At 42.6% G+C, this 68,637-nt stretch overlaps 3 protein-coding genes across 3 annotated transcripts; 1 reads left to right on the plus strand and 2 right to left on the minus strand.

Annotated features, from left to right (window-relative positions):
• Positions 1-21,358: 21,358 nt before the first annotated feature.
• Positions 21,359-23,152, minus strand: LOC116510557 (vitelline membrane outer layer protein 1-like). The gene is made up of 3 exons (XM_032220156.1): positions 22,960-23,152; positions 22,613-22,707; positions 21,359-21,968 (listed from the first exon to the last, which is right to left on the minus strand). The coding sequence occupies exons 1-3, from the start codon at positions 23,122-23,124 to the stop codon at positions 21,677-21,679; spliced, it is 552 nt and encodes a 183-aa protein (XP_032076047.1). The 5' UTR covers positions 23,125-23,152; the 3' UTR covers positions 21,359-21,676.
• Positions 23,153-40,020: 16,868 nt separating this feature from the next.
• Positions 40,021-41,459, minus strand: LOC116509925 (vitelline membrane outer layer protein 1-like). Its single transcript, XM_032219227.1, has 3 exons — positions 41,280-41,459; positions 40,935-41,029; positions 40,021-40,312 (listed from the first exon to the last, which is right to left on the minus strand). The coding sequence occupies exons 1-3, from the start codon at positions 41,448-41,450 to the stop codon at positions 40,021-40,023; spliced, it is 558 nt and encodes a 185-aa protein (XP_032075118.1). The 5' UTR covers positions 41,451-41,459.
• A 6,412-nt stretch (positions 41,460-47,871) lies between these two features.
• Positions 47,872-50,970, plus strand: LOC116510530 (ADP-ribosylation factor-like protein 8B). The gene is made up of 2 exons (XM_032220128.1): positions 47,872-48,088; positions 50,466-50,970. The coding sequence occupies exons 1-2, from the start codon at positions 47,872-47,874 to the stop codon at positions 50,783-50,785; spliced, it is 537 nt and encodes a 178-aa protein (XP_032076019.1). The 3' UTR covers positions 50,786-50,970.
• The last annotated feature ends 17,667 nt before the right edge of the window (positions 50,971-68,637 follow it).

Consider the following 68,637-nt stretch of genomic DNA (forward strand, 5'->3'; position numbering starts at 1 on the left):
AGGGGGGAAAAAATGAAGAATACATTTTTAAAATCCCAAATCTTCCCTTGACCACATTCCCAAGACTACTCCCAATCCATGTCACATTCAGACTCCATTAGAGCACAGACTCCTTATTCCGGAAATTGCAGTATAGTAAGCCCCATTTCCCCTTACCCACCAGTGAACAGATGAGTCATTAGTCAGCTACTAAGGCACCTGTGGAAATTCAATGCTTCATTTTCTTACGGGAGGTCTGAGCTTCTGTCTCGGTTTCCCTGGTTACCTTGAATATGGCGTACCACAAGACAATAGAGTGTCCCCTGTGGCTGCCATGTGGCCCTTCCCCATGGTTTTCTTTGGGGAGAGACTCTTTTGCAATAAATAAAATTGGAACAATCTCTCAGGACTGCTGCTCTAATCCTGATTTGAAGCATTTTGACTGCTGAGATCTTCATTGGCAATGAACCTGTGTAAGTAATCTCATAAATAAACAAAAGGTTCTATAAATTATAGACATTGCCATCAGTCTTTGACACAGTAACAAAAATACTCTTTAGCATGTTACTGAATTGACTGGGATTTGATATTCAAAGAGCTATCCCCAGAATTCAAGTATAGGACGTTAATAGCAGCCACACTTCTGACTTTCATAAACAGCAATTGCACAATGTAGTTCAAGACTGCAGTTTGCATCTCCTCGCAAACAGAGTTATAAGAACAGCAGATAGAAGCATGGATTGCATAATGAGAGAAGTGGGAGGGGGAGACTAGCAATAGCACTAGCACGTAGACTTATATACCACTTCACAGTGCTTTATAGCCCTCACTAAGCAGTTTACAGAGTCAGCCTATTGCCCCCAACAATCTGGATCCTCATTTTACCCACCTCGGAAGGGTGGAAGGCTGAGTCAACCTTGAGCCTGATGAGATTTGAACTGCCAAAGTAGCACGCAGTACAGCCGCAGTACTCGAACCACTGCACCACCGAGGCTCATTACATCAATAAAGGGGTGTTTGGGGCATGAATGAATGTCAGGAAAGAACAATGAACACTTCAAGAAAGCCGAAAGGTTGGAGATACATTTGCTGTGGCCCACAAAATATTAGTAGCTATTTTGGAACTTCTCAGGAATAAACAAGTCTCCATCCATGTCTCAGCTGCTAATTCAGAGACACCATTGCACAACAGTACAAGCACTAATTCCAGTGCTTCCCCTTCTGAAATCAATAGATTTCAATAAACTAAGTCATCAGTTATCTCCTCCCCCATTCCTGGTGACAAGAAAATAAAATAGGCCAAGAAAGTCAAGTTACTCACGGTCCAACTGTAGACTCAATTGCTTTGCCTGTGGTACAGTACAAACGAATTCCATTCAGAGCTGTATTGTCACCATTCCTTTGGTCTGGTTCTACCTAAGAATATAAGACTCTGATGAAGTTCCAGATCAGCCCTTCCGCCCTTGGTGTCCTTCAGCCGTCATTTCTCGGGATTGCCAATCAATATGGGACAATGAATCAGATCAAAACTAGTTCCGCCACACAGTATTGCACACCAAACTTGTTAATATTTCTTTGATAATAGAACCAAAAAGTGTTGAGCATCAACACGCATCTTGTGGCCTTTCTTTAAAGACAAAGGGGAAAACTGAAGAATTAATTTCAAGTAATGGTGAGAAATAAAGGAACCTCTGAAATATAAACTTTACCTTCAGGGAGAAGCCATTTGCATAGCCTTCAGGGCAAAACTCACTTAAGCCCCAGCTACCCCAACCACTCCCATATGGTCAGTGAGTACATATTGGTAACTTCGGGCCGTGGAAGTCCCCAGGTAGCAGGAGATGGTCAGGAGAAGAGCGGTGCTGACAGAGAGATCCATGGAAGAGTAAACCAGTCGGCCTCTCGAAACAGAAATGTCTTCAGAAATCGCAGCATCCTAGAAACCAGGAATCTTTTATAAAGTATCTGCCATACCACCCTCATGGAATCATGCTTTACAATTTATTTGTTCTGTACATTTGGATGAGCCTTAATTCTTAGAACTTCCTAGATCATATCTTGCACTTTAATTGGCAAGATTTGATTGCATCCTGCCCTTTCATTGGCAAAATTTCAGATGTTTACATAGAATAAGAGAGTTGGAAGGGACCTTGGAGGTCTTCTAGTTCAACCCCCTGCCTAGACAGGAAACCCTACACCACTTCAGTCAAATGGTTATCCAATATCTTCTTAAAAACTTCCAGTGTTGGAGCATTCACAACTTCTGGAGCCCAGTTGTTCCACTGATTAATTGTTCTAACTGTCAGGAAATTTATCCTCAGTTCTAAGTTGCTTCTCTCCTTGATTAGTTTCCACCCATTGCTTCTTGTTCTGCTCTCAGGTGCCTTGGGAAATAGTTTGACTCCCTCTTCTTTATGGCAACCCCTGAGATATTGGAAGACTGCTATCATGTCTCCCCTACTCCTTCTTTTCATTAAACTAGACATACCCTGTTCCTGCAACCGTTCCTCATATGTTTTAGCCTCCAGTCCCTTAATCATCTTTCTTGCTCTTCTCTGCACTCTGTTACAACTGCTTATCACTCTATTAAATATATTTGATGTCCAATTATATGGTCGAATAGTAACTGCTTGGATTTTCTTTAGGGATTTGGAATAGTCTTCCTCTCAATTAAATAAGCAGGCAATAGAATTCTTTCTTAATTGCAAGGAGACAACTCCACCCATAGTTGTCAGGGAATGAGGGAAAGAAGAATCCTTATTCCCTGAAAAAGTCAAAGTCCCCAATCATTGAAAGATGCTAGTCTCTAGTTCTCTTTGAAACTAAGAGATAAGTCAAAAGAGGCTGTGTGTGACCAGCTGTGCTCTCAGCCCACAGTACGTTTTCCTAGCAATAACTGATGATGAGGCCTTGTTGGAAATACTCTGAAAACTCAACAAATGGTCCAAACCAGAGGTGGTATTCAGCAGGTTCTCACCAGGATTTGGAGAACCAGTAAATACCACCTCTGACTGGCCCCATCCCCATCTATTCTCAGCCTCCCAAGTCCCAGTCGATTGGGAGGAAATAGGGATTTTGCAGTAACCTTCCCCTGGAGTGGGGAGGGAATGAAGATTTTGCAGTAACCTTCCCCTGCTATGCCAATCAAGCCACGCCCACCAAGCCATGGCCACAGAACCGGTAGTAAAAAAAATTGAATCCCACCACTGAGGTGCATGCAGGCATGTTCAGTTTAGGCACTCGGTGCCGAAATGGTTTGCCAACACTGCGCTATAGACTTGTTAGCCTTGCCTTTTTCTTTGCTTTAATTTCTCAGTCTCTCCATCCTTCTCAAACGCGAAAGGCATCTCTTACTTTTATGTTCACCCCAATACTTAGAGCAAGAACAAGTCATCCATATTCCACTAATGTTGCAGCAGATTGTGGTTTGTAATCTACTTACGAAAGAGCAGGACTTGAGACCACGAAGGAAGAGAAACAGGTTTATTGGATGCATCGAGTTCAGCGTGTTCACACACCAACATCTGAACTGCCTGGCTACGCCCAGGGCAGTGATTTTATACCTTTAATCAAACTTCGTCAATCAGAGGGCGTTTTAAAGAGGCGTATTCATACAAAACGTAAAAACCCCTGTTCAGAACAGGGAAGTACATCTTGGAAAAATACAAAAGCAGATATTCATACCAACAGTTTTCTGCAACTTCTCTGTTGTATCTCTCCCCCACATCTGGCTTCCTGTGCCCCTCCTTTACAGAGTATTGCCACACTGTTCAGCCCTATTTGTAATATGAGGAAGTTAAAAGTCAACTTTGGGACCCCAGGGCACTGGAGTAAAAGGCCAAACTAAAATGAATCTATAAGGTCCATTCTATTAAGACCACCTAACCTAGCCAGCCACTGGTGGGTTTACCTGTGCAACCCATGCTGTATCATTCCCCCCTATTGAAACTTCACCCAATCCTAAGATTACTGTGTAGTTTCATAAATGGCAGGTTCCTCTCCATGAAGCATGAGCCCAACATATTTGCTCGAGCGTCCTTCTTCTGAGCGTCCCACCAGGGCCAGGACCTTTGCAGTGGCCCATTTCTCCATCAAGAGGGGTGAAACCCTGGCAATTTCGGGAACCAGGAGTTAGAAGTGGAGGTGAAATCAAATCCTTTCCATTCCTACCCTGGGAAATGAGTGAGTTGCCTCATTTCTGTGGTGAGCTGCTTAATGACACGTTCAGTCTCATCAATGTGAAGGCAGCAATTAAACAAGTTGAACTTCCCACAGACCCTCCTTCCCTTGCATGGAGGTAATCAAGAGCCAATCGATTTTGGTACACTGCAGTACAGAGTTTGCCAGTGGCACTGGAGAGGATATTCAAAGATTTATCAATCCTCTCCCCAGCCAAGTCCAATACTGCCTGCAAATGCATGATCCAATTGATCATGTAAATGGGGGTGCGGTAACCCCAATACCCATCCTCTGCCCTAGTGGCCCTCCCATATGTGCATACGATTCTCTCTGAGCTCCACATGTCAGATTTCTCGTATTCAGCCAGTTCCTTACAAGGAAAGTTAGAGAAGGCTGTGTCCACCTTCCTCTTCTGACGGATGGGGCCTACTGAGTCATACACCAGGACCCCTAGCACCTGTCGTGATTGGATGGGCAACAGAAAGAACCCAAAGTTTTATCCATCCAAGAACACAGGGAGGACTTCGTAGGCCAATGTGCCACGAATCCAATACATGTTCTCCGGGGCTTCCCAAGTGCTAGATGGGGTTTTGTGGCTTTTTTCCCATTTTGTCCTTCTGTGGATCCTGCAGGCATTGAGTGCATTCCAAGGGAGAGTGGGTAATGGCCTCCCTTGTGGCCCTGGGTTCCCTTGGGGCTCCCTTTTCCTTCCCTTGTGGGCCACCCCTCCCACCCTCCTGAGGGGTCCATCTGGGATGGGGGTTCCTACCCTGTTGTAGGAGTGGCTCCAGAACCACCATTCCCTTTCCCTGTGTGTTTAGGGTGGCTATAGCTGTTCTGCTGAGGTTCTTATCAAGTGTCCCCGCATGGCATTGATATGTTTCCAAGTAGTTGGATTGGGTTATCCAGACCTCCAGGCAACTGGCTTTAGCACTATGGTTACGTGTTACACCTATCTGCCAGTACTTACTCAGGTCTTGTGCATCCATGCTTGACAGATTTTCATCCTCTGACTACCATTGTAGAAACCACTGATTCCCTATATCCCCAATAAGCTGACAAGTTATCTCCACTATTATGGGAATCTGGTCATAAGTTATGTCATATTCCATTTTCAGACTGAAATCAAGGGGGGCCCACTTCACCTGAGCCCTTGTCCTTTCTGGAAAGGGGTCTGGAAAGGGGTCTGGAAAGGGTCTCTGAATGGGCTTTTTTGCGATGGCACCTAATGGTCGAATTGTACCGTTTGTTTGGTGCCCAAGTTGTGACATTGGGGTCCACTCGACACTGCCAATAGTTCCCTGTCTCCTCTGAACAGGGCGATGGCCCCTCCTCCGGATGGCAATTTAATAACCAGCGTTCATTATACACAAAATGCAGTCCCTGTTCACCCTGATAAAAGCAGTTTTTGCAAAGGGGGAAAGGCCCTGAACCCATTTCCTCTAGCATTGGCTCAGAAGTTACCAGTGCAGGGGAGTCATTTGTAGAGGTGAGGGGCCTAGCTTCCGTTTGTTGGGGAGTACCCTCATTATCCTCATTCCCCCCTATAGGAAAGGATGGAGTGGGGGCCCTCGTAATCATTCGGAACTTCCCACACCACCAATGGGCCTCACCCTTTGCTCTGGCCAAGATTGCCTGATAGAGATAAAGAGAGTCAATGAGAATAGAAATGAATAGGAGAAAAACCACGATCAGAACTGCTGGCATCAGGCCTCTCCTAATGCACGCAGCTCGGCGTAGGCGCTAGTCAGTCTTCATGGTTGTGCCTGGGCATTGGACGGGGCGGAGTGTCCATGGTAGACGCGATACGTTGCCTGTGCGATGGGTGTCGACGGCACCTGGAGCGACACCTGCAGAGGGCGCTGGTTCTTCACCACCTGTTCGTAGAGCGACAGCTTCCCGTGTGTCCGCAGAAGAGGTGGCCTTCCTCCTGGTGTTTCCAAAACGTGAGGTATAGAGGCTTGGCAGGGTCACTGGAGGCCTTCCAGTAAGCTTTCGCAGCCAATTTAAAATGGGTCCAGTGAATCCAAGGCCTAATTTCAGCTACCTTAACAACAAGGGGAGAAAAAACAACAACAGTATACGGCCCACACCATTTGGGGCCCAATAGTTCCTTCTACCAGTCCTTCACCCAGACTTCTTGTTCTGGGTGGAAGTTGTGGACTGGAGTTACAATTTCATGAGAACGACAAGACAAAACATATTTTTGCAATTTGTGGACTATGGCATTCAGGGCTGGCAACTGTTTGAGCTTCACCATGTCTGTAACTTGGGGTTGGGCAACACCTGTGGGCCACGCAATTAGGAACCCTCCCATACAACAATTCAAATGGCGAGACACCCAACTCCTCGGTGAGAGTGCACCTCTTTGCCAGCAACGCCATGCTGTGGGCATCATCCGGCCATTTGAGATGAGTTTCCTGACAAATTTTGGCCAACTTATCCTCTATGGTGTGATCTGCCCTCTTGACCCTCCCACCTGAACTGGGCCTTGACGGAGGGTTATTAGCAGCACATACCTGACATTGAGAGCAAACAGCAGCTGCCAGGCTAGACAAATTGTTGATATAGGCCTCCCTGAGCCAAGGCTTTTTTCAAAGCCGTTTTTCCTAAGTGCAAATGCTTATGCAGGGAGGAGACAGCATCCCATGCCAACTGCTGGGAAACAAACACCTTTTGTGTCCGGCAGAACCCACCACCCATCTAGTAGTTCCACCCCTATTGCTTCAGCTTGCTGGGTTCCTGAGTGACTATACGATGGGGGTTGTTCTTCCTGGGGCTGAGTGAGGCATGTGGCTCGTAGAGAAGGGGGATCCAAGGCTGCTGCTCTGGCAACTTGATCAGCTTTGTTGTTTCCTCTTTCAGTTGTTGAAACCCCTCTCTGATGACCCATACACGCATAATGGCAACTTGTTTGGGGGCCCATACACTGTCCAACAAATGCACAATTTGGGCCATATTTGATGTCCTTCCCTCCAGCTGTGATGAGGCCTTTTTCCTGGGATGAGCTTTTTCCTAAAGCTCCATGGACTTGGACGGTTAGGAAGGCCTATTTGGACTCTGTGTAAATGTTGACTTGTAGATCTCATGCCAATTCCAAAGCCTTGTGAGGGCATGTAGTTCTGCCAAGTGGGCACTGGTTTCTGGTGGTAGGGGCATGGCTTCCCACACATCATCAAGGGTGACTACAGCATAAGCTGCTTTTCGCACGCCCTCATGTAGAAAGCTGGTTCCATCTGTACAAAGAGTTGCATCTTTGTGCGATGGGGGTTTATCCTTCAAATCTGGGTGACTGGCATAGGTTTCTTCAATGGGTTGCAAATAATCATGAGTAATTTCAGAGTCTGGTTCAGGCCACAGGGTTGCTGGATTCAAAGCATAGATTGGACAAACTTGATGAGGGGGTTATGTGTAATAAACCCCTGATACTTCAACATTCGTGGATTGGTAAGCCACAAATGACCTTTCTGGTCTAGGACAGCTCGAAGAGCATGGGGGGTGTAGATATTTAATTGCTGTCCAAAGGTGAGCTTATTGGCTTCCTGGGTAAGTAGGGCAGTTCCTGTCACAGCCTTGAGACAGGCTGGCCACCCCTTGGCCACCTGATCCAGCTGTTTGGACAAATATGCAACCGGACGATACCATGTTCCCAACTGTTGGGTCAGTATCCCAATGGCCATATTCTGCTTAGCATCCACAAACAACTGAAAAGGCTGTCAAGTCAGAAAACTAGGAGCCTGAGTCACAGCATGCTTCAATTCCAAAAAGCTGTTCTGTTCCTCTTCTTCCCACCTCAAGGGCTCCTTTTCCGGTCCTCTTGGTAGCTTCATAGAGTGGCTTTGCTAACAATGCGAAATTGAGAATCCAAATGCGACAAAATTCTGCTGCCCCCAAAAAGCTCCTTAATTCCTTCCTATTTCGTGGGGCCGGCAATTGGCAAATGGCTTCCTTCCTCTCATGGCCCAAAGTTCTTTGTCCCTGCTGGATGTTTTAGCCCAAATATTTAACTTCCAATTGGACTAATTGGGCTTTGGTCCGAGAGGCCTCGTAGGCTTTCTCCTGTAGGAGGAGCAGTAGGGCTGCTGCATTGGCATGACAGGCTTCCTCCGTCTGGCCTGTGACCAACAAGTCAGCTACATCTTGCAAAGCCACATCAGGTGGGGCAATGTCTAAAAGTTTCAAATCCATGGCTAATGCAGCTCCAAATAAGGTGGGGGAGTTTTTTCAAAGCCTTGATGCAAACGTGTCCAAGCATATTGCTGCTTTCTGCCTGTGACTGGGCATTCGAAGGCAAACAAGAAAGCATCTTTTGAATCAATGACTGAAAACCATTTTTCTCTGCATGCCATTGAAGGGCCTCCTGTGAGATTCACGTCTCCTGGGGCAGCTTGGTAGGGGGGATCCCTTGGCATCCTAGGGCGGTCATCTTCCCTTTCCTCAGGGGGTGGAGCCCAGTCCCGGTTGAGGCACTCCCCTCCCCAGTGGCCATGTTCATAACAGATGGCACATCGGTTCCGTCCCAAGGGTGGGGGCCTGTTCCCCTCCCTAATTGCTGCCGCGAGCACTTCTGCTTTTTTTTCCTGCATCTTTTGATTTTTTTTTCTTTTCCTCCAACAAGTCTCTATTGACGAGAGTTTTTCTAGCTACTTCCATAAGCTCATTGAGGGGCTTCCCCAGTGCCCCTTCCAGCTTCTACAGCTTGTGTCAGATGACTGAGAAATAAAGGCCATAGCTAGCATCCGAGCATTTTCAGGAAGGTTAGTGGTTACCATAAATAAAAACCTCGGGGCCTTCGGCAGAGTTTAGACATTTTAGTGGCTGGCTTTCCTCCCAGCCAGACAGCCCTTACAATTAACTGTTGATGATTACGTAGCAGAATCAACTGGTGGGGGTCATAGGGGCTCCATCTCGGGTCCCTTGAAGGGAAGCGTTGCTCAATAAAGTCAGCTAGATTGGTGTGAGCAGGAACATCAGGTTTTAGAATGTTAGACACTGCAATTCTAATCTTCTCCCTCTCTTCAGACTGCTCTATCTCCTCTTCCTTCTTCTCCCAAAATTCTGGTGAGCTCAGAGGGTCCCCATCCCCTGTCCCTCTGACAGGACTTTCTTCTGACATCATAGAGGTCACACCGTCCAGCCCTCACTCTATCCACTCCACAGATGCTCGGCTTGTTGATGCCCTCAAGTCTCTTGAGCTACTAGGTGTAGCCCCCCTTTGGCATGGTCGTGGTGAGGGTCGTGGTGATCCTCTTCCTGTTCTGGCAAGTCTTCTGGGGCACTAGCTAGGATTGGTGGTTTCTGCTTGGGACATTTGGGGTGTGCAACCCGAACAGCCATAAGAATATACTGTTGGTCTTTTGCATTTGTTTTTTAGCCAAGCTGTCTCCTCAACAAATTGTACTACACGTCAATATACGGATCCTGTTTGAACAGGATCAAACACTAACCTATGGACATTCAAAGCTATGTTGGGATCAAAAAATTGCCTTTGTTAGGCCTCCCAAAACCAAAAGTGGGCCATTCAGATTCACAAAACTTTTTAAGCTCATGCCTGTTTCACTCAATGCCATAGTCCTGAGTCACATATCCTTCTTTAAAATGATTTAACATACATTGTAAGGGGTCAAGGGAACACTGCTGCCCCCCCCCAACTCCTCCCAGGGTACCAGACAACAAGGATTTAGCAATCACCCCACACAGGCTTCTGACCCAGGATACCGAATGGACACGGCTATCGTAGGGAAATGCAGTAGCCCCCCCCTCAATCACACACACACATACACTAGACAATCCTCCCCAAAACCTTTCACCTAGTGAGGGAGATCAGGCCTCACCTCCGGCTCAACAAGGAGTCCGGGTCTAAATAGGGTTCCCACAGTACTTGCCTCATGTACTTGGCTTCCCTCCTGCGATGCTGGCCAGCCTTTTGATGCCTGGTCTCTGGTCCTTCTCTGGTGGTTCTTGGAATCGCCAAACGCGGCTGCCAGAGCCCTCTGTCGCTGGGAAGTCCCTCGGATCAAACGGGTCCGTTGGCGCCAGGGAGGTTCCCCCTGACAAGATGAGCTCTGACATCGGGGTGGACGTTCCAGAGGGTCCCAAAGACCCCTCAACTCCTGGCTGGCTTGCCAAAAATGTTGCAGCAGATTGTGGTTTGTAATCTACTTACGAAAGAGCAGGACTTGAGACCACGAAGGAAGAGAAACAGGTTTATTGGATGCATCGAGTTCAGCGTGTTCACACACCAACATCTGAACTGCCTGGCTACGCCCAGGGCAGTGATTTTATACCTTTAATCAAACTTCGTCAATCAGAGGGCGTTTTAAAGAGGCGTATTCATACAAAACGTAAAAACCCCTGTTCAGAACAGGGAAGTACATCTTGGAAAAATACAAAAGCAGATATTCATACCAACAGTTTTCTGCAACTTCTCTGTTGTATCTCTCCCCCACATCTGGCTTCCTGTGCCCCTCCTTTACAGAGTATTGCCACACTGTTCAGCCCTATTTGTAATATGAGGAAGTTAAAAGTCAACTTTGGGACCCCAGGGCACTGGAGTAAAAGGCCAAACTAAAATGAATCTATAAGGTCCATTCTATTAAGACCACCTAACCTAGCCAGCCACTGGTGGGTTTACCTGTGCAACCCATGCTGTATCACTAAAACCACTCATATTTTCTACTCTTCCAAACAACTAGATACATATAATTTCGACATAATCTCCCCTGGTCGCCTTTGACTGCTCTCTGCAGCTATACTTACTCCGCAGTTAATTTTCCTACTACGAGAACTGGAAAGCCTCTAAATGGAACAAGTGTTTGTAGGCAGGACAGAAGTAGGGGCAGGGACATGAAACCTGAGCACTTTCTGTATCCTTCACTTAGATGGAGCCAGGAAATAAAAAAACTGCTTGTTCTTCTTCTCTGAAAATAAGTTCTAGTTTATCTGCATTTTGCTCTAGTCCACTGAATTCTTAGCCGATGCTTAATTTAATTATGTTTATTAAAGATGTTGAACTATAAAAAGTATAAAAACAAGACTTTCATTAGCCATGGGCCACACTTAACATCAAGTATAGGAGTTGACAAGCAGCTCAACCATATTGAGCATCGTAGTGATGATGATGATGATGAAGAAGAAGAAGGAGGAGGAGGGGGAGGAGGAGGAGGAGGAGGAGGAGGAGGAGAAGAAGAAGAAGAAGAAGAAGAAGGAGAAGAAGAAGAAGAAGAAGAAGAAGAAGAAGAAGAAGAAGAAGAAGAAGAAGAAGAAGAAGCAGCAGCAGCAGCAGCATTTGTGGAAGAGAACTACAGATATTTTTTTTAAGTGTGGTCTATTCTAGATGTTTATTGTTTGGTATATTGTTAGAATTCCGACTATGAAATTAATAGTCTGAATTCTAACAATATACCAAACAATATAGAGCCATTATTTGTGAAAGAAAACCTAGAGATATTTTTTTAAGAATTGTTGTCTATTCTAGACGTTTATTGTTTGGTATATTGTTAGAATTCAGACTATTAATTTCACACATTACATTGTGCATAAGTTGATCACAAAAAGAGAATTTATATATTTCCACCCTTGAAATGACAGGAAGTCAAGATGCTAATTTTTAATATTTACAGTCAGAAGAGACTTGAAAATGATGGGGGGGGCATGAATTACTTACTTCTGCAATAAGCCATAGTTTGTGCAGCACAACAGAAGTTTACATATCTCTAACTCAAACAAACCACATTATGGGTTACCACTATGTAGCTTTCCAGCCATTAGAAAGAATAGATTTCTTTCTTTTTACTAAACTGAGTAAAACACACAATAGTGTCTATGTGGTATTGAGGGAAGACAAAATTAATACCCCTGTGTCCATGCTGATCCCATTATTGTATAGTGATTCCAGGAACAGCTGCCGAGATGCAGCAAACTCAAAAAGTGTGACTGTTTGGAATGTGTTTTTGTATCCTTTTTCCTCTAGCTGTCCTAACCAAAAGCCCTATCAAAGGTGGCGCAGTGGTTAAATGCACCACTGCAGGCTACTGCTAGATCAGCAGGTCAGCGGTTCAAATCTCACCGGCTCAGGGTTGACTCAGCCTTCCATCCTTCCGAGGTGGGTAAAATGAGGACCCAGATTGTTGGGGGCAATATGCTGACTCTCTGTAAACCGCTTAGAGAGGCCTGAAAGGCCTATGAAGCGGTATATAAGTCTACTGCTATTGCTATTGCTATTGGAGCCAACCGGCAACAAGGAGCTGCAGCAGAGGGATGAAACAGCCACATGCGGCTCTAGAACTGCGGGTTGCTGACCCATGATTTAGGTGCATCTAGAACAAATACTGAAGCTAACTGCTCAAAATATGCTTTTTAAACTGTTTGCTGGAACTAATTGCTGAAATTATTTCTGAAAATTAACTGTCAGAACGAATTGTTAAACTATATCACGGCGAAATAATAATGTCATGGAAACTTTTTCTAATCAGTTGTAGTCATTCTGCCATAAACAGTACAGTGTAACTTATGATCTGAAGAGAACATATCCTAACGTCTTGTTCCAAAAGTCATTGTGTTTGGATTTAGCTACAGTATCATTGCCATCCAAGAATCGATGCTAGTTAGGAACGAAAGCCAAAAACAAACGTAAATAAGAATACTTTCAATCAGTCCAGACTCTCGTTGGTTGCAAGCCCAAAATAAACAAAGAGATAAGCACTCTGGCAGCAAGTCCTACAAACCTAGGCCAATGCAAACAAGCTCTCACAGCAAACCAATTCTCCTGTTGGCTTCTCCTAATCGTGAACGTTGATTTCTGCAAAAGGGCATGGCACAAGTAGTCTCTTTTATAATCAGGAGAGGATCTTAATAAGCATCAGCTGAGCATAATCATCTCGTATAATTACGCAGTTGTTCTTGCCGCCGAGTAGCCCTTCGATGGCGTGCATCCCAAAACAACTCACAAGTGTTTTCCAGATCACTCCCTCTGATCCAAGGCTCCTCGCCCTGCTCAGAGTCGGCACCCTGTCCAGAGTCCTCCACCTCCTCCAGGGCCGATTCATGAGACCCCTCGCTGTCGGAGTCTGGGGGCAGCTCCAACGGCTCCTGCCAGGCCACAACAATAATGTGTCTTACAACAGTACAGAAACATGGTTTTAATTTGTCTAATGAGAGCCAGTTTAGTATAAAGGCAACAAAGCAAAAGTATAGAATGCATATTCCCTAATTAAAATACTACTGGATAGATACCTTCAGTACAAACTATCAAGACTAAAATATTGAGGGAACATCTACAGTCACCCTTACTACAGACCTAAGTGACCTCTATTGTAATAGGAGTAACCTAATTTTGGTTGGATCAGTGGTGCCCTCTCTTGGACAGCATACCTAATTATAATTGTTCATACGCATTTAAATTAATGTAATGTGTTCTATGTAACAGCATCAATATGCTTTCTCTGAATGCTGCTCAAATCTAGGATATGCTATGGTACATAAATTCATATGGGATTAAGCTAACAAGTTTCTAGTGGTACAGTTTTTGATCTTAAAACTCCTGATTGATAAAAACTATGCTAATGAGTTTTCTTGAGAGTAGAGAAGGAATTGGCTATTAGAAGGACAGCAGAGACCAGTAGTATGTATATGGAGTTAAGGTTTTCCTGCCTATAGTTTTTGAAATAAGCCACAATTTGTTGGATTCATACAATACACTAAGATAATAGTCAAGGCAAACATTGCAGTTTAGCAGAATGTAATAGAAATTTGAAAAGTGGATCAGCACTCCAAAGAAAAACAAAAGCATTATATTGTCTAACAAAGAAGTAACAAAGAATAACAACCCAACTAAAAAAAAAGTTTTAAGTGATTTATTGTATTTGATTGGAAATTGCCCACAGTTGTTTGAAAAATTCATGGCTATATAAATACCTGTATTTTTTGGACTATAAGATGCACTTTTTTGTCTCCCAAATGGGGTTGAAAAATGTCTGTGCATCTTATAGACTGAATATTGCTGAAGCCCTTTTGGAGGCTTTTTCTCAGGCCATTTTTTCACCTTTTGCCCCATTTTTCAGCTTTTTTGGCCCATTATTTTGCCTTTTCTTGGCCCATTTTCAAGGCTTTTCTGGCCTGTTTTTGAGGCTTTTTTGGCCCATTTTTCCAAAATAAATGGCCCCCAAAAAAGCCTCAAAAATGGAACCCTTAGAGAAACAGGAGTTATAGACTGGTAATATTAATTTCAGGTTGGTTAGATTAGTCCAGGTACTGACAGGAAAACAATACTTATCTACCATGTATAAAGTCTAATTTTTTTAAAGTTTGCTAAAGATCAGCATTGACTTTGCAAATTGAATATAATCCAGATTAAAAATTTTAGCAAGAGGAAGAAGTAACAGGGTGACTGCTCTACTTAAAGTATGTCTCTCAATTTTAATATGTTAGATATTTTCCTTCCCTAATCACCTCTTTCTTTGCGCTTACCTTCCTCCCGCGGCGGCTGGTCCGGACTCTCTTTTTCGGTGAGACTGCGAGAAGCCTCTCAACTGTTGCCTCTTGGTCAACTGCTTCCCAGCAGCGATGACTGGCTGGAGGCTGCCGAAAATTACCAGAGTTCTCAAACATGCCAGAAAAGCCACTGTCATCGCCGCCCTGTTCTTCACGCTGGCCACGCATGTACATCCCATTGCCTGCCGCACCACTCCGCTCGCACTTGGCTAGGCAAGTCCTTCCAGCACAACTGAATTTTAAAGTTTAACTGACCATCTCTCCTCATATCCCATATCAAATTTGGTGCCTTTCTTTGATTAGATAGAAAAGGGCTAAATATCCCTATCAGTTCCTGCCAATGCTCAGTAATTCTGAGATGCAATGTCAGTATGTCAGCATCGGTCTTAAATACATATTTTTCACTCTTGAGGGAGAAAAAACAATTACTGCAATGTCACAATGAGTTCTGCAACTAACCAGGATACATTATGTTAAAATCCATGTGTTGTTTCCTTTTTAATGTATTATTTATTATATGTTTACATTATTGGAGATTTCTGTTTAGCTTCCTATTACTATTTACAGTGCACATTTAAAAACCAAAATAAAACATAAACTATCTTTTAATAAAATTGTTTACTTATGGGGACTTTTGTGAATGCCTTATTTTAAAGCATAATTTCACTGTGATGTATTGATTCTTGTCATGTTAACATTTAACAATATCATCTAAACTTTCTTAAACAATTCAGAGATCATGGATTAATTTCAGAGTTCATCGTGCTTAGAGGAATGGTTTTGAAAGCCATGACTGTAAAGAAATTACTCTCTGGATCTAATCTAAAAAGTTGATAATACTCAACCTTATAGCATAATTGTTTAGACCACAGCAATTCAATGTATGTAGGGCTGCTTTTAAAAACCACACAGAACTTAATACAAAATGTCATGCTTGTATGATTGGGTGTTTGAAACCAGTTGAACCAGTGGAGTGTCAGCCTTGGAGAAACTCCAGACTAGCAATACCAAAGCTAAGCACAGGCACCATAGGGAAGCTGGAGAAAACAGGTAATAAAGTATAGCCTTCAAACCCAAAGACATGGAGAAAAGACCCCCAATGAGGGTCCTTCCCTAACAAAGCCATGCCTGTCTTAACTAAAAACAATGGGATGGAGCCTTGTTGAAGACATAGCTCTGACCTCTGTTTTCTTAGTAACACCAACAAAACCCAAACCTACTATAACAGACCCCAACCCATTGGGTTCACAACCCCTGGTGATCACCGAAAAGGAAGTGCAAGATCCGTTTCATAGACAAAATCCAGGAGAAGCTCCAGACCCAGACAAGCTAACTTCAGCTTGCATAAAGTCTGTGCTGAGCCATAAGCCATAAGAAAGCCATAAGAAAAAAATTGGCAACAGAAGTATAGTTGTCATCTTGTACCAATTATCTGGACATATCTCTAACAATCTTTGGACCATTGTATTTACTCCTATACTTAACAGTGTTGCACCTAGGTAAACCAGGGAGGGACCCGAACAATCTGAGAACATGTATGTTATTTTCCTTTTTTACCATCAATACCTTTTAATTAGATCTTAATGTCAGTATTTTTTAACACAGTATAAAAACTAATGTGTATTGCTGGTCTTTGACCGTAATAAAGGTTTACTTACTTGCTTACTTACCTTCTTGCATAAAGTCTGTGCTGACCAATTGGCCCACATCTTCACCCACATCTTCAATAAATCACTAGAGATATGCTATGCTACTTCTTGCTTCAAACACTCTACTACATCTTACAACATCTTGAATCTCCAAAGACCTATACAAGTATTCTTTCTGTAGACTTCAGCTCCGTATTCAATGCCACCATTCCAGATATTCTTCTAACCAAACTAAATCAGCTAGCTGTATCTGTTCACAATTGTAAATGGATCATAAGCTTCCTAACATTCAGAAAGCAGCACGTGAAGCTAGGCAACAAACCTGTACAATTAGCACAGGAGCCCCTCAAGGCTGTGTGCTCTCTCCACTTGTCTTCTCTCTATACACCAATGAGTGCATCTCAAAGGATCCCTCTTTTAAAATCAGGGACGTGCAGTCAGGGGAGGCAGGGGAGGCAGAACCTCACCACTGTCATCATGAAAAGAAGAAAAAAATGTAGAAGGAAAAAGGCTGAGCTAGTTGCTACCAGAGTCACAGTGGATGGCTCTGCTTAGTGCTTAACTGTTTAAAAAAGCCTCTAAAAAACTACAGGAGGAGGCAGGAGAATGAGGTGCCTCATTTAGTCTGACTTTATGATCACTCAAGCAGAGCTAAGCAAGGGCTAAAAGCCAAAAAATTCCTGACGTAATGAGACACGTCGTTCTCCTGCCTCCTGTAGAGGGTGTTTTTTTAGTGGCTTTTTTAAACAGTTAAGCAGAGTCATCCACACGGTGACTCTGGCAGCAACTAGCTTAGCCTGATCTCAGCTCTTGCCTTTTTTCTTTTACATTTTTTTTCCTTTCATGATGGCAGGCAAGAGCAGAGTTGAAATCCTCTTTGAAACAGCCGGAAAAGGTATGTGATTGCATGCAGAGAGCTACGTTGCCTTTTCTCTCTCACACACACACACACCTGGATAAAAGTATATAAGCCCAGCTTCACTGATTACAAGTTTGAAATGGCAATGTGGCTCCGCATGCAATCAAAGGCTCGGATCGAAAGGCAGGAGGGGAATGGGGGGAGTATGGCAGAGGAGCTGCTTTCAAGCCATTGGAAAATATATCCAATCCAACTTCTGTGTTTGTGTTTGTTTGATATTGAGTGAGTGAGAGAGGGATCCAACTTCTCTGTGTCCGTGTGTCTGTTTGAGAGAGGGGGGAGGGAGGGAGAGAGGGAGGAAGGAGGGGGACGGAGAAGAAAAAGAATGAAGGAAAACTTTTTTGCAAAGGAGAAAAACAAATGCTGTCACTTTAAATCGGAACTGAGCATGCCTGGCTGTGGAATTCTGGGAGTTGAAGTCCACAAGTCTAAAAAAATTTGAAACCCCTGTGTCAGTGCCTCACCAGCCATAAACCTCACCACACGTCACTGGTTAAAATATTGAAGTTTGCAGATGATACAACAGTGATTGGTCTCATTCGAGACAATGATGAATCTGCATACAGACAGGAGGTTGAACAACTAGTCTTGGGGTGCAACCAGAACAATCTTGAACTAAATACACTCAAAACAGGAGAAATGGTGGTAGATTTTAGGAGAAACCTTCCTATACCGTCACCTCTTACAATACTAGGCAACACAGTATAAACAGTAGAGACCTTCAGGTTTCTAGGTTCTATCGTATCTGAAGACTTAAAATGGACACCTAACATCAAAAATGTCATCAAAAAAGCACAACAAAGAATGTTTTTTGTGCACCAACTCAGAAAGTTCAAACTTTCCAAAGAGCTTCTGATTCTGTTCTACAGAGGAATTATTGAGTATGTCATCTGCACCTCTATAAGTGTCTGGTTTGCCTCTTCAACCAAACAAGAAAGACACAGACTTCAAAGGATAATTAGAACTGCAGAAAAAACAATTGCTACTAACCTGCCTTCCATTGAAGACCTATATACTGCACAAGTCAAAAAGAGGGCTGTGAAAATAACTAGAGACCCCTCACATCCTGGACATAAATTGTTTCAACTTCTACTCTCAAAACGAACCCATAGGGCACTGCACACCAGAACAATTAGACACAAGGACAGATTTTTTTCTGAATGCCATCACTCCACTAAACAACTAATTCCCACAACACTGTCATATTACCTACTAAGACTATATGGCTACTATTCTTATCTTCCTTCCTAGTACCTATCTCTTCCGACTTATGACTATAACCACATTGCTTGTATCTTTAAATTTTATAATGTTTTATTTTTTTCCTAGTATAATTTGATTGCTTGTTGATTGATTGTTTCCTAGTATAATTTGATTGTTTATTAGTAACCTGTGACTATTACTAAGTGTTGTATCTTATGATTCTTGATGAATGTATTCTATTTTATTTTTTGTTATGTACACTGAGAGCATATGCATAAGCTGACCAGACGTCCCGATTTCGGTGGGACAGTCACGATTTTTAACAATTTGTCCCATGTCCCGGGGCATTTTTAAAAAGTCCCGATTTTCTGGCTTCATGTTGAAAGCCCAGTGGATTTGCTTAAGAAATCCTAACCGGGGCAAGACAAAAGACACTCTGTCTAACCTCTCTCTCTGTCTCAGTACTTTCATTGAAGATATTAAAACGTTAAAGCAAGAAAATGGACCCCACACGCCCCTTTTACCTCATTTTATAAGAAAAGATGACCCAGTACCATAGAGCTGCAGGAAATATTAAGGCTAGAGAAGTAGTGACTGTTCCTTCCTTGATTTCCCAGAGGGGAGGGGCACGGAGGTTGGAGGTTGGCTTGTGTGGGAAAAAATGGTGGCTCCTCATTTTTCTTTTCAAAAATATTTCCCTGGGACTATTTCACCATTTTAATTTGCTCAGTTCTTTGTACTAACATCTACATCATTCTGGATTGACTTGGAGTGCCTGCCTGCTGGTAAGTGAGCTGGGTTTTTTTCTTTTATTTCTTTAATGTATTTTAAAATAATATTTTATTTATTGTGCATAGGATTTTTTAAAATAGTTTTATTCTGTGTGGATTCTTTTTTTATATTGTCTTAGACTGTTAAAAAAAGATTCTATCCAAAATAAATTGAAGTGAAACCATTTTTAAAAGTTCTATACACAATGTGCATAGAATTTTTAAAAATAGTTTTACTTCAATTTATTCTGTGTGGAATAGTTTGAAATGTTTTACTTCAATTTATCCTGTGTGGATTCTTTTTTTAAATTGTCTTAGACTATTTAAAAAAAGATTCTATCCAAAATAAATGGAAGTGAAACCATTTTTAAAAATCATATGCACAATACTTTGAAATATATTGTGCATAGAATTTTTAAAAATAGTTTTACTTTAATTTATTCTGTGTGAATTCTTTTTTTTTTAAATTGTCTTAGACTATTTAAAAAAAGATTCTATACAAAATACAAAATACCAGCTGCAGTTATTCACTTAAGAACTGTGGCAAGAAAGGTGGTATAGTGACCAAAGTTACAATGGCATTGAAAAAAGTGACTGATGACCATTTTTCACACTTAGCAACCATTTTCACACTTAGCGACCATTGCAGCATCCTCATGGTCACGCGATCAAAATTTTGATGTTTGGCAACAGATTCGTGTTTATGATGGTTTTAGTGTCCTGGGGTCATGTAATTGCCTTTTGTGACCTTTCGACAAAGTCAAATGGGGAAACCAGATTCACTTATGTTACTAACTTATCAGCTGCAGTTATTCACTTAAGAACTGTGGCAAGAAAGCTGGTATAGTGACCAAAGTTACAATGGCATTGAAAAAAGTGACTGATGACCATTTTTCACACTTAGTGACCATTTTCACATTTAGCGACCATTGCAGCATCCTCATGGTCACGTGATCAAAATTTTGATGTTTGGCAACAGTTACAATTTATATTTGTAAATTGTAGTTATGTTGAAATAAAAAAAATATTACAATACTATTTTTGCGTTGTATGAAAATTTTTGTTGCTCCGTATAAAATTTTTAATCAAGTCCCCCCCCCCCCGGTCAAAGGTGTCCCTCTTTACCAATCTGAAAATCTGGTCACCTTACATATGCACCAAAGAAAAATTCATTGACCAATAAAGAATTCTGTTCTGTTCTGTTCTATTCTATTCTATTCTTGTTGGAAACCATTCTCTGATCTCGTGAGTTTGAGGTAAGATGCTGAAATTCTGCTTGGTTGATTTATTGTGGATGTTTCATTACAACAAAGAGATATCTTCAGTACTAGAAGTGAGGAGGGTTTGATTTCTGTTTACATAACAGCTTTGATGGTGGGAGTGTAGTTTTCTTCTTAGTTGTTTATTGACCAGCCTTTTGCTTACTTCTTGATTGTTTGACTGAGTTGGTAGTTTCTGGATTGGGAGATTGTTTATGACTTCATTGTTGGTCTGGTATTAATATCAGTTAACAAAAGGACACATTTTCCTAGTGGAATTAGGCTTGTGGTCATGTTGGGATAAGCAGCTGAGAGTTCCTCATATTCACAAGGTCAAGGGATGGCTTTTCAGTTCCAGACCTCAGGAAAAGGCATATTGCTTGACCTTTGATAAATTTTCAGCTACCTTCAAGAAGAAGCTAAGAATGGACCATTTCTGAAGAGTTTCAGGGCAACATGTTCTTGAGTTATTTACATTTAGGGATTTTAGTTATATTTCAATTTATCCCAAAGTGAGTTTCTATCAATTTGTAAGCAACCAAGAGCCTGATTAAGTTGCAATGATGTACAAATGAAATCAATAAATACATAAACATAAAAATTCAGAGCCAATGAAAGGCATGGGATTGGAGGAGAGATATTTTTATGTAAGTGTTTAAAGAACAGAAAAGTAGTGATTTGGATAAGTGATGATTTGTCGGCTTTGTCTAAAAAGAAAACTTTTGTAGCTCATTATCCACATCTAATAAAAACACATGCATCATCAATTTGTGTTGGTTTTTAACTGGTGCTGGTCCACCTATAGTTTATTGTCTTTCTGTATTCTCTGAAGTGAAATGCAAGAATAAATAAACCCAAAGAAATACATACATATTATCGGGGCCCAAAACAATGAAAAAAAGGAATGACTTTGAAGATGCAACACAATTTTATTTGCAAGCAAGAAAGCAGTAATACAGAATTACAGTTTGCTTCTGTGACTTGATTCAAAATGATAGAGAAGAGATCATCAATCTTTGCAATGCTTGAGGTTTCTGCCACCACATTTTTTTCTCTCCAATATGAGCCCATTTCAAAATACACAGAGGGGTGGGAGGATTACCTTGTACTACCACATTTTGCACAAACATTTTACTCTCTCCTCAAGTTAATATTAGACTATAATTAACAGTTTTTGGAAATGTATAGCAAAAGCGTATTTCCACGTGACAAAACGTGTATCAGCCATTAACAGCAATAAAAACGCACGTCATTGAGTGCTGTGTCATCACGCCTGCCTTGTCTTCCCTCCACCTTTGTTTGTATCCCACATATACCAGTTGATGGGCAGCGAAGGCTCCATGGGCCAAAATCCCCCCAACTCTGGCCATGGCCCGTCATGACTAGACCATCACTGCAAGAGAACTGGATGTTGTTAGCTGCCGTATCATCACCTTTTCCTTGACGGCCTTCAACTCTCAGAGAAAAAGAAACCAGGTAGCCTGATTTGCAGAACTGGGTGATGGTCCAGTCTCCCCACCTGCCCATAAAGGATAGACAAACATCTCTTTGGTTTGTTGATTAAGCTCGTCATCAGGCATCAAGACTCAAGCATAATGGCTAAAATCTGGGACTAGGAACCTGTTGAATTCTATGTCTGAGTATCAAAATTCATTACCTCTGGGACTATAATTGACTTTTGACTTAACTCGTTGGGCTGTTGTAGGGGGAGAAAAACAAGGAAAGTGGATCTTGTGGCTGCTGCCATAAGCTTCTAGGGAAAAAAATAAGGAATACAAATTGCAGGCAGCCGGCAGGCAGCAGAAGTAGCATGCAGTACAGCCTTCAAACCACTGTACCACCAAGGGTCATTGAATCAATAAAGGGGTGTTGGGAGCATGAATGAATGTCAGGAAAGAGCAATGAGCACGTCAAGAAAGGCCAAAGGTTGGAGATACACTTGCTGTGGTGCACAAAATATTAGCAGCTATTTTGGGACTTCTCCAGAATAAACAAGTCTCCAACGATGACTCAGCTTCTAATTCAGAGAGACCATTGCACAACAATCCATGAAAATCAGCTTTATTAATTCATTTATTTCCAGTGCATCCCCTTCCAAAATTAATAGCAATCAGTCATCTCCTCACAAGAAAATAATATAGGACAAGAAAGATGGTTACTCACGGTCCAACTGTAGACTCAATTGTTTTGCCTTTCTTACAGTACAAACGGATTCCATTCAGAGCTGTATCGTCACCTTTTCCTTGGCGTGGTTCTACCTAGGAAAATAAGACTCTGATAAACTTCCAGATCAGGCCTTGGTTTCGTTCAGCCTTCAGTTCTTGGAATTTCCAACATTTACCCATCAATATGGGACAATCGATGCCTCTCTTTGATTATGGAATCAAAAAAATGTTAGCATCAAGACATATGTTGTGGCCTTTCTTAAAACACAAAGTGGAAAACTGAAGAAGAGTTAATTTCAAGGAAATAGAAAGAAGTAAAAGACCATCTGAAAAATAATTTTTTACCTTCAGGGAGAAGCCATGTGCAGAGTCTCCAGGGCAAAACTCACTTGAGCCCCAGTCACCCCAGGGACCCCCATTTGGTACAGTGAGTATATAACTTCCGGCTTCAGTATTCCCCAGGCAGCAGGAGATGGTCAGGAGAAGAGCAGTGCTGACAAAAAAATCCATGGAAGAGTAAACCAGTTGGCCTCTTGAAACAGAAATGTCTTCAGAATTTGTGACCTCCTAGAAACCAGGACTCTTTTATAAGTATCTGCAGTACCACCCTCATGAAGTCATGATTTACAATTCATTGGTCTTACACTTAAATCAGCCTTAATTCTTAGGAACTTCCTGGACCACATTCTCCACTTTCTTTGGCAAAATTTCAGAAGTCCTTCGTCTCTGCTTTCTTCTTCCTAGAACAGGACTCGAGTACATGCCAATCTTAACCACTACACTGAATTGCCTGCCACTCAGTCCGAACAAAAATGTCATTTACTGTAAACATCAATGTCCCATGAAGTACTAAGTTTTTAAAAAGTAATCTTGCCACTTACTGAAATTACATCCTCTGTAATTAACAGCTTAGAGGATTTCTGGGTGATACTCAGAAACCAGAAAGTCAGGTTAACGGTAAACTCAAATACATAAGTTTCTGAATCTTGCAGAAACTTTTAATTCAGTAAAGGGGGGGGGAGAATGACACTTATTCCCTGAAAAAGTCAAAGCCCCCCATTTCCCCATGGTCATTGAAAGATGCTAGTCTCTAGTTCTTCTTGAAACTAAGACATAAGTCAAAAGAGGCTATGCCTGATCAGCTAAAAAGGACCTTAGAGATCTTCTAGTCCAGCCCCTTGCTCAAGCAGGAGACCCTATACCATTTCAGACAAGTGACTGTCCAGTCTCTTCTTTAAAATCTCCAGTTATGGAGTACTCACAATTTCTGAAGACAAGCTGTTTCCCTGATTAATTATCTTCACTGTTAGGAAGTTTCTCCTTAATTCCTGGTTGCTTCTCTCCTTGATTAGTTTCCATCCATTGTGTCTTGTCCTGCCTTCAGCTGCTTTTTAAATAGGTCCCCCGCTTCTTTGTGGCAGCACCTCAAATATTGGAACACTGTTAACATGTCTCTTGTAGTTCCTCTTTTCTCTAGATTAGCCAAACCCAAATCTTCCAACCTTTCTTCATATGCTTTTAGGGCTTTAATCATCTTAAACAACAATGTGATTCACTTAACAACTACAGTGATCTGCTTAAGAACCGTGTCCAAAAAGGTTCATAAATTACCTCCAATACACCGATTAGATCCCACAGATTAGGCCTCCTCCGAATTCCATCTGCCAGCCAATGCCGGCTGGCGACTACCCGGAGGAGAGCCTTCTCTGTGGCTGCTCCGACCCTCTAGAACAAGCTCCCCGTGGAGATTCGAACCCTCACCACCCTCCAGGCCTTCTGCAAAGCCCTTAAAACCTGGCTGTTCCGACAGGCCTGGGGCTAAAGAGCTTTTGCCCCCCTCCTCGAATGGTATGGTTGTTGTATGCTTTTAAATTGTGTATTGTTTTTTTCGTCTTTTTATCCCTTATCTGTATCCCCTTCCCTGACTTGGATTGTGAGCCGCCCTGAGTCCCCTTCGGGGAAAAGGGCAACATATACTGTATATACTCGAGTATAAGCCTAGTTTTTCAGCCCACTTTTTGGGCTGAAAAAAGCCGCCTCGGCTTATACTCGAGTCAGTGAAAAATTTGCCCGAAATGGAGGAGAAAAAGGGGCGGGGCCATGCCGCTGGGTGACACTCGTGAATGGCCCAGTGCCCCTGTGAGTTTCCCCTCCCTCTGTGTCAGTTTGCCGCGCAGCGCGCACCGCACCATCCCCCCTCCTCACGTTCTAATGTAATGCAGGGCTGCCTTACGATTCCCCTTCCTCCCCCTCCTGCCGCTCTGCAACGATGTCCCACCTCCTCCTTGTTATGGCAAGCAGCCACATAGCGATGTCCCACCTCCTCTGGTACAGTGATCCAATGATAGGAATCACTGTGCCATGTGTCATAGGAGGCGGGACATCGCTCCCGCGGCTGCACGGGACATCATCATCACAGCGGGACATCAGCATCATGAGGTGAGTGAAGTATTTCATTGAATACACCGCTAGTTTACTGTTTTTCTTTGAAATAAATATTCAAAAACATTATTGGTATCTATTTTTATTTTTGAAATTTACCGGTAGCTGCTGCATTTCCCACCCTAGGCTTATACTCGAGTCAATAACTTTTCCAGTTTTTTGTGGTAAAATTAGGTGCCTCGGCTTATATTCGGGTCGGCCTATACTCGAGTATATACGGTAAGTGCAATAAATTCAATTCAATTCAATAAAATCGGCTGCAGCTCTCTTAGCAATTGCCTTGCTTGGCAACAGAAATTCTGATCTCAGTTGAGGTCAAAAGTCAAGGAATACCTGTATTGATTATTTCTGGACCTGACTGTCAAGAATTGAGTCATCCAATTGGCTTTGTGACTAAGACAGGATTAGAGGTCCAGCCAATCTCCAGCCAGGGGTTTTAACCATTACACCAAACTGCTATCTCTCAGTCCTGGCAAATGCAACAACAACAACAACAACAACAACAACAAATCCTCAGTTACTGTAAACAGCTCACTGAATGTCTGAATCAATGTACCATGTTGTACTAAGTTAAAAAAATTGTAACTTACTAACTTGCTAACTTCAGAAATTACATCCTCTATAATTAACAGCTTAAAAGATTTCTGGGTGATACTCACAAACCAGAAAGTGAGGTTAATAGTAAACTCAAATACGTAAATTTCTGAATCTTGCAGAAGCTTTAATTCCTATAAAATCAGTCTGAGTTGTGGAGCTAATGTTAATTCAGTATAAAGATATACTGAAAAATAATGTGCATAATTTGTATAATTTATTACAAGCCAAAAATGCATTAATGGACACATTTCGATTTATCTCCCTTACATTGCATAGAGTGGTAATTTCAGACACTAAAGGGAACAAAAACTGTGCCATTGAATGTAATAGATTTTGATGTCAACTTTTAGATATCAACAGAATACAACTTTAGAATGAGAGATAAAACCAGGTGGTCTTGAAAGAGTCCATTTACCAGTGGTGGGTTACAACTGGTACTCCCTAGTATGGGTGTACCAGTGCCTGCCGGAAGCACCGGGTACCATTCCAGTACAGTGCTCCAGAGGGCCTGTCCGCCCGCCCATGCTCTTTACTGGTATTTGAGCTCTTTGGCGCTTCCGCGCACATGCATGGAGGGTACAGCACCTTCCCGACGCTCCTCCAAGCAGCTGGAGCATCGCAGAGGGATCACAGAGGCGTCACGGAGCATCACAGGAGGTAAGGACATGTGTGCGCATGCTGAGCACGTTCATGTGGTGGACGCCGCGCCCCGTTGCACCGTACTGGTTGCACTGGGATCCAGAATCCACCACTGCCATTTACATATGTATTAAAACTGGAGGTTTTCCATTAGGTCAGTGTTTCAAATTTGGCCATTTCAAATAGATGTACCCTGGCTGAGGAATTCTGGAAATTGATTTCAACACAGCTTAAGGTTGCCAAGATGAGAAACATTGTACGTAGCATGTGTCATTCTAAGTGAGAACAAGGAAATAAATCAATTATTAACATAATCCTTATCTTAAAAAAGCACTTACTTATTTTTTTTTAATGGTTCAAAAGTTTTATTTCTTTTAAAACAAACATTTCATCATTCCTCAATCAGTAAGACATCGGAATACAATTTTTTGTGTGTCAAAATAGTTCTAGTTTACCACCAAATTCTTGTCTAGCCTAAAGTATACCCCTCCCTCCCCCTCCCCTTCAACCCCCGTCCTCCTCCCCCCCCCCCCCGACTTCCCAGAACTCGTACACGGTATGGATTTTTAACAAACACAGTCTAAAATCTATTGAGAAAAAAGAAATAAAGAAATTAATGACATCTCTACATTGATCTTAGCTTCTTCTTGCTGAGCTAACTTTAAACAATTTAAATCATTTCTGATCTTAAGCATAGGCTAACTGGAATTTCTTGGTCCCGTATTTATTTTGTATATAGTCAATCTATTTTTTCCAGTCTCGTTTATATTTCTCATTTGAGTGATCTTTAAGATATGCCGATATTTTAGCCATCTTGCCACAGTTCTTAAGTGAATAACTGCAGCTGGTATTTTGTATTTTGTATAGAATCTTTTTTTTTAAATAGTCTAAGACAATTTTAAAAAAAGAATCCACACAGAATAAATTGAAGTAAAACATTTCAAACTATTCCACACAGAATAAATTGAAGTAAAACTATTTTTAAAAATTCTATGCACAATATATTTCAAAGTATTGTGCATATGATTTTTAAAAATGGTTTCACTTCCATTTATTTTGGATAGAATCTTTTTTTAAATAGTCTAAGACAATTTTAAAAAAGAATCCACACAGAATAAATTGAAGTAAAACATTTCAAACTATTCCACACAGAATAAATTGAAGTAAAACTATTTTTAAAAATTCTATGCACAATATATTTCAAAGTATTGTGTATAGAATTTTTAAAAATGGCATCATCAGAGGATTTTTCGATTTTGGCCTTAATGGCATTTGTGCAGATAGCTTGTTTTTGTGCAGCCAGGATTAGTGACTCTGTTTCTTTCTTTAATGTACCTGTTATTAACCATAACCAAGTTTGTTCACTGTCCACTTTATCTTTTATTTTTTCCAGAAATTGGCCAGGCAGTGCTTTGTTCTGCCAACTCTCCATTCTTGATTTTATCACATCTTTTCCGTATCATCATCATCATCATCATCATCATCATCATCATCATTAATACCATTGTACCATTGTATCTTTTATTCCAAACCCTATTATTGAAGGTTGTGTTGTATTAGTATTAGGCTCCTGAACAATCTGATAAACACTCTCTCTCTGGGAGCATGTGGGTATTAGTGCTAAGCTAAATTGCAAAGGAAGTCATACAAATTCAGTTTTAATGCACTCCTCACCAACATATCAACCCCCAAAGAAGGTGTGGCTCCAAGAAGACTCAGTGAACATAATTGGACATTGTTTCCATCATAAATTTTTTACTGCCTAAAATGCTATTCAATTTTATTAATTGCATTACAGTGAGGGCCTCCCAGTTCAGGTAGGGTGCACCAGGCGAACCTGGGCAAATGCTCCCCTGGTCACAGCCGACAAGTACTGTTCGAAAGTCAGCTGTGAGTCCAGGAGGACTCCCAAATTGCGAACCCTGTCTGAGGGGCGTACTGTTTGACCCCCCAGCCTGAGAGATGGAAAACTTGGCCAATTAGTAGGAGGGAAACACACAGCCACTCAGTCTTATCCGGATTGAGTACAAGCTTGTTAACCCCCATCCAGGCCCTAACAGCCTCGAGGCACTGGCACATCACGTCAACCGCTTCACTGAGTTGGCACGGGGCGGACAGATACAACTGTGTATCATCCGCATACTGGTGGTATTTTATCCTGTGCCGTCGAATGATCTCACCCAGCGGCTTCATGTAGATATTAAGCAGGAGGGGGGACAGGACCGAACCCTGCGGCACCCCATAATTCAGGGGCCTAGGGGTCGATCTCTGCCCTCCGACCAACACCGACTGCGACCTGTCCGAGAGGTAAGAGGAGAACCACCGTAAAACAGTGCCTTCCACCCCCACCTCCCGCAGTCGTCGCAGAAGGATACCATGGTTGATGGTATCGAAGGCCGCTGAGAGGTCAAGGAGCACTAGGACAGAGGCATGACCTCCATCCCTGGCTCTCCAGAGATCATCGGTCAGCGTGACCAAAGCGGTTTCCGTGCTGTAGCCAGGTCTAAATCCCGACTGGAAGGGATCTAGATAATCGGTTTCCTCCAAGGACCGCCGGAGCTGAAAGGCCACCAATTTCTCAACAACCTTCCCCACTTGACCCTTGAGGTCCAACTTCACCAGCAAGGACTCACACCCGACAAGCTCCGGAGCTGGGATCCTACGAGGTACTAAAGACTCTCAGATAACAATAGCCACATCTCCACCCCTTCCCTGGGCTCGCAGCTGATGAAGCACCTGAAAACCCTCTGGGCACATTTCAGTGAGGGGGACTCCTCCCTCCGGGCCCAGCCAGGTTTCAGTAATACATGCCAGGTCTGCCCTCTCGTCTAAAATTAGGTCCCGGATGAGGGGAGCCTTGTGAACTACAGACCTGGCATTTAGCGACAGCAGCCTGAGACCAGGATCCTGATTCTCACGCCATCTGGCCTTGGAGTGGGACTCATAGGGCCGGAAGGAGGGATCTCTGTAACATAGCGAGCCCTCCTTCCCCGGTAATGGCCAGCCCTAAAGTCCCCGCCATATCTGCCCCTCCCTGTTAGGACCGTAATGCTCCGGCCCACCCCCGTGTCCGTAGTGAATTTTCACTTACAGGAAGCTGAGACTATTACTTTTCAAGTACTGTAAGATTTCAAGTGAAACCTCAGTAACTGCTTATTTAAACATTTGCAGCTTACAAACAAATTGCTTTCTTTGTAAAATACATTTTTTCTAAAATATAATTGCTGGAATAATTTTTTAAAAATTAAATGCTTCTATTGGGTCAAACAATATTTTTTGGAATGTATAAACTTTATGTCAATTTTAGAATGCAAACTTTGGTCATAAACATTTGGTCCTAGCCATATTCCAGAAAGAAACTCCACCACATTTTTTTTTGTATTCAGAAGCCTTTCGTGTCACATCAAACTTTCTGTTACATACTGATAGTCAGTATGGTAGGTTCCACCAAGGTCCATGGATCTGGCGGGAAAATACTAAATGGTGATTGGCCGAGCCATTTGAAGCTCCCTATAAAAGGGCTGCCATCAAACAGAGCGGTGCTGGATTGTACATAGTTGATTCCAATAAAGAGATGTTGTTTGTTGCTAAGCCTGAGTCTGCCTCATCCATTCACCTGATTGAACACTTTCTGTATATTACAACAGTTTTTCGAAAGTACATTAGCCTCCTTCTTTGTAAGAAAATGTGAGCAGAAGTTCAACGGAGAAACTGCAGCAAAGACTGACCTTGAACACATAAAATTATGAAGTCTCGGTAATCAGACATCATCAGAGACTGTTAAACAGCTGGATCCCACATTGACAGAATAGATTCTGAATAGATTTTACATACACAGACACACAGAGAGAGAGAGAGAGACAGACACACACACACAGACATGCACACACACACAGACACACACACAGACACACACACACACACACACACACACACTATCCACAAGCAAAACCCTACAGGAAATTAGAAGCTGCTCCAATCCTGCTCTTTTTTTTGCCCACTGAAGTTTATTCTGCTTACCTGCTTTGGTAAGTGAATATTAAGTTATGAAGTTCATTTGCTATTTATCATATTGATGCAGGAGGGGGTGCACAGGTAAACCCACCAGTGGCTGGCCAGGTTAGGTGGTCTTAATAGAATGGACCTTATAAATTCATATTAGCTTGGCTTTTCATTCTAGTGCCCTGGAGTCCCAAAGTTGACTTTTAGCTGGAGTGAACTTTCCAACTTCCTCATAAGTATTAAAAATAGGGCTGAACAGTGTGGCAAGACCCTGTAAAGGAGGGGCACAGGAAGCCAGACGTGGATGAGAGATAGAACAGAGGTAAAAACTGCTGACAGCTTAAGACATTATAGGAACTGCTCTTTCTTGCATTTTTCCTATGTACTTCGCTGTAACATTCCAAATGAACTTCCCCTTTTCGAAATGTCATGCTTGTGTCGGGTATGGAAACGCCTTGAGAATGCACAGTGTGGAACACGGCATAAAAGTAGGATCCTGGGCAGAGCCCAGGCAGTTCAGATTTTGGTGTGTGAACACGCTGAACTCGATGCATCCAATAAACCTATTTCATTAGTCTCCCTCTTTGTAAGACAATATAAGCAGAAGTTCAACGGAGAAACTGCAACAAAGACCGCCCTTGAACACATAAAATTATGAAGTCTTGGTAATCAGACATCATCAGAAATTGTTAAATAGTTGGATCCCACATTGATAGAATAGATTCTGAATAGATTTTACATACACAGAGACACACACAGAGAGAGAGAGAAAGAGAGAGACACAGACACACACAGACACACACAGACACAGACACACAGACACACACACACACTACCCACAAGCAAAAGCCTGCAGAAAATTAGAAGCTGCTCCAATCCTGCTCTTTTTTTTCCCCACTGAAGTTTATTCTGCTTATCTGTTTTGGTAAGTAAATATTAAGTTATGAAGTTCATTTGCTATTTATCATATGTCCTCCTGGACCCACAGCTGACCTTAGAACATCACCTGTCGGCTGTGACCAGGGGGGCATTTGCCCAGGTTCGCCTGGTGCACCAGTTGCGCCCCTACCTGAACCGGGAGGCACTCGCAACAGTCACTCATGCCCTCGTGACCTCAAGACTGGACTACTGCAATGCGCTCTACATGGGGCAGCCTTTGAAGAGTATTCAGAGACTACAACTCGTCCAGAATGCAGCCGCGCGAGCGAATGTGGGTGCACCTCGGTACACCCACGTTACACCTATCCTCCGCGAGCTGCACTGGTTACCGATCGGTCTCCGGATACGCTTCAAAGTGCTAGTCGTAACTTATAAAGCCCTTCATGGTATTGGACCTGGGTACTTGAGAGACCGCCTTCTGCCAATTACCTCCCACAGACCTGTTAGATCGCACAGGGTCGGCCTCCTCCGGGTTCCGTCTACCAGCCAATGCCATCTGGCTACTACCCGGGGGAGGGCCTTCTCTGTTGCAGCTCCGTCCCTCTGGAATGAACTCCCCGCGGAGATTCGGACCCTCACCCCTCTCCAGGCCTTCCGGAAAGCCATCAAAACCTGGCTGTGCCGGCAGGCCTGGGGTTGATGAGTTCCCCTCCCCTCTCGACTTGTATGGCTGTATGACTCTTGTGTATTTTAATTATATGTATTGTGTTTGTATCCCTTTTCCCCTTTTGAGTTGTTCGCTGCCCTGAGTCCCTCCCGGAGAAGGGCAGCATACAAATAAATTAAATCTGAATCTGAATCTGAATATGTGATCATAGTTCCCCACAAAACATTCCAGCATTGCAGTAAAAAATACAGTCAGTCTAAAATTAAATATTTATTCTGCTACAACGTCCTGCATGTCAATGACTACTTTAGCTTCAACCGCAATAATACACGGGCAAACAGTAGATTGAAACTCAAAGTAAACTGCTCCAAACTTGATTGCAGAAAATACGACTTCAGCAACAGAATGGTCAACGCCTGGAATGCACTGCCTGAAACTGTTGTTACATCCTAAAACCCTCGTAACTTTAACCTCAAACGGTCTACCATGGACCTCAACCCAGAGGTCTGTAAGGGAGCGTGGATCAGCACACCAGCATGCCTACCATCCCTGTCCTATTGTTCCCATTTATTTGTACTCATTTCTTATGCTGTACTTAAACCTGCTTATACTTATATGTTTACATATTATTTCATACTTATACTTGTTTTCTCATACAAACTTGACAAACCAAATAAAATAAAATAAATAAACATCAGCCTGCCTGCCTTTCTCTCAAAGCATAACGCAATAGGTCACAAGTATACAGTATAGTATACAGTGCATTAAGCTGTGCACACACAACCTACCACCATACCCACTGCCAATCTGTGTCTGTTGAAGTGCAGCCAACAGGCGTATCAACAACTTGGTTGAACATAATGTATGGTTGTAGCCATATTGGACAATGTGATTTTAAATATTGATTTTAAAGTTTACCTGACCATCTCTCCACATATCCCCTGTCAAATTTGGTGCCTTTCTTTGATTAGATAGAAAAGGGATAAATATCCCTATCAGTTCCTGCCAATGCTCAATAATTTGAAGTCACAATGTCAGTATGTCAACATCAATCTGAAATACACATTTCTCATTCTTGGGGGGAAAAACAATTCCTGTAAAGTCACAATGAGTTGTTGAATGCAACTAACCAGGATATATTATGTTAAAAACCATGTGTTGTTTCCTTTTTGTTGTATTGAACATAGATGTTTATTATATGTTTACATTATTGGACATTCTGATTTGCTTCCTATCCCTATTTACAGTACAAATTTCAAAAACTGAAATAAAAGATAAACTCTCTTTTAATAAACTTATGGTCTACTTATGGGGAAAGCCAATGATTGACCCAGTGGTGGGATTCAAATTTTTTCCCTACTGGTTCTGTGGGCATGGCTTGGTGGTGGTGGGAGTGTCATGTGACTAGGTGGGTGTAGCCAACTCGATCTCACTCACGGTCACACCCACTCAGTCATATGACCAACAACAAGTCACAGCCATAGAACTCGGTAGGAAAAAAAATGAATTTCTACCTATCTACTGTATTTTTCAGAGTATAAGACGCACCGTTTTGCCTCAAAAAAGAGGTTGAAAATCTCAGTGCATCTTATATACTGAATACAGCATTTTTTGCCTCCTGAAACCCCGCCCCTTCACCAAATGGCCGTGCATAGCTTGTAGGAGGCTTTCAGGGTGCTCTTGGGGGCTGGGGAGGGCAGAAATGAGCAAAAAATGGACCGTTTTTTGCTCAATTTTGCCACACACACCCCCCCCCCGGAATACTCTACAAGCCTCCTAAGGACTATTCGTGCCCTTTTTTGAAAAGAAAAGGCCCGGGGTTTTTTTGCAAAAATAGGGGTCATTTTGGGGAGGTTTGCAGAGTACAAAAACTTTTTTAAAAAATTCCCTCTTCAAACCTTGGTTCGTCTTATACTCCAGTGCATCTTAATATCTGAAAAATAGGGGACTTGTTTTTCTGCCCAGGGCTGGCCTAATCTGTCAAATGGCCTCTTCCTGTATGCCGCCTGCTCTCCCTTTGCCAGTCCTGTTTCTGCTCCTTCAGAGGCCCCGGTCCTTTCTCGCCTCCTCCCCCACGACCGCCTCTTTCTTTGGGCTTACCTTCCTCCCATGGCGGCTGGTCCGGACTCTCTTTTTCAATGTGACTGCGAGAAGCCTCTCAACTGTTGCCTCTTGGTCAACTGCTTCCCAGCAGCGATGACTGGCTGGAGGCTGCCGAAAATTACTAGAGGTCTCAAACATGCCAGAAAAGCCACTGTCATCGCCGCCCTGTTCTTCACGCTGGCCACGCATGTACATCCCATTGCCTGCTGCACCACTCCACTCAGTTCCGGCACAACTGAATTTTAAAGTTTAACTGACCATCTCTCCTCATATCCCATATCAAATTTGGTGCCTTTCTGGGAAGAGGAAGAGCAGGAGTAGGAGAAAGGTACAGGAAGAAGGAAGGGAAAGGAGAGGAGGAAGGAAGAAAGTAGAGAAGGGGGGAGGGAGAAAAGAAAGGGAAAATAAGGTGGTGTTAAAACAGGAAGAAGGGATGGTAAACAAAGCAACCCAAACTGTATATTATAACCTATTAAATGAAATAATAAATGTATAAGAATGATAAATGTTAAAACACCTGTAACCAAACGACATGCTGTATGTGATGATGGTTTGTGTGTGTGTGTGTGTGTTTTTTTGTTTTTGTTTTTTTTTATTGTTGTGTGTATGTGTTGTCTATGTAATAAAAATAAATATATATATATATGTATTGCTGACAAGAGGAACTGCTGTGATTATTGTTTAATGTTGTATGGCCCCGGTTATGCACAGTATATATGTGGCTGTATGAAAATGAAAAATGGAAAATAAAAACATTTAATAGAAAACTACTGCAACGTGCTCTACATGGGGCAGATAAGTTAAGAATTGGAAATATGGTATTAATATTATATGATAGGTAGGAATTGGATATGTATATGTACTGATAGTAACTATATAACAAAAGGGATTAGTGGGTAGGTAATTTGACTGATTACACATACCTATGTAATGGATGTAAACTGCTATTGTTATAAAATCTAAGAACTCTATGGAAATGACTATGCCAGAAATATCACACTATGTCCAACCTTTTTAATGTTTATTTAATAAAAACTTTTTAAAAAAAGTTATATTAATATGTATGTATGTATGTATGTATGTATGTATGTATGTATGTATAAATTGGTGCTTTTCTTTGATTAGATAGAAAAGGGCTAAATATCCCTATCAGTTCCTGCCAATGCTCAGTAATTCTGAGATGCAATGTCAGTATGTCAGCATCACTGTTCCCTCTAAGGTGCGCGCCTGCGCGGCCGCACACGTGACTAGAAACCCCCACGCAGAGATTTCTAAGAAAGCGCAGAGCTTTCTACCAAAGCAAACGTGGGGAAGTCCTTTGCAGGCGGCTAGAACTGGCCGCCTGCAAAGGACCTCCCCAGACTTGTTTTGATGAGCCGCCCGTGGCAGTGGTGCCTCTCTCTCCACGCGGAGCACCTGAGCTGGCCCCCGCGTTATCCCTCCCCCTTCCTCCTCTGCCGTGCTTTTGAGGCCGCAGGAGCTAGTAGGAAAGCGGCGGAGGTAGAGGCGATGGCAGGGATAACGCGGGAGCCAGCTCAGGTGCTCCGAGCGGAGGGGGAGGCACCACCGCCGCTGCTTTGCCGGTGAAGGAGAAGGAGCAAGAGGACTGGCGGCTTTGAAATGGTCCCGCCGGCTGCAGATTTGATTCGGCGTAAGCAGGGGCCGAACACATGCTGAGCCGACTTTGCGCAGTGAGGCGGAGTAATTCAAACCCCCCCCCAAAGAACACGTGTGTGTGTGTGTGTGTGAGAGAGAGAGAGAGAGAGAGAGAGAGAGAGAGAGAGAGAGAGAGAGAATGAGAATGAGAATGAGAATGAGAATTGGATCAAAATTGGTGGCCAAAGGAGTGGAAGGAAGGAAGGAAGGAAGGAAGGAAGGAAGGAAGGAAGGAAGGAAGGAAGGAAGGAAGGAAGGAAGGAAGCCCTGCCCCCTGTGAAAAAAACTGAAGATGGAGCAGTGAATGAATAAGCCATAAAAGCAACAAACAGTTAATGCGTAAGTAAGCTGAGGAGCAAGTTCTCAACTAAGGAAGCAATATAAGAAAGAAATATAAAAAGCTCAATATGCCAAAACACTTATTTTAGTCTTCATTTAATTACTTGTATTGTGGTCTGATGTAACATGTTTTTAAAGTTAACGTTAGTTAGAAAAGATAGGGTACAAAACTTAAATAATAAAAAAAATTCTACATTCATTTTGAAAAATAAATGCAATACTTGATTAATTTCATATCTTTATTTAAAATAGTTTTGGCATGGCATATCATTTTATTGACTCAGTTGGAAATGATGTGGATGTTGTATCTGATTCTGAGGCATATATATTCTTAAGTAACATAACATATAGCATATTGTCCAAACTTGTTAGACTATTTAATTGATCTTATTACTTTAAAGGGGGAGAGTTTCATGATAAATTATTTTATTACATTTATGTTGCATTTATATATTATATTTATTACATTTATATTCCACATTATATATTTGTATTGTTATTTTAGTGTTTATTGTCAATTTTGATAGATATATTGATATATCAATACTGATTTTAATCATACTAAATAACAATTACTGCTATTATTTATCAGCATTAAATATTTACATTTTTAATATCGAGTTAGTCATATTTTAGAATAATAGGATTATCTTTTAATAGGATAATTGGCAAAATCTAATTCAAATGTGATGGGTTGCATTCCAAAGGAATGTGAGAGGACAGGTTGCCTGCAAAATGCCAGGACCCAGGACCTGTTGGTGCCATGTCTCTCTCTAGCCAGTCTAATGATCTAAAAGCTGAGCAGAAGTCTTTTTTTTTTTCAGGGTGAGCGGAAAAGTATAGTGTTTGAGTAGCACATTTTCATGCCTGGCATTCATCAGGCTGAAACCTCGCTCACAATTGGTGCTTGGCGCTTGGAATGTTGCGCAAATGTCCAGCAGACGAGACAGAAGTTCAAACTGTTGCTCTCTTAGGTGCTCAGGCATGAAACTGTGCCGCTCACACACTGTACTTTTCCGCTCACCCTGAAAAAAAATTAGAGGGAACATTGGTCAGCATCGGTCTTAAATACATATTTTTCACTCTTGGGGGAGAAAAAACAATTACTTCAAAGTCACAATGATTGTCACAACAATTACTTCAAAGTCACAATTACTTCAAAGTCACAATTACTTCAACACAATGCTAAAATCCATGTGTTGTTTCCTTTTTAATGTATTATGTATTATATGTTTACATTATTGGAGATTTCTGTTTAGCTTCCTATTACTATTTACAGTGCACATTTAAAAACCAAAATAAAACATAAACTATATTTTAATATAATTGTTTACTTATGGGGAAATACAATGATTGATGTGACTCAACATAAACTGTTTTATTTAGCCAGCCTATATTTAGGAAGAATCTTTATGGGATTATTTAGCTATTGGTTTACTTTCCAGCTGTTCACATTACCTGAGTTCTGCAGAAATTTTTACTTCGCAGAAATAGGGAACAGCCCAGAAAAGAAAATTAAAATAAAAAAACCACAGTGTTCTGATCTCTCATTTAGAAAAAGAATTTGTTTGTAGGGACTTTTGTGAATGCCTTATTTCAAAGCGTAATTTCAGTGTGATGTATTGATTCTTGCCATGTTAACATTTAACAATATCATCTAAACTTTCTTAAACTATACAGAGATCATGGATTAATTTCAGAGTTCATCGTGCTTAGAGGAATGGTTTTGAAAGCCATGACTGTAAAGAAATTACTCTCTGGATCTAATCTAAAAAGTTGATAATACTCAACCTTATAGGATAATTGTTTAGACCACAGCAATTCAATGTGTGTGTGGCTGCTTTTAAAAACCACACAGAAGCTTCACTTAATACAAAATGTCATGCTTGTATGGTTGGGTGTTTGAAACCAGTTGAACCAGTGGAGTGTCAGCCTTGGGAAAACTCCAGACTAGCAATACCAAAGCTGGACACAGACACCATAGGGAAGCTGGAGAAAACAGGTAATAAAGTACAGCCTTCAAACCCAAAGACATGGAGAAAGAGAGCAAAGACCCTCAATGAGGGTCCTTCCCTAACAAAGCCATGCCTGTCTTAACTAAAAACAATGGGATGGAGCCTTGTTGAAGACATAGCTCTGACCTCTGTTTTCTTAGTAACACCAACAAAACCCAAACCTACTATAACGGACCCCAACCCATTGGGTTCACAACCCCTGGTGATCACCGAAAAGGAAGTGCAAGATCCGTTTCACAGACAAAAGCCAGGAGAAGCTCCAGACCCAGACAAGCTAACTCCATCTTGCATAAAGTCTGTGCTGAGCCATAAGCCATAAGAAAACCATAAGAAAAAAATTGGCTACAGAAGTATAGTTGTCATCTTGTACCAATTATCTGGACATATCTCTAACAATCTTTGGACCATTGTATTTACTCCTATACTTAACAGTGTTGCACCCAGGTAAACCAGGGAGTGACCCGAACAATCTGAGAACATGTATGTTATTTTCCTTTTTACCGTCAATACCTTTTAATTAGATCTTAATGTCAGTATTTTTTAACACAGTGCAAAAACTAATGTGTATTGCTGGTCTTTGACCGCAATAAAGATTTACTTACTTACTTACTTACTTACTTACTTACTTACTCTATTCTATTCTATTCTATTCTTGTTGAAAACCATTCTCTGATCTCGTGTGTTTGAGGTATGATGCTGAAATACTGCTTGGTTGGTTTATTGTGGATGTTTCATTAAAACAAAGAGATATCTTCAGTACTAGAAGTGAGGAGGGTTTGATTTCTGTTTACATAACAGCTTTGATGGTGGGAGTGTAGTTTTCTTCTTAGTTGTTTATTGACCAACCTTTTGCTTACTTCTTGATTGTTTGACTGAGTTGGTAGCTTCTGGATTGGGAGATTGTTTATGACTTCATTGTTGGTCTGGTATTGATATCAGTTAACAAAAGGACACATTTTCCTAGTGGAATTAGGCTTGTGGTCATGTTGGGATAAGCAGCTGAGAGTTCCTCATATTCACAAGGTCAAGGGATGGCTTTTCAGTTCCAGACCTCAGGAAGAGGCATCTTCCTTGACCTTTGATAAACTTTTTGACAAACTGGGTTTGTGTCAATTTGTAAGCAACCAAGAGCCTGATTAAGTTGCAATGATGTACAAATGAAATCAATAAATACATAAACATAAAAATTCAGAGCCAATGAAAGGCATGGGATTGGAGGAGAGATATTTGGAACGATCTCCCCGTGGAGATCCAGACCCTTACTACCCTCCTGGCCTTCCGCAATGCAGTTAAGACTTGGCTGTTCCGGCAGGCCTGGGGCCGTTGAACTATCCAGCCCCATTCGAGGTTACGGCTGTTGTAGAATTTTAAATTGTTGTTTTATTTTATTTTTTGTATCCCTTCCCTTTTTATTGTGAGCCGCCCTGAGTCTCTCGGGAATAGGGCTGCATACAAACTCAATAAAATCAAATCAATCTCAATAAATTTTTATGTAAGTATTTCAAGAACAGAAAAGTAGTGATTTGGATAAGTGATCATTTGTAGGCTTTGTCTAAGAAGAAAACTTTTGTAGCTCATCTAATAAAAACACGTATATCATCAATTTTGTTGGTTTTTAACTCGTGCTGGTCCACCTATAGTTTATTTTCTTTCTATTCTCTGAAGTGAAATGCACCAATAAATAAACCCAAAGAAATACATACGTATTATCGTGGCCCAAAACGTGGCTCAATGAAAAAAAGGAATGACTTTGAAGATGCAACACAATTTTATTTGCAAGCAAGAAAGCAGTAATACAGAATTACAGTTTGCTTCTGTGACTTGATTCAAAATGATAGAGAAGAGATCATCAATCTTTGCAATGCTTGAGGTTTCTGCCACAACATTTTTTTCTCTCCAATATGAGCCCATTTCAAAATACACAGAGGGATGGGAGGATTACCTTGTACTACCACATTTTGCACAAAGATTTTACTCTCTCCTCAAGTTAATATTAGACTATAATTAACAGTTTTTGGAAATGTATAGCAAAAGCGTATTTCTAGGTGACAAAACATGTATCAGCCATTAACAGCAGTAAAAACGCACATCATTGAGTGCTGTGTCATCATCCTCGCTCTGTCTTGCCTGCACCTTTGTTTGTATCCCACATATACCAGTCAAGGGGCAGCGAAGGCTCCATGGGCCAAAATCACCCCAACTCAGGCCCTCGCCCATCATGCCTTGACCATCACTGCAGGCGAACTGGATGTTGTTAGCTGCCGAATCATCACCTTCTCCTTGAGGGCCTTCCACTCTCATAGAAAAAGAGACCAGGTAGCCTGAGTTGCAGAACTGGGTGGCAGTCCATTCTCCCCACCTGCCAATAAAAGATGGATACACATCTCTTTGGTTTGTTGATTAAGCTCTTGTCATCAGGCCTGAAAACTCAAGCATTATGGCTAAAAGGAACCAGTTGAATTCTATGTCTGAATATCAAAATTCATTATCTCTGGGACTATAATTGACTTTCAACTTAACTCATTGGGCTATTGTAGGGGGGAACAAAGAAAGAGGATCTTGTGGCTGCTGACATAAGCTTTTAGGGGAAAAAAATAAAGAATACAAATTGCAGGCAGCCAGCAGGCAGCAGAAGTAGCATGCAGTACAGCACTCAAATCACTGCACCACCAAGGGTCATTGAGTCAATAAAGAGGTGTTTGGGGCATGAATGAATGTCAGGAAAGAGCAATGGTTGGAGATACATCTGCTGTGGCACACAAAATATTAGCAGCTACTTTGGGACTTCTCCAGAATAAACAAGTCTCCAACCATGTCTCAGCTGCTAATTCAGAGAGACCATTGCACAACAGTGCATGAAAATCAGATTTATTAATTCATTTATTTCCAGTGCATCCCCTTCTGAAATTAATAGCGGTACACTAACAATCAGTCATCTCCTCACAAGAAAATAATATAGGACAAGAAAATCGGTTACTCACGGTCCAACTGTAGACTCAATTGTATTGCCTTTGTCACAGTACAAACGGATTCCATTCAGAGCTGTATCGTCACCTTTCTCTTGGGGTGGTACTACCTAGGAAAATAAGACTCTGATAAACTTCCAGATCAGCCCTTGGTTTTGTTCAGCCTTCAGTTCTTGGAATTTCCAACATTTACCCATCAATATGGGACAATCGGTGCTTCTCTTTGATTATAGAATCAAATAAATGTTAAGCATGAACACACATTCTGTGGCCTTTCTTAAAACACAAAGTGAAAAACTTAAAAGTGAATTTCAAAGAAACAGAAAGAAATAAAAAAGCATCTGAAAAATAAGTTTTTACCTTTAGGGAGAAGCCATTTGTATAGCCTTCAGGGCAAAACTCACTTGAGCCCCCGTTACCCCAGGCACCCCCATTTGGTACAGTGAGTATATAATTGTAACGTCGGGCTTCAGTATTCCCCAGGCAGCAGGAGATGGTCAGGAGAAGAGCGGTGCTGACAGAGAGATCCATGGAAGAGTAAACCAGTTGGCCTCTTGAAACAGAAATTTCTTCAGAATTTGTGGCCTCCTAGAAACCAGGACTCTTTTATAAGTATCTGCAGTACCATCCTCATGAAATCATGATTTACAATTCATTGTTCTTACACTTGAATCAGACTTAATTCTTAGGGACTTCCTGGACCACATTCTCCATTTTCATTGGCAAAATTTCAGAAGTCGTTTGTCTCTGCTGTCTTCTTCCTGGAACAGGACTCGAGTACATGCCAATCTTAATCACTACACTGAATTGCCTGCCTCTCAGTCCGAACCAAAACGTCACTTACTGTAAACATCAATGTCCCATGAAGTACTAAATTTTTAAAAAGTAATCTTGCCACTTACTGAAATTACATCCTCTGTAATTGACAGCTTAGAGGATTTCTGGGTGATACTCAGAAACCAGAAATAGCAGTTAGACTTATATACCGCTTCATAGGGCTTTCAGCCCACTCTAAGCGGTTTACAGAGTCAGCATATTGCCCCCAACAACAATCCGGGTCCTCATTTTACCCACCTCGGAAGGATGGAAGGCTGAGTCAACCCTGAGCCGGTGAGATTTGAACCACCGAACTGCCGAACTAGCAGTCAGCTGAAATGGCCTGCAGTACTGCACTCTACCCACTGCGCCACCTCAGCTCTAAGTCAGGTTAATGGTAAACTCAAATACATAAGTTTCTGAATCTTGCAGAAACTTTTAATTCCTATAAAATTAATCTGGGTTCATGAGCTAATACTGAGAAAGTTGTGTTGAAAAGCAATTTATATAATTTGTATAATTTGTTGCAAGCCAAAAATGCATTAATGGACACAATGTAGTTTATCTCCCTTACATGGTATGTAGTGGCAATTTCAGACACTAAAGGGAACAAAAACTCTGCAATTGAATAGCTTGGATTTGATGTTGACTTTTAGATATCTACAGAATCTAACTTTAGAATAAGCAATAAAAACAGAGGGGCTTGCAGGAATGAATTCACATCTAACATAAAATATACCATTAATAATAAATGCCATGAGGAAGGAAGGAAGGAAGGAGGGAGGGAGGGAGGGAGGGAGGGAGGGAGGAAGGAAGGAAGGAAGGAAGGAAGGAAGGAAGGAAGGAAGGAGTAATTTGCCTGATACCATTTAACTGGGTAATGCCACATTTGTTAAGTGAATCACTGCAGTTGTTAAAGTAGTAACACGGTTGTTAAGTGAATCTGGTTTCCTCTTTGATGCAAAGGTTGATCACATAACCCCAGGACACAGCAAATGTCATAAATGTGAGTCAGTTGTCAAGCACTGGAATGTAACTCACATGACCATGGTGATGTTGCAATGGTCATAACTGTGGGAAATGGTCATGTCACCTTTTTCAGTGCCTTTGTAATTCAGATGGTCATTAAGTGAACTGTTGTAAGTCAAGGACTACCTGTACATCACACAGAAGAGAAGTGGAATTGTTTCTGTTACAACTGCTTATAAATCCATTAAATATATTTGATGTCCATTTATATCAGTAACTGCATGGATTTTCTTTAGGTATCTGGAATAGTCTTCCTTTCAATTAAATGTGCAGGCAACAGAATTCTTTCTTACTTGCAAGGAGACAACAGCGTCCATGATTGTCAGTAAAGGGTAGGGGGGAAGAATGACACTTATTCCCTGAAAAAGTCAAAGCCCCCCATTTCCCCATGGTCATTGAAAGATGCTAGTCTCTAGTTCTTCTTGAAACTAAGACATAAGTCAAAAGAGGCTATGCCTGATCAGCTAAAAGGGATCTTAGAAATCTTCTAGTCCAGCCCCTTGCTCAAGCAGGAGACCCTATACCATTTCAGACAAGTGACTGTCCAGTCTCTTCTTTAAAATCTCCAGTTATGGAGCGCCCACAATTTCTGAAGACAAGCTGTTTCACTGATTAATTATCCTCACTGTTAGGAAGTTTCCCCTTAATTCCTGGTTGCTTCTCTCCTTGATTAGTTTACATCCATTGTGTCTTGTCCTGCCTTCGGCTGCCTTTTAAATAGATCCCCCGCTTCTTTGTGGCAGCACCTCAAATATTGGAACACTGTTAACATGTCTCTTGTAGTTCTTCTTTTCTCTAGACCAAATCCTCCAACCCTTCTTCATATGCTTTAGTCTCCAGGGCTTTAATCATCTTAGTTAAACAACAATGTGATTCACTTAACAACTACAGTGATCTGCTTAAGAACCGTGTCCAAAAAGGTTCATAAAATCGGCTGCAGCTCTCTTAGCAATTGCCTTGCTTGGCAACAGAAATTCTGATCTCAGTTGAGGTCAAAAGTCAAGGTTTAGTTTAGTTTAGTTTAGTTTTCACTTTATTTGTATGCCGCCCTTTTCCCTGGGGGGACTCAGGGCGGCTCACAGTTCAAAGGGGGGGGAAGGGCGAACAATTTACAACATAAAGACACAACATCATTTAAGAACTCAACAGTCATACAATTCGAGTAGGGGTTAGAGTCTTTAACCTCAGGCCTGCCGGGATAGCCAGATTTTAAGGGCGGTGCGGAAGGTCTGGAGGGTGGTGAGGGTCCGGATCTCCATGGGGAGTTCGTTCCAGAGGGTCGGAGCAGCCACCGAGAAGGCTCTCCTCCGGGTAGTTGCCAGTCTACCCTGGCTGGTTGATGGAATTCGGAGGAGGCCTAATATATGTGATCTTATCAGTCTAGTGGAGGTAATTGGTAGTAGGCGGTCTCTCAAGTACCCAGATCCAATACCATGAAGGGCTTTGTAGGTGACAAGTAGCACCTTGAAGCGCACCCGGAGATCAACAGGCAGCCAGTGCAGCTCGCGGAGGATAGGTGTTACGTGGGTGAATCGAGGTGCACCCACGATCGCTCGCGCGGCCTGTATTGATGTATTGAATACCTGTATTGATTATTTCTGGACCTGACTGTCAAGAATTGAGTCATCCAATTATCTTTGTGACTAAGACAGGATTAGAGGTCTAGCCAATCTCCAGCCAGGGGTTTTAACCATTACACCAAACTGCTATCTCTCAGTCCTAGCAAATGCAACAACAACAACAACTCAGTTACCGTAAACAGCTCACTGAATGTCTGAATCAATGTACCATGTTGTACTAAGTTTTAAAAAATTGTAACTTACTAATTTACTGATTTCAGAAATTACATCCTCTATAATTAACAGCTTAAAAGATTTCTGGGTGATACTCACAAACCAGAAAGTGAGGTTAATAGTAAACTCAAATACGTAAATTTCTGAATCTTGCAGAAACTTTAATTCCTATAAAATCAGTCTGAGTTGTGGAGCTAATGCTAATTCAGTATAAAGATATACTGAAAAATAATGTCCATAATTTGTATAATTTATTACAAGCCAAAAATGCATTAATGGACACATTTCGATTTATCTCCCTTACATTGCATAGAGTGGTAATTTCGGACACTAAAGGGAACAAAAACTGTGCCATTGAATGTAATAGATTTTGATGTCAACTTTTAGATATCAACAGAATACAACTTTAGAATGAGAGATAAAACCAGGTGGTCTTGAAAGAGTCCATTTACCAGTGGTGGGTTACAACTGGTACTCCCTAGTACCGGTGTACCAGTGCCTGCCGGAAGCACTGGGTACCATTCCAGTACAGTGCTCCAGAGGGCCTGTCCGCCCGCCCATGCTCCTTACCGGTATTTGAGCTCTATGGCGCTTCCGCACATATGCATGGAGGGTTAAATCAACTGTTTATTCTAGTATGCTTGATTGGACAAATGGACAAAGTGACAGTTGGCTTTTCCCCACAAGTAGAGAATTTCCCCAATTATTTGAATATTAGAAAGAAACCAAGAATGAGAAACCATTGGTGGTAAAATCAAATTTGCTGACACTTTATGGTTAGCTAGACAGTGGCAGTCCATTCAATGTGGTCAGTTGATGAGTAACTTGTAGAAAGCTAGAAAATTGAAGCTTCGAAATTGGGCCTCCTGTAGTATTTGCTGTATCCCTCTGCAGCCATGAAGTGGTCATTTCAAGTTTTGCATTCTGGGTCCTGTAGGTTCAACTTCTCCCAAGGTCCTATAAGCCAGTGATCCCCAACCCCCGGTCCGCGGACCGGTGCCGGGCCGTGGAGTACCTGGCACTGGGCCGCGCAGCGGCCGGGGGCCATGATCGCTGCAGCGGCCGGGGGCCATAGTTTCTTTCTGTATGCAAATTAGGGCTAACTGGCACAAGGGGTGTTACTGGACCGCTGGTGGCACTCTGACGTCACCAGCGGCCCACCGCCCCCCTGTGTCCAACGCCGCCCTTCTCATTCCTTTTCAGCGCTTCAGTGCTGGCTGATTCCTGAAAAAAACCTAAGAGCGCCTGCGCAGCTACGTAGGGCTAGCGTAGACAGCGCTAGTAGCGTAGCCTTGCGTAGGCGCAGTTTGTGCTACGCTATCTACGCTAGCCATACTGAACTGCGCCTGCGCAAGGCTATGCTACTAGCGCTGGTCATCGACGTATTCCACCGAAACCGCGAACAACGCCCCCCCACCCCTGCGCGCGCTCAGCGGGCCACGGTAAAATTATCAAAGGCTGACTGGTCCGCGGCGATAAAAAGGTTGGGGACCACTGCTATAAGCAATGCCCATGAGATTTTAGCCCACCCAAGGATGGAGGTTTTGTCCAAGAGAAGTTAAAAAGATTATAATCATGGGCTTCCATTCCTTTCAATGAGGTAAATGGGTACATTAATTGCTCTACCAGATGGAGAGGCAAAAAGAGAATTCTCTGCATTCAGATCCTTTTAAAATGTCCATGGTGACTGCAAGAATCTGACTTTAAGCAAATCCTTACTTATTAGCTGTCAACATATGGGATAAATCAGTGGTGGGATTTAATTTTTTTGCTACCGGTTCTGTAGGTGTAGCTTGTTGGGCGTGGCTTGGTGGGTGTGGCAGGGGAAGGATACTGTAAAATCTCCATTCCCTCCCCACTCCTGGGGAAGGTTACTGCAAAATCCCCATTTCTTCCCAATCAGCTGGGACTCAGGAGGCAGAGAATAAATGGGGGTGGGGCCAGCCAGAGGTTGTATTTACCGGTTCTCCGAACTACTCAAAATATCCCTTACCAGTTCTCCAAAACTGGTCAGAATTTGCTGAATACCACCTCTGAGATAAATCAAAGAAGATTTTACCTGATCATTAACACGAGAATATCTTTGTTGTGTCCCTACAGAGCTGGGGATGCTGCATTTTTACTAAAATAATTCTTAGATTACTATAATAGTGGACCCTTACAGTGATCGGAATTTGGGAACTCAGAAGAATGGCCAATTTTGAAAAAGAGAACCTGATACAGAAGTCATACAAACTTTTGCTTTTACTCTTGCTTTTCTTACTTCTGGAAGAAAATACAGAATACTGCTTTTCCTTCCCATTTCAGAGCACTTTTTAAAAAAAACAATTTTTATTTGAACAAGGACAAACAAACATAAAAATAAAAAAATAAAAAACCATCTTCCATTACAAATTGTAGAAAGTGTGTCAGTTGGTTACAGTATTTCCATGCATCGCTTCCATAGTCACCACCTGCTTTTCATATCAAATCACATATTTTAAATTCACCTATATTCGTGTATATCATAATTATTATATCTCAACCTTAATTTGACTATAATTGTTTTTGCATCCTTTTATATATATTAAAAATCTAGAATAGAATTATATGATAACATTCCATTTAATCATCCTGAAATCATCCAATCACAATACATCTTTATAACATATTCTAGATAAAACTTTTAAACCTCCTCTCATAATCTCCATGTGTTGTTTATATAAAATTTCATATTATCAAATTAATATATATGTATTGTTATCATTATTAATCATTATTTAACTATAGCTATTGTCGCTTCATTTTATACATACTACTAGTAAACTAAATTTAGCTTAATTTTTTATTATACAGTTTCATTGCATCAACCTGTATCTTTCCAGTAATATTACGGTCTTATATTGCTTGCCATTTGTAGCATTAATGTTCTAGCTACTTTCTTAATAAATCTTGTGTAAACTTCTCTTGACAACATGTTGTTCCTTTCGTATCTCATAAAAGCTTGAAACCCAATATCTGCTCTTTCCATCAGCTTATCTTTGGTTATCGCTGTGCTTCTGTCAAGATTTCTCTCCTGAGTCTTCCATGGGTGCGGCGCCTCCCTGCTGCCGGCAGAGGCCGCTGTGAGGGAAGCCGTAGGGACGGAAGCCGTTCTTGTCCTTACAGCATGCCAAGCCATCATATGACCCACGGAGGCGAGGAGCCAGAGGGGAATAACTGCAGCCGCCAGGAGTCGGTGTCGTGGTGACGGAAGGTGAAGCGGAACGAGTTGAGCCGGTGAGCCAGATGCAGGGGAGAGAGACGCGGGGCTGGGCTTTGCTGTCACTGCCACCATGCTGTCCTTGTTGTCTCGGCTGCTGGACTGGTTCCGTTCACTCTTCTGGAAGGAAGAGATGGAGCTGACGCTGGTCGGGCTGCAGTACTTGGGCAAGACCACCTTTGTCAATGTCATCGCGTCAGGCCAGTTCAGTGAAGACATGATTCCTACAGTGGGCTTCAACATGCGGAAAGTTACCAAGGGTAATGTCACAATAAAGATTTGGGATATAGGATAAGGTGACCAGACGTCCCGATTTTCGCGGGACGGTCACGCTTTCGCACAATTTGTCCCGTGTCCCGGAGCGTTCTTAAAAAGTCCTGATTTTTGTGACCGGACCCAGAAGTAAGCCTGCCCCGCCCCCAGCCCTGTATACTCGTCCCAGCCGGCCGGTATTTTGTCCCTTCTGTCTCCCCGTTGCTCAGAAAAGCAACTCTGGGAAGGTCCTTTGCTAGCAGGCAGGTTCTAGGACGCCTGCCACCACCAAAGGACCTCCCTGGAGTTGCTTTTCTGAGCAACGGGGAGACAGAAGGGACGCAATCTCCTTTCATTCTCCCTCTGCCTCATTCACTCGTTCAGGCAGCAGAGAATGAAAGAAAATTGCATAGCCAAGGACAAAGGAGCCTGCAGCCTCCTTCATTCAAATGTTCAGGCAGTGGGGATGTGGGGGACTTTCTCACACAGCTTCTTTCTCTGAAGCCGCACCGGATTTAGCAAACTGGGCAGCACATGCCCTTGGGATTGTGCAGCAGCTGAAGATCGCCTGGTTAAAAAGGAGGAAAACTAGGCTCCTCTAGTCCGGAGCCCATCCGCGGGGGCAGGGATACACACACACACACACACACACACACACACACACACACAGAGGGAGTGAAGAGAGACAGAGACACACAGAGAATGACAGAGAGAGAGACAGAGGAAGGGAGGGAGATAGATAGAGGCAAAGAGCCACACAGAGAGTGAGAGACAAACAGATACAGAGAGAGAGGCAGGGGGAGGGAGTGTTTATGCACAGAAGGGAGATTTAAAACTTTGGAGTGAATCCAGGAAGAGGGAAGAGATGGAGGACTGTATTTTTGCTCTGATTTCTGAGCCCCCAGCTGTTAGTGACGGAGGAGGAGGAGGACATTTTTGTCAGGCTGAAAGCTCATTCTGTGGCGTTTTAAAGAAGTCCTGTTCTTTTTTTTTAAGCACGAAAGGAAAAATCTGCAAAAAGCCTGGGGAATGTTCCTTGCAAAGCATCATGGTCGCAGAGAATGAAAATTAAGGTGCTTATCTCCCCCCCCACGCTGTCCTTCTATTCAAATCGGAGTCACGCTGAGTCCCATTCAGAGGGTGGAGGGATGCTGTGCTTTTTTTTGTTTTGTTTTACCTATGTTCTCACAACCATGCAAAGGTGGGTTTTGTGCTACAAGGATCATTCTTTCTTTCTTTCCCTGTCTGCGGTTCCGATTGTAGTTGCTTCAGATTAAAGCACCGTTTATCATTCCTTGCAAAACTGGGGCAGGGCTGCCTCTCCTTGCAGCACCCTCGGTTGCAAAATGTTCCCCTGATTTGGTTTATAAGTTCGCAGCAATGCGATCCAACAAATAAGAAAGTTTTAATAAGATTTTCTGACTTTATTTGGTCTCTGCTGGCCCCCCAACCCCAACCCCTCCCAAGGAGAGAGTGGGAAGGAGAGGAAGGAAGGAGGGAAGGGGGAAGGAAAAGAAGAAAGGAGGGGGGAGAAGATAAAAGGAGAAAAGGTGGAAGGAAGGAGAAAGAATAGAAGGAGGAAGGAGGAAGATGGAAGAAGAAAGGAAGAAAAAGAAGAAGGGAGGGAGAAAAGAGGGAAGGGGGTAGGAAGAAAAGGGGAGGAGAGGGAAAGAGCAGAAAGACAAAGAGGTTGAAGTTGATAGGCAAGAGGAAGGAGGAAGAAAGGAAGGAAGAAAAAGGGAGGGAGAGAGAAAAGAAGAAAAGATGGAACTAGAAAGGAAAGAAGGGAAGGAGGGAGGAAAGGGGAAGACAGGGAAAGAGCAAAAAGACAGAGAAGGTGAAGGTAGATAGGCAGAAGGAAGGAAGAAGGAAGAAATAGGAAGGAGGGAAGGTGAAAGGATGGGAGGAGGAAGGAACAGAAGCGAAGAGGAAGAGAGAAATGGAAAGAGCAGAAAGACAGAGAAGGTAGATAGGCAAAAGAAAGGAAGCTGAAAGAATGGAAGGAGGAAGGAAGAGAAAAGGAGGAAGGGAGTGAGTGAGGAAAGAAGAGAGGACGGAAGGAGAAAGGAAGGAAGAGATGGAAAGAGCAGAAGACCGATAAGGTGAAGGTAGATAAGCAAGAGGAATGAAGGAAGAAGTGAGGTATCTCGAGAAGGGGGAAAACATTTAGTGACCAAAGTTACAATGGCATTGAAAAAAGTGACTGATGACCATTTTTCACACTTAGCGACCGTTGCAGCATCCTCATGGTCACGTGATCAAAATTTTGGCAACAGATTCGTATTTATGCTGGTTTCAGTGTCCTGGGGTGACCTTTTGACAAAATATAAAATTTTTAATCAAGCCCCCCCCCCCCCGCCCTCCGTCAATGGTGTCCCTCTTTACCAATCTGAAAATCTGGTCACCTTAATATAGGAGGACAGCCACGATTCCAAAGTATGTGGGAATGCTACTGCAGAGGAGTTAATGCTATTGTCTGTATGGTAGATGCAGCAGATCGTGAGAAAATAGAAACTTCTAGAAATGAGTTGCCCAATCTTCTAGACAAACCACAGCTACAAGGAATTCCTGTTCTATTACTTGGAAACAAAAGAGACCTTGTTAATGCACTGGATGAGAAGCAGCTTATTGAAGAAATGAACCTGGCTGCTATTCAAGACAGAGAAATCTGCTGCTACTCCATTTCCTGCAAAGAAAAGGACAATATAGATATCACACTTCAGTGGCTTATTTAGCACTCAAAGTCTCGAAGAAGCTGAAAACATTCATATAGCTGCTCATTTGGCCATATTCTCAATTGTCTACTCCCTCCATGATGAATTATTATCCAGGATAGTCCTCCTGTGTCCAAGGAATTGCCTTTTTTCACAGTTCATGCCTCCATATATGCACTGCTGAATGACTTATAATCCTACTTCTGTCGAAGTGTTGACTAGAGTTGTCATAAGTCGTGCAAATGTTTTTTATTCGTTTCATCAGACAGTGGCAGTGGGTACTATTTCTCCAGAATATTTTTTTTGGTCTCTGGTCTTCCTGATCCAGATTTTTATATTAGATTTTCTGCACAATTATTTCATTCTTGTATGTAGCCGCTCATTGGAAATGCTGGCACATGGCAGCACGGGGATTATGTCAACTCTTCTTCTAAAGCTTTTCCGACAGTGTTTAAATGGGATATTGTACTATTTGAAGACATGAGGGAGGAATATGAATTAAAGGATGTATGGCGTGAACTCCACCCACAGAAACAACAATTTACTTTCTTTTCACATAGACATCAATCCTGTTCTAGGATCGACATGGCCTGGTTGACACCAGAAATTGGGGACTTGATTAAGGAAGCAGCAATTGAGGTTAATACCTGGGCCGATCATAATCCACTCTTATTGGTGTGGAAAGGAGTAAGGCAGGGGAGGAAGAGAAGGTGGATGATGAATACAGAGATAGTGAAAGAACAAGAATTTCAGCAAATGTTTAAAAGGGAAATGAGGTGGTTTTTTTTGAAGAAAATAGGAAAGGAGTAACTCCACAAATACTTTGGGATACGGCCAAGGCTTATATGAGAGGCCTAGCTATTAAATATACAACAGGCACACAGAGGAAAAAACCCTAATCCACTAGATAATAGGAAAAAAGAAGAAATGGCTAGAATTAACATGGCCCATAAAATACAATACTTGGGAATTTGGCTCACGGAGAGATGTTCCTCTATGAAGGTAGATAACTATATGAAATTGCTACAGCAGGTATCTAAAGATATGACTAATTGGAGTGGTAAACAACTGTCTTTGATGGGCAGGATTGCGACAGTCAAGACATATGTATTACCAAAATTTTTGTTTCTGTTTCAAATGGCACCAACTAAATTGGACAAATTTTTTTAAAAATCTTTGGAGACAATAGTGGCTCAATTTATATGGCAAGGCAAGAAAGCATGAATTAAAGCCCAAATATTGCAAAAACGTAGAGAACTGGAAGGCTTCGGAGTACCCAACTGGGAAGCATACTATAATGCAGCAATTATGACATGGGTGAAGGATTGGGTGATGTTGAGTAGAAGGCGCCTATTGGCTATAGAGGGACATGACCTCCCTCAGGGATGGCATGCCTCCCTCTGACAAGAAAGAGACACCCCCCATAGGTACTTCATGGGACATTATATTCAGAAGATTTTGATGGGGGTCTGGGAAAAGATGAGGAAAAAATACTATCTTAGGGTTCCAGATTTTTATATTAGATTTTCTGTACAATTATTCCATTCTTGTATGTAGCCGCTCATTGGAAATGCTGGCACATGGCAGCACAGGGATTATGTCAAGTCTTATTCTAAAGCTTTTCCAACACTTTTTAAATGAGATACTGTACTATTTTTTCCTCTCAGATGCATGTGATGTTTATTGTAAAAAGGTTTCAATGGAAAGTACGAGGCGCTAGAATTAAATTACTAAATTATAAAAAATTCTCAAATTGTATTCCTCCCAATGAATAAAAATTTCAGGTTGTCAGCTTTTTTTTTCTTGGTATTCTGCAGGGAATTTCCTAATTTCTTTATATTTGCTAAAGCTCTTTTAAGAGGAACAAGGAAGAAAATATTTCAAAATCAGCCTCTCAAAAATAGAACATATAAACAGACACTATGTAACGTTGAATTAGATGGAACAGTCACATCTTCCTTCTAGAAATGCTTTACAAAGGCTATAGCTGTATGACATTCTGGATGTCGTATTGATTTCCAGCACAAAAATATGTGTCACTGTCTACCTTATTCTTCTATTAATGGAGTAATTGTGCACAGTTGCACTTGGTGCTAAATACCTAGGCTATTGTGACAACACTAGGTTTGCCTGCTTCTCACTGTGTAATCATGTATAAAGTTCAAACGCTATGAAACATTAAGTTGTGTCTTGAAGCACAAGGACATTTATGAAGTTATTGTCCTTCTCAGCTTCTGCAGTATAGAGGTTATTTGAAATGGAAAAATTAACACTACTTTCATATCTTTACATTCTTATATTACGTCAATATTTAAACAGATTTGTCAACGCTAAAGTTATTGATGCAGTAATGCTACAGTATGCAAATACATAGTACAAGTGTTTCGGTTGCTCCTCGCTGTATTATTATTTTAAGGAACACCTGTATGTATTTAAATGCTGTTTCAGAGCCCTTGTTTAATATATGTTTGATGCATCCATAGGTATCTTCTTAATGTGCTTGTTCAAGTACAAATTGTTTCTCAAAAATGAACATTTTATATTGGATCAAGTACTGCTATTAGCTATAGTATGTTTTCTTTTGTTACCTGCATGTATAATGAAACTTCTCTGGCTTTATATAGATAGTCTGTTATTTTGGCAAAGGATTCTTTGCCAAAAGGCATAGATGGTACCTTTACAGTAATACATGAAATGTTTGTATAAGCCTGTGGCAGTTCTGTCATAGATCATCTGGAGAAAGTAAAATGAGAAGCTACAGTGGCAGCAAATCTAGATTACTTTTAAAAGTGTGCTTAAAGCATTACAAGTGTAATGTACAAATTCTGTACTAAATTGCACCTTTCCCCCCATAATGATTAGACTGAGGTTACAACCTAAAAATGTGCCTCTGCACAGTAAATTTTGAGTTATAACTGCCATGGCCTTATTGTTCCCGTACAAATTCCTGCACTGTTGCAACACAAACAAGTACTGCCTCCGTTTACAAATTGAGCTTGAAACTTTAACTTCTCTATGCTTAATAAAACCCTATATTATTGGTGCTGTAGAAAAGATTCACTGACTCCCGATTGTATATGTAGCTCACTATGGACTGCTGTATTTGACGAGCAATTCTGCTTGTGCCTAAAAATATAAGCAAATTGAATGAGAACATGTCAACCTTTCCTGCAGGAACTAAACGATTGTTTAGGTAACTGGCCTTTTGCTGAATTCAATATATTTGGGGTTTTAGTGTATACCACACAGCTTTCAGTGTTCTGATGTCCCCAAACCACTATCAGCTTTTTAATCTTGCATTAATCTTGGCATGTGAACAGCTTACACATTTATGAAATTCTGTAAATATGTGGTTTTTTTATTTAGGTGGAATGCATATTATTTGTTTACTGCTATTTAGCTTTATCCAATAAACTTTAAGTTTCTCTCCTTATCTCCGTCAATTTTTCTCTCTTTTCTTTTTCTGTGCTTTGAAGTCTGGGGTAGAGTTCCAATCCATCTATCTCCCCTTTCCATATTCCACTTTTGCCATTACCAATCACACTCACTTTGTTGTTAGTATCCACAGTTTACTTATCTCTTTACTCATTTTTTTCTTCCATCTTTTGAACTCTGTCCTCCACTTTCTTCGTTTGGTAAACATCCTCAGTTTCTCCATCAGATTTTTCTGTTTTGTATTCCATATTCTCCAATCTCTTTTCAATTCTCTCTGTCACAACTAATAGATTTTGAATTTCAAACATAATCATTTGCAATCTTACAGTTTCTTTTTCCTGCTGAACCATTCTTTCAATTTTGCAGATACTGCCACTATAAGGTTCAAGGCTATTTTAATAAACTTCAAACAGGTTCATTTATTATCTTTCAAGTCAAGATGTTGTCTTCCCTCCAATAGCTAGTGATAGAACTTCCAAAAGGCACCTGTATAAACAACTTGTGCTCTTCCTACTATCACTGTCAGTAAACAAACTGAAAGAACCTTGAATCTCAAGTGATCAAAGAGAATGAAGAAAAAACAATGTATCTAGCCTCCAGCCTCTAAGTGGCAGTGTCACTGCTTTTCCTCCTGTTGTTACAACCCTCTTTATAATCCTTCTTATTATCTTCTTTATATTCCAAGCTTAAGAAAGAAAAAACCCTTAAATGGAGATCAAAAACAATCCAATCAATCCAATCAAGCATTATAAAAAAGAAGGAAAATTTTAATCCATAGGTATAAGCAAAAGTGAAAAAAGAAGAAAGAATTAATCCATTAGTTTAAAAAATAGGGAGCCCCTGCAAAACTTCCATCCGTGAAAAAAAATAGAAACTGGATAACACACTAATTTCAGTGCAGATCAGTCTCGCCACCTACAGTCTTCTGTCTTCAATTTTAACTTAATTTAATTTTTTTTCTTGGGTAGTCTCTTCCTCTAATAATAAAATTTCCTTACCAATTCAACACACTTTCTCTTTCCGCTTTCTTCCTGTTCTGGAGCTGTCCCAACTTCAGCAGCTTCATTAGCTGTGTTTCTGTCACCGGAAAAAAAGGCTATTCCTGGATCTTTGAGGGACTTTGTGGTGTCCCTGAGATCAGCAGGAAGTGTCCTTCTCAATCACTGTCTCTGCGGGACGGTTTAGGTCCAAATGGACCATCCAGCAGCAGAAATTCAACTGTGATCTCGGAGCACCAAGATTGCATGTCGTGCTGTCATGCCATCAGCTCTCCTTTGACATTTCAGAGCACTTTTTAAGCATTGGTCTGATCTGCTGAGTATTTCAAGCAAGGCCTCATTGTTATAGCGGCGCGTCTTAGCCAATCAGACGCGCCTGCAAGTTGCCGGGCTGTCATACGCGAGGCTATTGGCTCGTCCGTCTGACAGCTCAGTATAAAAGGCTGTCAGACGGAGGAGAGGTGCCGGTCTACTTACAGTTTCTGTTCTTGCCTGTAATAAACGGTTCTTGAAGGTTACCTCAGACGCCTCTTCATATTTATTGCCGCCGATCTAACACTGGCGACGAGCAGTGGGATCACCGGCTCTGAGCACGACCTAGAGGGCAAGCAACGATCGTGTTAGGCCCATAGACCGGACAAGAAAACCTTGCCTCAAATCGCCTCAGCCGCCTCGCCACCTCAGCTGTTATGGCCGGCATGCCAGCCTTCGCTCCATTCGGAGCTGGCGGAGAGTCCTGGGCCGCATTCTTAGAAAGATTTGAATGCTTTCTCATCGCCAACAACCGGCAAGGCTACTCTCAGGCCAGAAAGTGTGGATTTTTCTTAACCGCCTGCGGTCCTGAGATGTTCGCAATGGCCCGCTCATTCGCTGCCCCTAGAGCTGTATATGATCTGACTTGGGAAGAACTAACTGAAGGGCTCCAAGCCTACTATGCCCCAACCCCATCTCAGATCGCCCGCCGTTTCGCCTACCGCAGGCGAGTGCAGAAGCCGTCCGAATCGGTCAATCAATTCTTGCAGGCTCTGCGAGTCGCCGCAGCGCAATGTGACTTCCCTGACTTGGAAGACAACTTAGCGGAGCAATTTGTGTGCGGCCTCAAGGATATATTCCTGAGGCGCCGACTCCTTGGAAAACCTAAAGTCACCCTAGTCTACGCCATTGACGAAGCCAGGGCCGCCGAACTTGCCGACCTCTCCTCAGTAGAGATCGACCGTTATTTACCTCATGCCGCCGCTTTTTCTATTGTGCCAGCCTTGCCTGCCTTACCAGCCTTGCCGGGGCCTGACCCCGCACCACCACAGCCATCTAAATACATTACTAACTTAATTGATGAGCTGCCACCCTTGCCGGAAAATTTCTACACTGACCAGGTGGATCGCCTACGGGCCACCCCTCACCGGCCTCAACAACAGCAGCCGGCGCTGATCCGCACTCCTGCAGCCTCTCCTGCTTGCATAGGCTGCGGTGGCTCTCATACCCGCTCTACCTGACCTTTCAAGACCGCCGTCTGCCACCGATGCGGCAAGAAGGGTCACTTGACGCAGGTTTGCCGGGCCGCCCTGCCTCCTCTCTCACCAGCCGAACAACCTCCAGTCTACAGTCGTCCTCCTCCTCCAAAGAATCAACCAGCCAGACGTCAGCAGCCACGCCGTGAAGACTGCTATACCCCTGCGGTGTCCATCAACCTGGCCTCAGTGGGTAAGCAGAAGATCACCATTACAGTCACCATTGAGGGCTCCCCCTGCTTGATGGAGGTCGATTCTGGCTCCTCCCGCTCCCTCCTTTCATGGGCTACATTCACAAAACTTTGCCCCCATGTGTCCAAGTCCCAGCTTTCTCCACCGGACGCCATCTTAAGGGACTACCAGGGGTTGAATATTACCATTCTGTGGTGCTATGGGGTACGGGTTTCCTATGGGAGCCAGTGTGCAGTTCTCCCAGCCCTCATTGTTTTAAAACCGCTTCCCTCAATCCTGGGCCTTGATTGTTCTCTCCTTTAGGGTTATCCCTGACAGGAGTGCACAGTGTGGTGGACACACCCTCTGATGTAGCAGCAGTCCTTAAGGACTATGCTGACATCTTTAATGGGCAGCTTGGCCAATACAAGGGCACCCCTATCTCCCTTAACTTGGACCCCCAGGTTGCCCCCATCAGGCTGAAGGCCCACAGGGTGCCTTTTGCCTTGAGGCTAAAGGTTGATGCCGAGCTAGATAAGCTCTTGGCGCAGGGAGTGCTGGAGCCCGTTGACCATTCACGCTGGGAGACCCCCGTAGTCATCCCCGTGAAGGCCGACGGGTCCATCAGGATCTGCGCCGACTACAAGTCGACAATCAACCTTGGCCTCCAGGCAAACCCCTATCCAGTCCCTGTCGTGCAGCATCTGCTCCACTCAGTGGGGCAGGGCTGCATTTTCTCCAAACTGGATATGGCGCAGGCCTACCAGCAGCTCCCTGTGGATGACAATGCGGCAGCTGCCTAGACCATCGTCACCCACCGGGGGGCTTTCCGCTGTCGCCGCCTCCAATTCAGCGTATCTGTTGCCCCGGGGATCTTCCAGAGCCTCATGGAGCGCTTGCTCCATGGGCTCCCTGGCGTTGTTCCCTACTTTAATGACGTCCTGATCACTGCAAGCAGCCGCTCAGACCTCATCAAAGTCTTAAGGAAGGTCCTCGACCGTTTTAGGGGCGTGGGATTAAAATTGAAGCACAGCAAATGCTCCTTTGCTGTGCCCCAAGTGGAATTCCTGGACTTCTTGATTGACGCCCAGGGAATCCACCCCACCGCTTCAAAAATTGCCGCCATAAGGAACGCACCCCCCCCCAACCTCAAAGGCGCAACTCCAAGCGTTCCTCGGCCTTTTAAATTTTTACGCGCCATTTATTCCTCACAAGGCGTCACTAGCCGAGCCGCTGCATCGGTTGCTCGACCAATCCATGGCCTGGCGCTGGGGCAGCCGCGAAGCGCATGCGTTCGCGGCTGTCAAATCCCTGCTGACCTCAGAGGCAGTCTTAGTACAATACAGTGACAAGCTGCCCCTGACTTTGGCCTGTGACGCCTCCCCCGTGGGTTTGGGGGCGGTTCTGAGCCACGTCCTCCCCAATGGCTCAGAAGCCCCCATAGCTTTTTACTCTTGGACACTTTCCTCCGCCAAGAAGAACTACAGCCAGATAGACAAGAAGGCTCTGGGTGCGGTGTCCGGGGTTAAAAAGTTCCACGACTATCTTTATGGTCGGCACGTTACCCTCTACACTGACCACAAACCTCTCCTTGGGCTTCTGGCGGGTGATAGGCCGACCCCCCCATCCTATCCCCTAGGATGACCCGCTGGACGGAGTTCCTGGCTGCGTACTCCTACGCCCTATGCTACTGTCCGGGCAAGCACCTAGGCCATGCCGATGCCCTTAGTCGCTGCCCCCTTCCTTGCGAGGACCCCCAGCCAGTCCCCTGCCTCTTGGTCCTATCCATCGCCGAGCTGGACCTGCCCCTAACCTCCACGGACGTGGCCTCCAACTCTCGAGCTGACCCTGTCCTTTCTCAAGTCATGGCATGGGTCCTGAGAGATTGGCCTACAGAGCCTATCCACCCTGACTGCTGGGCCTTCAAGTCCCGCCAGCTGGAACTCTCCCTCCACTCCGGCTGCCTCCTCTGGGGCGACCGTGTGGTCATCCCATCGGTCCTACGCAACCAAGTCCTTCAGCGGCTCCATGCCGATCACCCCGGGGTCGCGGGCATGAAGGCGCTGGCCCGCAGCTACGTGTGGTGGCCCGGCCTCGACTCCGAGATCGAGGCCTGGGTCGCCCGCTGCGTCCCATGCCAGGAATCCCGCCCATCTCCACCCTCCTCCCCCTCCCGGGAGTGGGAGATGCCTCGCGGGCCCTGGTCCCGCATTCACATAGACTTTGCAGGCCCCTTCCACGGCCAGGTATTCTTGGTGGCTGTAGATGCATACTCTCACTGGGTGGAACTGAACTTAATGCACTCCACCACAGCCGTGAGCACGGTGCGGGCCCTGCGATGGTTGTTTGCTACCCATGGGTTGCCGGACACAGTTGTGTCCGACAACGGCCTGCAATTTACATCTACTGCCTTCCAAACATTCCTGGCCGCCCAAGGGATCCGCCATGCGCCAGTCGCCCCTTACCATCCGGCCAGCAATGGCCGGGCGGAAAGGGCAGTCCGATCGGCCAAGGAGGCTTTGGGCCGCATGAACCGAGGCGATTGGCAGGCAAGGGTGGATGTGTACTTAATGGCACAGCACTCCACACCTTGCCCCCTAAAACGGCAAAGCCCCGCGGAGCTGCTGATGGGTCGTCACCTGCGGACCACCCTGGATAGACTACACCCCCTCTATTCAGGAATTCAGCCTGGCAACCTGGGGTCTCCATCCCGTTCCTTCCTTCCCGGGGACACTGTTTGGGATCGCAACTATTCTGGGGATCCTTGATGGGTGCCTGCCACCATCATCGAGGTAACAGGACCCGTCTCCTACAGGGCCAGAATTTCCGATGGCACCGTCTGGCGGCAGCACCTGGATCAATTGAGGAGCCGCCAAAACCACGAAGATCCAGCTCAAACCGTCCCGCAGAGGCCAGCCACCGACGCCTCGCAACCGGCCCCAGTTCTGCAACAGTGGACGCAAACAGACAATCCAATGGCCTTCACCCAATCAGGTCAGCCTGCCAGGGCCTCCGGGTCGCATCAACCCCTCGTTGGCCTTTCCTCCGCATCTCCATCCGAGCCCGCAATAAACTCTCCCAACATGTTAGGCCTCCTTAGGCCCTGTCCTCCCCAGCCCCAAGCCGCATACCGGCCTAGTCTAAATCCACCGCCATCCTCAGCCGCGCCCCCTTTGCCCAGCCTACCTCCTCCTTGGGTTCCGCCTTCACACCCAGGCCGCTCTTCTGACGTCACCTGGAGCTCTACTCCCCGAAGGGAGGAGCTCTTACAGGGACATCCTCTCTGTTTAAATGGGATACTGTACTATTTTTTCCTCTCAGATGCATGTGATGTTTATTGTAAAAAGGTTTCAATGGAAAGTACGAGGCGCTAGAATTAAATCACTAAATTATCATAAATTCTCAAATTGTATACCTCCCAATGAATAAAAATTTCAGGTTGTCGGCTTTTTTTTTCTTTTTTTTTGGGGGGGGGGGGTATTGCGCAGGTAATGTCCTAATTTCTTTATATTTGCTAAAACTCTTTTAAGAGGAACAAGGAAGAAAATATTTCAAAATCAGCCTGTCAAAAATTGAACAAATAAACAGGTATTATGTAACGTTGAATTAGATGGAACAGTCGCATCTTCCTTCTAGAAATGCTTTACACAGGCTATAGCTGTATGACATTCTGGATGTCGTATTGATTTCCAGCACAAAAATATGTGCCACTGTCTAGCTTATTCTTCTATTAATGGAGTAGTTGTGCACAGTTGCACTTGGTGCTAAATACCTAGGCTATTGTGATAACACTAGGTTTGCCTGCTTTTCACTGTGTAATCATGTATAAAGTTCAAACGCTATGAAACATTAAGTTGTGTCTTGAAGCACAAGGACATTTATGAAGTTATTGTCCTTCTCAGCTTCTGCAGTATAGAGGTTATTTGAAATGGAAAAATTAACACTACTTTCATATCTTTACATTCTTATATTACGTCAATATTTAAACAGATTTGTCAACGCTAAAGTTATTGATGCAGTAATGCTACAGTATGCAAATACATAGTACAAGTATTTCGGTTGCTCCTCGCTGTATTATTATTTTAAGGAACACCTGTATGTATTTAAATGCTGTTTCAGAGCCCTTATTTAATATATGTTTGATGTATCCATAGGTATCTTCTTAATGTGCTTGTTCGAGTACAAATTGTTTCTCAAAAATGAACATTTTATATTGGATCAAGTACTGCTATTAGCTATAGTATGTTTTCTTTTGTTACCTGCATGTATAATGAAACTTCTCTGGCTTTATATAGATATTCTGTTATTTTGGCAAAGGATTCTTTGCAAAAAGGCATAGATGGTACCTTTACAGTAATACATGAAATGTTTGTATAAGCCTGTGGCAGTTCTGTCATAGATCATCTGGAGAAAGTAAAATGAGAAGCTACAGTGGCAGCAAATCTAGATTACTTTTAAAAGTGTGCTTAAAGCATTACAAGTGTAATGTACAAATTCTGTACTAAATTGCACCTTTCCCCCCATAATGATTAGACTGAGGTTACAACCTAAAAATGTGCCTCTGCACAGTAAATTTTGAGTTATAACTGCCATGGCCTTATTGTTCCCGTACAAATTCCTGCACTGTTGCAACACAAACAAGTACTGCCTCCGTTTACAAATTGAGCTTGAAACTTTAACTTCTCTATGCTTAATAAAACCCTATATTATTGGTGCTGTAGAAAAGATTCACTGACTCCCGATTGTATATGTAGCTCACTATGGACTGCTGTATTTGACGAGCAATTCTGCTTGTGCCTAAAAATATAAGGAAATTGAATGAGAACATGTCAACCTTTCCTGCAGGAACTAAACGATTGTTTAGGTAACTGGCCTTTTGCTGAATTCAATATATTTGGGGTTTTAGTGTATACCGCACAGCTGTCAGTGTTTTGACGTCCCCAAACCACTATCAGCTTTTTAATCTTGCATTAATCTTGGCATGTGAACAGCTTACACATTTATGAAATTCTGTAAATATGTGATTTTTTATTTATTTAGGTGGAATGCATTTTATTTGTTTACTGCTATTTAGCTTTATCCAATAAACTTTAAGTTTTTCTCCTTACCTCCGTCAATTTTTCTCTCTTTTCTTTTTCTGTGCTTTGAAGTCTGGGGTAGAGTTCCAATCCATCTATCTCCCCTTTCCATATTCCACTTTTACCATTACCAACCACGCTCACTTTGTTGTTAGTATCCACAGTTTACTTATCTCTTTACTCATTTTTTTCTTTGAACTCTGTCCTCCACTTTCTTTGTTTGGTAAACATCCTCAGTTTCTCCATCAGATTTTTCTGTTTTGTATTCCATATTCTCCAATCTCTTTTCAATTCTCTCTGTCACAACTAATAGATTTTGAATTTCAAACATAATCATTTGCAATCTTACAGTTTCTTTTTCCTGCTGAACCATTCTTTCAATTTTGCAGACACTGCCACTATAAGGTTCAAGGCTATTTTAATAAACTTCAAACAGGTTCATTTATTATCTTTCAAGTCAAAATGTTGTCTTCCCTCCAATAGCTAGTGATAGAATTTCCAAAAGGCACCTGTATAAACAACTTGTGCTCTTCCTACTATCACTGTCAGTAAACAAACTGAAAGAACCTTGAATCTCAAGTGATCAAAGAGAAAGAAGAAAAAACAATGTATCTAGCCTCCAGCCTCTAAGTGACAGTGTAACTGCTTTTCCTCCTGTTGTTACAACCCTCTTTATAATCCTTCTTATTATCTTCTTTATATTCCAAGCTTAAGAAAGAAAAAAACCCTTAAATGTAGATCAAAAACAATCCAATCAATCAAATCAAGTACTATAAAAAAGAATGAGAATTTTAATCCATAGGTATAAGCAAAAGTGAAAAAAGAAGAAAGAATTAATCCATTCAGTTTAAAAAATAGGGAGCCCCTGCAAAACTTCCATCCGTGAAAAAAAATTAGAAACTGGATAACACACTAAGTTCAATGCAGATCAGTCTCACCACCTACAGTCTTCTGTCTTCAATTTTAACTTAACTTAATTTTTTTTCTTGGGTAGTCTCTTCCTCTAATAATAAAATTTCCTCACCAATTCGACACACTTTATCTTTCTGCTTTCTTCCTGTTCTGGAGCTGTCCCAACTTCAGCAGCTTCATTAGCTGTGAAATTACCGGAAAAAAGGGGCTATTCCTGGATCTTTCAGGAACTTTGCGGTGTCCCTAAGATCAGCAGGAAGTGCCCTTCTCAATCACTGTCTCTGCGGGACGGTTTAGGTCCAAATGGACCATCCAGCAGCAGAAATTCAACTGCGATCTCGGAGCACCGAGATCGCATGTCGGGCTGTCGTGCCATCAGCTCTCCTTTGACATTTCAGAGCACTTTTTAAGCATTGGTCTGATCTGCTGAGTATTTCAAGCAAGGCCTCATCATCAGTTATTGTTAGGAAAACTCACCAACTGGCTGACAGCACTGAAAGCTGGAGCAGAACTAAACAGACACAGCCTCTTTTGGCTGATGTCTTAGTTTCAAGAAGAACTAGAGACTAGCATTTCTCAATGGCCATTGGGAATCGGAAAACTTTGGATTTTCCAGGAATAAATGACTCTCTTTCCATCCTTTACTGACAATCATGGACTGTGGTGTTCTTGAAGAGTACAAATGAATTCTGCACATTTAATTGAGGGGAAGACAAATTTTAGATGCCTAAAGAGAATCCAAGCTATGCACTGGTGGCTTTTACAGTTATTACATGTTCATATCAATAGACATCAAATATATCTAATGATGTTTGAAGCTGTAAGCAGTTATAATAGAGTCTGTTTCTCTTTTATGTGACTTATAAGGCAGATCCTAGAAGTGGATTGCTAAGTAAGTAATACTTGACCAAGTTTTTTTTTTCCTTTTTACCCAGTTAAATGAAGCTGGGCAAATTTCTTTTTATTTTTCTAGTTTGACCATTCAGGAGTTCTGAATCGTTTATATAACACTCAGGGGTGAAATCTACTTACCTTTGCTATCAGTTCACAAATGTGAGTACATGCACCACCTTCGTGCATGCACAGACCATCAAAATGGATTTGATGATGTCCGGGCAGGTGGGTGGAGCCTGCTACCAAGCACGCCTAGAACAGCGAGGGGGGAATCCACTGTGCCACGCGATTTAAATTAGCTAGACACCAGAAAATTCTGCTTTCTAGCTAATATAAATTGTGCATCACAGCTGATTGTTGGAAATACCTGTTCACACAAACTCGTAGCATTTTTTACTACTGGTTCAGATGAACCAGTCCGAACCGGTAGCATTTCACCCCTGATAACATTCCGTCCTTCATTGTTTGTGCAATAATCTTGGGAAGAATCTTGAACGGAGAGGGACTCATTGTATGTAATCACCCAGTGATTACATGATGCAGGACAACATGTTTTCCCCAAAAAACATTTGCTTCCTGAGACACTTTTGATTGTTATGATAGATCTCTTCAAAATGTACATAAATAATATTTTAGAATGACTATATCACTTAGGAATCTTGAAAAATATAACATTAACTTTTAATGAGAATGTATTTAATCACACTTTTCCAACACACTACATGAATTCAACAGGCCACACCCACAGTACCATCTGCCTTGCCTTTCTTGGCTCGCAGCGGCAGCAACCCCTTCGAGCCGGAGTCATGCCACCCCTCAGACCCTCACAGGTGCATGCAGAGAACTGAAAAACAAGATGGCTGGGGAACTGGTTCGGGGGCGTGGTAGGCCTGAGTCACTGCCGGTTCCAGCAACCCAGGTCAGCAAACCACTACCGGTTTATCCAAACTGGTCCAAACCGGTAGGAACCCACCACTGCCCTGGGACACTGCCCCAATAGGAACCCACCCAGGGCACCAGGCAGCCTATGATGCCACCCAGGGACCCCCTGCATGGCCCATGAGGGTTGGCAAGGCTCCTCCAATAATCAGGCCCAGGTGCCCGCTCTGGTCCCATCCCACTGATGCAAGTAATGTTGCAATGTGAGCAAGCCATGCCCACCTTGCAACATCCACCCAGTCAGCCGTGACCATCCAGCCATGTCCCCCACCCACCTCAATGAAATTGAGTTTCAAACCTCTGATGTATTTGATTTGTGGACCAACAAAAATGCCTTCCTTAATCTTTGCATGTTATTTTTGGAAACATCGGTCTCAAATAACATAATCCTTTAATTCAACTGGGAAAGTAGTTTTTATAGCTTATCTATGTTGCAACTCATACACTTAATGCAGTTCTATACTACTGGAAACATTTCTGTTTACCTCTCTTACACTGCCTATAATGCAAATTTCAGATATTGAAAGAAAACAAAAACTATAATTAAACAGGACCCAATAATACATTTGATCTTTCAATGCCAAAATCAAACCAAGAAGCAGAAATTAAATCTGTCCAATTTTGAAGAAGTGGAGACCATTAACTGTTTTTTTTTTAAGTATTCTTATTTACTAGAGATTTTGCATTGGTATAATCAGAGTTAAACTTTAAATTTGTAGCTTCCTGGTTATAGTATTTGGATTAAAAACATCATATCAATCACGTAAACATCAATAAGTAAAACCACCAAGTAGTGAATATACTATTGCAACAGTGGTGGGATTCAAACAAATTTACTACTGGTTCTGTGGACATGGCTTGATGGCCGTGGCTTAGTGGACATGGCAAGGAAGGTTACTGCAAATATTACTCACCCCTATAGCAGGGGTGAAATTCAGCAGGTTCTGACAGGTTCTGGAGAACGGACAGCCAAAATTTTGAGTAGTTCAGAAAACCAGAAAATACCACCTCTGGGTGGCCCCAGAGTGGGGTGAGAATGGAGATTTTGTAATATTCTTCCCACAGGAGTGGAGAGGAAATGTGGATTTTGTAGTATCCTTCCCCTGCCATGCCCACCAAGCCACGGCCACAGAACCGGTAGTAAAAAAAAATTGAGTTTCACCATTGCCCTAGAGCAACCAATAGATTACCTGCCCTTGCCACAGGAACAGGAAGCTCAAGTTGAAAGCCCAAGAGAGGGTATAAATAACAGTCGCTCACCACTCCATGTGTTCAGCTGCACCAGGACTATGTGCTTAATGGTTCTGCTCTGTTAAACCAGCTTTCCAAGCAGCCTCCTTGTTTCCAGTGTCTTTCTCCCCACTTGGAACTGAATCCAGATGGACATTTCTTCCTACATTGGGTAATGCCCCTTGGTAAGGTGACCAGATTTTCAGATTGGAAAAGAGGGACACCCTTGACCGAGGGGTGGGGGGGCCTTGATTAAAAAAAAAATTTTTGTCAAAAGGTCATCCCAGGACACTGAAACCAGCATAAATACGAATCTGTTGCCAAACAAAATTTTGATCACGTGACCATGAGGATGCTGCAACGGTCGCTAAGTGTGAAAAATGGTCGCAACGGTCACTAAGTGTGAAAAATGGTCATCAGTCACTTTTTTCAATGCCATTGTAACTTTGGTCACTAAATGTTTTCCCCCTCCTCGAGACTCCTCACTTCTTCCTTCATTCCTCTTGCTTATCTACCTTCACCTTATCTGTCTTCTGCTCTTTCCCTCTCTTCCTTCCTTCCTCCCTCCTTCCATCCTCTTCTTTCCTCACTCACTCCCTTCCTCCTTTTTTCTCTTCCTTCCTCCTTCCATTCTTTATACGATATAAAATTCAATGAAGGTGAAACACACCAAATCTGGCAAAGCTGCCTTGCACCAACCTGGCCTGCCCATAGAATAGCAGCCACTTTGAGACACATAAACCTGGTCTGAACATATTGCATCACAAAGATTTGCAAAGATCACATTTGCAAAAAGGAACATTTCTTGTAGTAAATACATTTTATAAACAATTTAAAAGTAAAAATCCCCCCAAAATAATAAAAAAGGTATTCTATAAATAAAAGAAATCCTTAAAAACCATTGTTAAGTATTACACCAGCAATAATTTATACTGTCACCATTTCAAACTATCATCAGAAATACGAATCCGTTGCCAAACATCAACATTTTGATCGCGTAACCATGAGGATGCCACAACGGTCGCTAAGTGTGAAAATGGTCGCTAAGTGTGAAAAATGGTCATCAGTCACTTTTTTCAATGCCATTGTAATTTTGGTCACTAAACAGCCATGTTCCTGACTTAACAACCACCATGATTCACTTAACGTGGCAATAAAAGGTCGCAAAATGAGGCAAAAATCATTTAACAAGCGTCTCACTTAGCAACAGAAATTGGGGGATCAATCCTGGTCGTAAGTCGAGGATTACCGGTAGCCAATTGCAAAAGGCAACTTTACTTGGAACAGGTGAGATTGTGCCCGGATCCCTTTCATGCCAACATCCCATCCTGTCCATGGGGAGAACTCCACAGGCGGACAAAAGCCCCAATCCCCTCTCAACCTCCAGCTCTCTCTGCCATCCGCCATAAACACACATGCCCCTCAAAGGCAAAACTCAGGGGGCTGAATTCTACAGGGGGAGGAGTAAAGGGCGGATTTGAGGGGCAGCCCAAAGCACCATCTGTCTAAATTTGCATCAGGCAGGCAGTAACATTTTCATAGACCATGATCAGAGGAGCAGCTGATCCTATGGAGAGACTCCTCCTGCATTCAGTCCCAGGCCTACAAGTGGACGTACCCTTCCTTCCTTCCTCCTTTCACCTTCCTTCCCTCCCTCCCTCCCTCCCTCTTTCTTCCTTCTAGCCTTCCTTCCTTTCCATTCTTTCTCCTTCCTTCCTTCCTCTTGCCTATCTGCCTTCTGTCTTTCTGCTCTTTAGATCTCTCTTCCTCCTTCCTTCCTCTTTCCATCCTTTCACCAAAAATCAGGATGTTTTATTAGCATCAGCATCATTCTGCTGAAAATGCCAGATTCTGTGGTACTTCTAGATGAGATTTAGAAAATTACAGAGACATGAGGAACCATTATATAATTTCACTTGGCAAAACTCTGATTAAAATAATAGCAACAAAATGTAAGGTTTTTTAATTTTAAAACTCTAGCAAAACATAGATTTATTTCCAGTTTAGTTAATTAATGCCATTATAAACAGGAATGCAATTGATTAAATAAAAATGACTTTTTCTTTTATTAAGAATACTTATTCTACATTAAACTAGAAAATATTTCATAGGCCCTTCAACAAGTTTGTTACAAATTTTCAGGATTGCATGCATTCTTGAAACTGATACCATGTAATGTTAAAAAGCAGATAGCTAACTAAGTACACTAAAAACCATGTTTAATTATTTGCTACTTGAGGCCAATAGCAATGATGAAGAAATGTCTGTCATCCTCAGTGACAATATTTTTAGGGCCAAAAAATAAAACTCTGTATATTGGATCTGTTGAATGGAGAAAGGCCTGCCCCCCCTCCCCCAAATGAGACACCTTCCACGATAATAGGAGAGGAGAGCCTGGAGACAGCAATCACAAGGCAGAACGTAGCTAAGAGAATGGGGCGGGGGTTGGGAGAAGTCATTCAATGGGAAACTTGCCTCTTGGAAGGAATGACCCGGTTTGGCTCCCACTTTCAACAATCGAACAGAGAAGCGAAGAGGCAGGAGAGACGAAGCGGGAGCCAAGCCGGGCTAGAGTGTTGGGCTGAAGGAAGGAGGGATACACACACTCGCGTTCTCCCCCTTCCTCCCTCCCTCTCTCTCTCTCTCTCAAATGGCAAATCCGAGCTGCTGCTGCTGCTGGGAGCCTGGTCCCATGCCTTCTCCCAACC

Source organism: Thamnophis elegans, chromosome 6 (assembly GCF_009769535.1).
Source record: "Thamnophis elegans isolate rThaEle1 chromosome 6, rThaEle1.pri, whole genome shotgun sequence".
NCBI lineage: Eukaryota > Metazoa > Chordata > Lepidosauria > Squamata > Colubridae > Thamnophis > Thamnophis elegans.

Bases quoted from the DNA above. Each gene is read 5' to 3' on its own strand.
- LOC116510557 (XM_032220156.1), bottom strand. From the start codon at position 23,124: ATGGATTTTTTTGTCAGCACTGCTCTTCTCCTGACCATCTCCTGCTGC. The intron at 22,708-22,959 runs GTAAAAAATTAT...TTATTTTCCTAG, and splicing joins CACATGGCTTCTCCCTGAAG to GTAGAACCACGCCAAGGAAA. The intron at 21,969-22,612 runs GTGAGTAACCAT...CTTTATGGGCAG, and splicing joins ATTGAGTCTACAGTTGGACC to GTGGGGAGACTGGACCATCA.
- LOC116509925 (XM_032219227.1), bottom strand. From the start codon at position 41,450: ATGGATCTCTCTGTCAGCACCGCTCTTCTCCTGACCATCTCCTGCTGC. The intron at 41,030-41,279 runs GTAAAAACTTAT...TTATTTTCCTAG, and splicing joins CAAATGGCTTCTCCCTAAAG to GTAGTACCACCCCAAGAGAA. The intron at 40,313-40,934 runs GTGAGTAACCGA...TTTTATTGGCAG, and splicing joins ATTGAGTCTACAGTTGGACC to GTGGGGAGAATGGACTGCCA.
- LOC116510530 (XM_032220128.1), top strand. From the start codon at position 47,872: ATGCTGTCCTTGTTGTCTCGGCTGCTGGACTGGTTCCGTTCACTCTTC. The intron at 48,089-50,465 runs GATAAGGTGACC...ACCTTAATATAG, and splicing joins AATAAAGATTTGGGATATAG to GAGGACAGCCACGATTCCAA.